This window comes from Alnus glutinosa, chromosome 4 (genome assembly GCF_958979055.1).
Source record: "Alnus glutinosa chromosome 4, dhAlnGlut1.1, whole genome shotgun sequence".
NCBI lineage: Eukaryota > Viridiplantae > Streptophyta > Magnoliopsida > Fagales > Betulaceae > Alnus > Alnus glutinosa.
In genome coordinates, this window is record NC_084889.1 from 14750924 (window position 1) to 14821726 (window position 70803).

Below are 70803 nucleotides of genomic sequence, written 5' to 3' on the forward strand. Positions count from 1 at the left end.
CCCTGTTTTGATGTTTAATCGGTTATGGGAAGATGTGATTTTAGTTGCGATTTTGGGGTCCCAATTAGGACTTTGATGTGGATTTTCTGTTTTAATGATATGGGAGTAAGTTTTGGGTTTTTAATGTTGATGATGTCTTGGCCCCTTGGGATCCTTTTATGTGCTAGCCGAATGGAGCGAGAGATTTTGAAGGGTGTAGTTTTCTGTGGTGTTTAATGTTGCGGTTAATTTATTGGTGTTTTGGGTTGGATTGTGGTTTCTTTTGAGTCATGGTGAGTAGGGAACTTGGGGTTTTGTTTGGTGGAAGCTTATGATTAATTGAAATTCTGGTTTGGAGTAATTATGGATGTTGATGTTAAATGGTAGAATTTGTTTAAAATTGGTTGATGTTGTTTGGAAATGGTTGGGTGTTAGCCAATTGTGAGTATTGGAGCTTCAACGATTATTTTTCCTTGAGTTTGAAGTTAGGTTCTTGAGTTATGGTGATTTCTTGTGGATGATGTCTTGGCTTTGCTTGTTGTTTTGTTAGGTAAGGTTCTGGAGTTATAGAATTCTAAGTTGCCGGCTTCCTTGGAGTGTTTCTTTGGAAACCATTTGGGTTGACTACTTGTATTTATGGTTCTTTGAATTCCTATAGGGTTGTTGATGGGCTGAATTGGAGTGTTGGATGGTTTTCTAAGTGGTGTTTGGAAATTATGTTAATGGATAAGGGTACCAATATTAAGGTAGAAAGCAAATAAAATATAGGGTTTATAGTTCAATCTAATTAGGATACATAGCCTATTAAATCGTTTAAAGTCCTACAACCTAGACAACGTAGAGGGTTGGTAATTAATAAAGAGTAAGTGTTAAGCAATAGGCTCTATGAGTTAATTATCGGAATGTTTACCTAATTAGAAATAAATTATGGAAAATATATATATTAAAAGTACTCTAGTGCATTATTGAATTTGACTTAAGCTTTATAAGCATTTGACATATATGTATGTATACACATATGGATCAAGTGTGCTTAGTTAGCTTAAGTGGATAAACAAGAGATAAGGCTTAATGGTTAACATTGATAAGGAGGTAACTGAGTGACTAATTCACCTATCCATGCACACAAAGTACTTGAGTGTATCATCAGATTTGGTTTAAGCTTGTTAAGTGTGGTATATGTATATGTATAAAGGTATATATATACACATGCATGTATATGGGTTAAATATATGTTGTTAACTTAGTAAATAAGTAAAAAGCCATTAAAGGATTAGCGATGATAATGTGACATAATAATAATAATAAGCTACTAAAATGGTAAATGTGTCTTAAGGGTAGTAAACAAATAAAATAAGAATATAGAACCGAGGATTAATTAACCTAATGGTAGCCAAGGTACCTAGTTAGCTTTAGAAGCGGGTAACGCAATGGGTGACCACACAAATAGTTTAAGTGTCATAGAATGAGTTCCATAGCATAGTCTAACGTTATAAGTATTTCTAGGATCGTGTCATAATTGGAGACTTCGATTGGTTCTCTAATATAGAGTTTGAGTAACTAAAATCCAAGGGGATGTTGGGGTTAAGAGTCCAATGCAGCCAAGGTGATATTTTACTCACTGAAAAACTGTTATTTTTATATATCATAGAATTGCAAAATATATATGTTGTTTTATAAATCCGAACCAACAGTATGTTGAATATATCTGTTTTGCCTGATTTGAGTACTTTAGACTATGTTCAAATATATCAATGATGTTATGAAATGATGTATGGATGAAATGTGTTGAAATGATTTAAAGTATTTGAATGTGAGCTGCGGTTGAGATTTAAATTATGCAAAGTAGAATGATAAAATTTCATGTTGATTGATTTAGCGTATTTAAAGAAAGCATGATTTGCAAAGAATAGGAGTATAGAGTTTGAATTGTAAAGCATAAAGCATGAGCATGAGCATGAGCATAAGAATGAAAGGGAAGGTAAACCTCAAGGAATGAAAGAAAGGAAAGTCTCACAAGGAATGAAAGGACAATCATGAGCATGCATATCATTGTTTAAATTGTGTAATGTTTTCATGATATAGAATATTGTAGTTTTTATGCTAGACGTATTTGTATGCCTAAGAGTTTTACTGGCAAAGAACTTATGTATACTTTTATCGTCTAGTTGCATAATTTAAGAACATTGAGCTTTGAGGTGCAAGAGTATTGTCATTGTTTGGTATGAGTAATACAGTGTTCTGGGAGTAGGTAGATGAATTGTCGTGGCACATCAGTAAGAAGTGCTTGGATATCAGAGTTTTACTCTAGTAACCACATGGACAACTATGCTCCTTGACATGAAGTTGTAATGCCCTAGGATTTGGTGTTAACCATATTTGGAAAATGATAGTAAGCTCATACTAAAGAGTAAGATGGCATGTTTTAAGCTTGGTGTACTTGGTTGTGACGCTATTGGTTGTGATAACAGTGTGACTTGGGAGTAGGTAGATGGATTGTCGTGGTACATCAGTAAGAAGTGCTTGGATATCAGAGTTTTACTCTAGTAACTGCATGGACAACTATGTGCTATAGACATGAAGTTGTAATGCCCGGAGGCATGGTGATATCACAGTTAGTAACTGAAAATTGAAATTGACTTCTAATAGCAAGTGTGTGCACAAAGTGTCAACATAAATAATAATGTGGAAATTAAATGACACAGAGATTTTTGTTGACGAAGTGGAAACTCAATTAAGAGAAAAACCACTCCGGGGCAGCCAAACCCAGGATATCCACTATTCAGAAGACAAAGCTAGATACAAGATAGTAACACTCACATATACCCCGATGCAGTGGTCGTACCTTGCTCTCTAACGTGTAACCCAACACGAACGCTTCCCAACCAGGTCTCCTACCTGAAGGGGTCTTCAATGGAATCCTTTACCTTAGGGCCGACCCCTAAGATAGACTTCAAATGTAGCGCAGTAACAGCACACTTGCAATGGCTTTAGAGGAAAAATAACGTCTCTGAGCACTTGTGGAATTCAATACCGAATTCTTGCAGTTCTCAATGCCCAGGGGCCTCTATTTATAGGCTGAGGTGCAGAATGGGCAACTGCTGTAATATGTATGGACGCCGTCCGGATGGTGAACCTGGGCCGTCCGGATGGACAACAGTGCGACAGGATTTTTCGAGAATTTCGCAGAAAATCTTTCCTGTTTAAGAGCCTCGTCCGGACGGTGAGACACTGTCGTCCGGACGGTCGCACGTCTGCTGCAAGTAATTTCCATATAAGGCTTCGCTCGTCCGGACCGTGGGGGATGAGCGTCCGGACGACTGAACTTCAACACGCAATTTCCATATCTGCTATGCGCGCGTCCGGACCATGAGGGGTAGGCGTCTGGACGGTTAAAGTCGAATCGGCAATTTCCATATTAGTTGCACGCGTGTCCGGACCAAGGCTGACTGTCGTCCGGACGGTGATATTTGAATTACGATTCTTGCCTTATATATGAGTGCGTCTGGAGGGGAATCTACGTCGTCCGAACGGTTGAAACAATCTTCCCTTATTCTGAACTTGGAAAGAATCTGAAGCTGATCGATCACTGAGAGGCGTCCGGACGGGCTGCTAAGACGTCTGGACAGATACAAGCTGGAACAGTAACTTCTCGATACAGTAGAGGTCCGGACGAAAAAATAAACATCGTCCGGATGGATGATGCTTGTTCTGACTGGCATCCGGACGGTATGGCACGTCGTCCGGACGGATGGAACAATGGTCAGATGGGCGTCCAAATGGGATGGCACGATCGTCCGGACGGCTGGCAAGGAACCGAAAAAGTCTATCTTGAAAGTAGTGCAGAGTCTTCTGACATCACTCTGAATAGTGGAATCCCTGATAAAACATCTTTACAAACAAGTGATTTTGTCCAAACACAGAATGAGCCCAATAATACTAACAGTAACGTTAGATCTTTGTGCATTTAAGCTACCAACATAAAAGTATTATTGTAGGTGGGTGTATACGTAGTTGCTTCCAAGCCATTGGAACTTCTACGTATGGGTCCAACTACATAGTATGCTTTCAATGTTTTCTGATAGTCGGTGTTCACTATATCAGCTATGGGGATTTTCAAACAAAAGTTTATAAATTGGTAGCTGTTATAGTGTACACGAGACTAAAAAGGAAAAAGTTGGTTCTTTGCGAAAACTCAGTTAGTTTAATATCACTGAGGTCTCGGTATTATGTACTGAGGCGGTGAACTCATCATTTTACCTATACGGATGTGGCAAACCCCCACAACCGTATAGATGATGTTCCTTTGGCTGCAGGTACTCCGGTTGTAATTGATGTCATTGTAGAAGTGTACTTGAGATATTATGACTGAAGCTTGTCGTGACGGCTATAATTGTCGGACCACGGGTGTCCATAGTTTTATAGGTTTGGATTTATGGATTTATGGATTTATGGCTCGTGTCGCCTGTGACACTTGTATTGTTGAGCCATTTCTGTTGTGTATTTATATTGAGGAAAGACTCAAATAAATAGATATTAAATGGCTCTTGTTGTTATTAATTTGTGATAGATGTTTAAGATGTTATTTTCGCTATTAGATTTATGTTTTCCACTACATAGTTAAATAGATGTAACTCTGATTATCAGGTACATATTATGGGGTGTGTACCATATGTTGGCTTTGCGACACATCGTCGTGCCACTGTGAGGATCCATTTGTATTCTAAGAGATTAATGATTAAGCAAATGATTTGTATAAAAAAAAAATGGGTTGTCACATCTGATGTCAGATTTCAAGACGCCCTGCTCAATCACAATCTTCCTATGACTGATACGTTCAATAGCAGCAACAGCTTCAGCCTTAGACCTCTTACGACTAGACATGGCCTGAAAATTCACAAAACAAATACCAAATGCAGAAAAAACCATAAAGAAACCACAAGTTAATCTCAAAAAGAGAAAAAGAGGTAAAGAAGCAACTAGGGCCAAAAAGGATGCCAAACAAATAAAGACATTTCATTTAGGCATTTTGTCGAGCACATGGTATGCACAAGTAAATTGAAAAGAACAAAACTTGTGATAATCTCATTATGCCCAAAAATTACAAGCATAAAGGGATTTCCAACTACTGAAGAACAATACAGAACAATGGAACTCAAGATAAAAAACAATGAGTATAAAAGACCTAAAAACAAACCTAGAAAATAACAAATGCAAAACCAAATGTAAACCTAAGCTATAAGCAAATCTAAGTAGGGTAATGTACATACCTTGATTTTGAGGAGAATGAAAAGAGCAAGACAATCCAAGCAAGATAGCACACACAAAAAAAAAAAAAAAAGGAGAAGAGAGAAAAAATTTAGGAGAAAACCAAAAGCCTAGTGCTGAAAGAAGCAAAACTGCAGCAATTTTTATGTTTTCCCGATGCGTGTTTGGACACAAGGAAGAGATGTCCAGACATGCGTTCCGGAGAAAACCTACTGACTAACATGTCAGGGCTGTCTGGACACTATACACAGAAAAAATTTTAAGTTAGAAAAAAAGAAAGAAATTTTTCAATGAGAGCCCCAAAACAAGCATGTATTTAAAACTGAGAAACCAGTCAAATAGCAATGTAAAAATATCCAAAAATATATATGAAAGTTTAAGTAAACATGAGCACAGATTCTCTACGATAATATGAGACCGAATAATTTACTCAACTCATGCCATGTGTGTAGTGTGTGAAAGCTTAACCAATATGGAAAAAATATCAAAAATTAGGTTATAATATGTTAGTATTTTAATTGGCTACAATCTAGATAAACAAAAACACTTTATGTAATGGTTGCAACTTAACAGGATGGTCTGTTTTAATTCAGAATCTTCATGTATTCAGACAATGTTCAAATCAAAGACAATAACTGATTATAAGCTTCTTTGAAAAATAGAAATTGACTTCTAAAATAAACAACCAGTGTGTGTGCACAATGTGTTAACAAAAAAACACAAGATTTTTGTTAACGAAGTGGAAACTCAAGATGAGAAAAACCACTCAAGGGCAGCCAAACCTAGGATATCCATTATTGAGAAGACAAGACTAGATACTAGATAGTAACACTCACATACCCCTGATGCAGTGGTCGTACCTTGCTCTCTAACGTGTAACCCAACACGAACGCCTCCCAACCAGGTCTCCTACCTGAAGGGGTCTTCAATGGAATCCTTTACCATAGGGCCAACCCCTAAGATAGGCTTCAGTTTAAGTGCAGGAACAGCACACACAATAATGGCTCTAGAGAGAACAAATTAGCTCAACAACCTCACAAATAACTCTCTAAGCTCTGGTGGAATTCAATACCGAATTCTTGCAGTTCTCAATGCCTAGGGGCCTATATTTATAGGGTGAGGGTTCAAATGGGCGACTACTTTGATAAATACGGGTGCCGTCCGGATGGACAACTGTGCGACCAAAATTTTGAGATTTTCGATGAAAATCTTTCCTGTTTGAGAGCCGCGTCCGAGCGGTGAGGCACTGTCGTCTGGACGGTCGTACGTCTGCTGCAAGTAATTTACTTACTAAGGCTTTGCGCGTCCGGACCATTGGGGATGGTCGTCCGGACGGTTGATCTTCTACACGCAATTTCCATATCTGTTGAACTCGCGTCCGGACCATGGCAGACTGACGTCCGGACGTTTGAGTTTGAATTGCGAACTTGCCTTAAGGAGTAGCGCGTCCGGATGGGAATCCACCTTGTCCGGACGGTTGCAGCAATCTTCCCATATTTGATTTTGGAAAGAAAATCTGAAGCTTGATCGATCACTGAAAGTCGTCTGGACAGGCTGCTGAATCATCCGGAAGGATGCAAGTTGGAACAGAAGCTTCTTGATTCAAAGGAGTGTCCGGACGAAAATCCACGTTGTCCAGACGGATGATGCTTTGGTCTGTCGGGCGTCCGGACGGTATGGCACGTCATCCGGACAGCTGGAACTATGGACAGATGAGCGTCCGGACGGCTGGCAGGGAACCAACTTCTCTAACTTGCAAACAATGCAGAATCTCTGGAACACTTCTGAATAGCGGAATCCCTGTTGAAAAGCATCTTTACATACAAGTGATTTTGTCCAATCAGAATGAGGCCAATTACAAACTAACAAACTCCCCTTTTGGCCATTCTGGGACAAAAATCACTTGACCGGTTTGGAAATAGATTCCTGGTCCAAAAATAAAAATTACTCCTCCTTTTTGTCACAAATGGACAAAAGGTAAAATAAAGTAATGAAAACCAACCATAACAAAAATTACTCCCCCTAACGGTCTTAGAAGGACCAGGGTAAACAGAGTAATATTAGTCCAGGAGTTTAACAAACATAGCAGAAAAGAAACCAAATGTCTCAAACACACAAAAAAAGACAACTAAACAAATGGAAAGTCAAGCATTCTCTGTCATAGGAGCAGTCCTAGGCACATCATCCTCATCGTCACTACTGGCACGATGATGGAACTTGAGACACTCCCGGAGGTCCAGCTGGTTCTGCTCTACATGCAGTTTGATGGAGTGCACCTCCTGCTGCATAGTAGTGATGGACTGCTGCATGGAGAACATAGAGAGCTGCATGGTACTCATCCCTCCCTGAATGGCAGCTAGGGCCTCCATTATCTGAGAATAATTGACTTTCGGCTCAGAAGGCAGGACGGTTTGAGAGGAGGAAGCCATATCCGGAAAGCCTACAGGCATGGCATGTCACGCCCCCGTTTTGGGATATAAGGGAAACGCGAACTTGAGCCTAAAATTTCATTTACATAAAGCACACTTTTTTTTTTTTAAATATAGATCTTCATCATCTATTTTATTTATATGAACATAAGAGTAGCTCTTTACATAGCTATAAATTTCAAAAGTGAAACATACTATACAATACAAAGGTTACATCAGTCCCCCAAAACCATCTATTGCTCTTAGCGAAGTCTATGCCATTACCAAAAAGTGACTCTGATTATTGCATCCTGAAAAAGGTTGTAGGGGTAAGGGGTGAGTTTGACAACTCAGTAAGTAACACAACATAGTACGAGGTAGTATAAAAGTTCAGTTTAGAAACTTAGAATTTTCGAAGTTCACATATAGAAATATTAGCATCAATAATAAATGTGCATATGTGATCATCATTTAATTGTGTAAGTTTTGTCCACTACTGGCCCACTTCCACATTTTTACCATGAGCGGTGCACGTTGGGCTCGTCCATAGGACCGATCCCGAAGGACCCATAGGCTCATCCTGTCGTCACAAGGGAGAGCTGCCTGGTTAGGAAGCTCCTTAGGTGAGGACCCCCCGGCCGATAGTCCCACACTTTTGGTGTGGTTGCCCTGCTACCCATCATCATCAGCATAAGATCCGGATCACAACATTATGGTACCGTGAGACAAAACTTTGTATGAGAAACATAAAACATACATTCAACATAGTTTCATCATCTTGTTCATAGAGTGCACATATACATATATACATTGAGAATCAAAATCTCACCATCATCTTCATTCATATAGTGCATATGTAACATATACTCATCAGCTTCATTCATCTATGTGATTCACAGGTAACATATTCATATACTCATCAGCTTCATTCTTATAGTGCACATGTAACATATAACATATAATCATCAGCTTCATTCATCTATGTGATTCACAGGTAACATATTCCTTATTCATAGTTGAGATAATAGAACAATAATATTTAAGTAAAAAAAAAAAAGTCTTTTGAAAATTCCCGACGTTTTTCTTTTTGAAAATGTTTTATTTAAAATTTCGCCGGGGTTTAAAGTTGTGTTTCCTTACCTGGACTGGCCATTAGTATCGGGGTCGAGCCTTTACCTAAATAAATTGAAAGAAGAAGCTTAGAAGAATATTCTGAAATTTGAAGTCTAAAACTTAATTAACGTATACTTTGTATATATATATATATATATATATATATATATATATATATATATATATATATATATATATATATATATATATATATATATATATATATTACAAAACACGTAACCAGGGACTCCAAATTGTACGGCCTGTCAACAACCATAATTCCACATTATTACTTAGTGACTAAACCACCAACAAGTGTGACTCACCCAGCCCAATCACAAAAAATCTTCCAAAAATAATAGCAACCCCCATGAATTACCAAATCCTTAGTCCTAAAAGTCCATGACCCCAGCAACCTGATATTAAACCAAACTCATGCCAATAAAATCCAGCAAGTACTAAAACAGGAAATACATGTGTACCTTAGCATAAGATCCAACTAGACATCCATAAAATCTTAATCGCATAAATTCTCAAATCACCAAATCCATAACCCACACTAAAGTCATTTACTAACGTCATCTTCCAGAATAAACCACCCAAAAGAATCGACTCAAACATTCACATTCGGCCATCTTTCACGCCACCAGCCTAAGGTGAATTAAAACACAACCCAAAAGTTTCCCATGAGGTCAACCACAAAATCAACTCATTTCAATTGACCATATCAATTCATAACACCAAATCAAACTCAAATCAAATAATTAATATAAATCATAGCAATAGATTTATTAACCAGAAATTAATTGAGAATCGACAGCATCTATACTTAAAATTGAAATTGAGACATTAAAGAAGGCTTTTGGTTATCTTCAATATCCACATAAAAATTAACATAATCGTTCCAACCCAAACAAACTATGAAATCAATATCCAAAATCACACTAAACACTACTTGGTTATTACATCAAGAACACCCATCTTTCACCATACTAAAATCAAAATAACTTAATCAAATTTTCCAGAGTTAATAACTCTTCCTAACTAAGAGATTAACAATCATACAGAAAATTAAACAATCTTCGAACGATCGAGTGTGGCTACTCGAACGTTCGTGAATGATCGAGTGTGGAACGTTTGTGAATGATCGTTTGACTATTACTAAGAACTCAAAACAAAATGTCAAAAGCTCCACAAGTCCAAATATCCAAATAAGGCACACATAACATTTATTTAATATTTTGGTACTACAGGTTGTGTATGATATTATAGTATGAGTTGCAGTGACTTGGTGATTAAGATGTCCGAGAGCAAGGAGAATCACCTGAGGCAAGTAAATGCTTACGGAACTATATTTTCTCAACATGTGATATGTTAATGAACTGAGCATGCTTTACTTTTCAAAAAATATGTCTTGAGGCTACCGATTTTTATAACATGTTTATAACTACTTCAAGCGGATATTTGCTTATATGCAATTTATAATAAATGGACAATTATTGCATTCTATGACATGGTACAGCGATACATGCGATATGACGGTCATGGGTTTACCATTATATGGGCTTGACCCAATGGTCAAAGAGATTTACTTTTATTGCTTGGCATTGGATCTAATGGTTATTTGTGACAGGCGCACCATGAAATGATGGGTTACCATTATGATTTTGCTAGTATCGTGGGCCACCTGATGTTGAACTCGGTTGGATAGCTAGTACATGACTATATGCGTTAATATCCAAGGCACCGGTATTGTACTACAGGTTCTTTGGGACAACATCAACCCGAGCAGGAATGGGTTAAAGGTCTGAGTAGCCAATATGGAGGAAAGCTACGAGTACTTATATTTTAATATATTGCATAAATTTCTCTGCATTAAAATAGGTGAATTGTCGTTGGGATTATGCTTACCCTATTTCAAAATAAACCAATTTCTTTAAACTGGCGTAATAACGGAGGTAACACTTAATATTTTCTAAAATACCATGATGTTTTTGAGTTAATACTAATTTTGAGAATGTGAACGTTATTAGAGGGTCTTTACATAAACAAGTTCCATAAAAATTTATTTACTAAGTCATGGACTTACACTGTTACTTTTTCCACCTATGAAACACCTCGGTGCTTTGCAGATTAGTAGGTTGTCAGGCTATAGAACGAGAAATTCGATGGAATGAAGATGCCATGTGAATGGCTCGCATTGTCAAATTCGCTTAGTTAGAAGTTAGTTGTTAAGGTTATTAGAAAGTTTGTTAGGAAGCTATGAATCTATATGAATGATGAATAATGTTGTTTAAAGTTATATGTTAGTTTGTCTTAGATAATTTATTTTTACTTTCGCTATAGTATACTTTGATATGTTAGTGGTGTGCAGTGAATTCAGCTAATTACCAATTAATTAGTTTGAAGGCATTGTGAGTAACACTCCAAGTAAATTTGATTATTTAATTTTATGGGCATTACAAAACGGTAGCTGAATCAACCGCGATAGAGAAAGGCAAATACCCCAAAATTTACCCCATAGAGTAAAGGTGATTTCAGAATCAAGATCAAGAGGATTTGCAATTTTGCTAAGGTTTATATTGAATTGGGTAGATGGACTTAACTTGGAAGCTAATGAGAATGGCTAGTTAAAGGTATACTTGGTCAAAGGAAGAGAAATTTCACCGTTTTGGATGCCAATAATTCAATAGGTGACAATAAATGAAACTATTTTAAGGTATGATAAAATGACAACAAATGAAGATTTTAAAAGTAGTTTCATGATTTTTGGACACCTGTGGAGGAAGTTAGGAATTGTGTGGGACTTTTAGGGTATCAAACAATTTTGGGTTGGTCTGATTGTTGGATATGTTGTGGGCCTTTGAATGAGAAAAAAAAATTCATGTCATTTGGAGTTAAACCGAAGACCCCGAAGACAATAATCGAAGAAGAACCACATGACGAGCATGATGAAGCCTCCTCCCTAAAAGAAGAGCCCAACCCCTCTCCCTTATTGCCTACAAGTGGCTGACTCATAGGCCCACATAATCAGCCTTGGGTGTGACACCTAGGAAATTCAATCTCTTAAGAATTCATTGATATTGTTGAGGAGACAATATCCATAGGTTTTTGAAAATATTGACTTCTAATTTAATCGTGTGTGTTTGTGTGCAACAAAATATCTTAAATGCGAAATTTAAATAAGACAAGATATTTGTTACGAAGTGGAGACTCTGAGAAGAGAAAAACCACTTCGGCGCAACCAAACCCAAGAACTCCACCATCCAAAAACAAAGCTAGTTACAAGACACTCGTACTCACATACCCTTATGCAGTAGTCATACATTTAACTTTGACACGAAGCCTATCGTGAACACTTCCCAACCAGATCTCCTACCTGAATGAGTTTTTGATGGATTCCTTTACCTTAGGGCCGACCCCTAAGATAGACTTCGTATGAACTGTTGAGCAAACACCGGCAACGGCTTGGAGCTAGCGGATCTTTGATTCTCCCTAAACACCCTCTCAAGGCTAAGAGAATTCAATACCGAATTCTATACAATTGATAAGCCTAGGGCCCTCTATTTATAGGCTTATAGAAAACCTAAATCTATTAAGATTCAGACTTTGGCTGTCGAGCGTCTGGAAGGAAGTTAGGCACGTCCAGACAGTCTTCTGTGATAGCCTTTCAGAAACAGTACAATTCTATCCTTATCAGGTCCATGTCCGGACGGCTTGGCCGAGCGTCTGAACAGTCTTCGCTATAACACTTTTCTGCGTTCGAACGGAACACTGGAATATTCTGAAATGCTGGACAGCGTCCGGACTTGTTGCCATGTCATCCGGATGACTTGCAGAGACTTCCCAAACAGTGTCGACTTCTGAAAATCAAACTCCGTGTTGAATGATGATTGACCTAGCGTCCGGACGGTGTTGCTCTGTCGTCCGGACGTCTTCAACTTAATCTGCTAGACACTATGGGGCGTCCGGACGATTGCACAGGAACTTGTTGATTTGGCTTGGAATATGAAAGCTTTTGATTAGTCACATGCTTTGATTTGAACACTGTCTGAATTTATGAAGATTCTGAATTGAGAATCGACCATCCTGTTAATTTGCAACCATTACATAAAGTGTTTTTTGTTATCCAGAATGTAGCCAACATAAAATACTAACAAACTCCCCCTTTGGCCATTCAGGGACAAAAACATTTGACCGGTTTAGAAATACATTCCCAGTCTAAAAACCAAAAAATACTCCCCCTTTTTGTCACACAATGACAAAGGGTAAACATAGTATTAATAAAAACATAAGTTTTTAAGAATTACACAAAATGTCATCACAGATTAAAATTGTTCAAAAAAAAAAAAATAATAAGTCAAATAAATTAGTCCTCATCATCAGGCTTGGGGTGATGATACTACAAGCACTTCCTGATGTCAATTTGACACTACTCAACACGCTCTCCAATAAGATTAACTTCATGCTGGAGAGCTCCCATGGATGACATAAGTTGAGTAAATGCAGCTTCTATATCAAATGAAGGAGGCACAACCTATGATGATGATGCAGCTGCTGGTGGGGGAACTGGTGGAGGCTGAGGAACACCGCCTTGAGCCTCATGATGCAACTGTGCATTAGACTTCATGAAGGTTTGAATGCCAAGAGGATCTGGAATCCGTGATCTGGGCTCAAAGTCTGAAATATTTGTCACGACCTGAAGATAGATTTGAGTGATCAAACACCCAAAAGACAGACTCGTGTTCTTCTCATCGAGAACCTCGAGCATAGTGTGCAAGATGTGCTTGCACAGGGAAAAAGGATTTTGCATCACAATGGCATAGAGAAGGGTGGCCTTCTTGAGAGTAAGCTCACTCCGACGAGCTTGAGGCAAAGGTTGGTTACAACAACCTTTGCTAAGAATCTATGCATAGTAGTAAAGGCACCGATATTGATCTGGGAGTGGGACTTCTCCTCTCTCTGTGGTCTCGTGCCAAAGAAATCATGTAGGAAGTCAATGCTGGGAGTCTCATCACAAGGAGGGAAAGGAACTCCTAAGACTTGTAGAACAGGGACCCTGATCACAGAATTGATAAGCTGGGGATCAATCAGAATTGTCTGTCCTCTGACCATAGTCTGCATGATCAGTCCTCTGTCATCATCCTGGATGATGATCATTTTGCCATAAAATTCCCGCACTAGTCTGGGAAAGGTCGGGCAGACATAGTTGTACAAGTACTCCCATTAGTTCTCTAGAAGCATCTGAGCAATGGGGAGTAGAACTGGATCCCTCATATCTGCGCGGAGAAAATTCCCCTCCAATAGGACCTGCCGTGATTGCATGCGGTGCAACCTGTAGCAACTGACTCTTCAGTTCTTTGCCTGACTCGGGGATGAGAGTCATTTGAAGACATATTTCCTGGGCTAAAATAAAATCACAAAGAAATCAATGAAAACATTAATTCCTCTTAGTCCAAAAAAAAATTTGGGCATTATGACGGCTGTAAAATGGACTATCCCAAAATTTACAACTACATAAAACTCAACCCAAACAATATCAAGATACCACAAATTAGAAAATATGCAAAATCTCATCCTAATCAATAAAGTATATGAGCAATGAATCATATTAAACTCAAAATATGATAAGCCCAAAACAAACTATTTTAAGCATAAAAACATAAAATAATATAGTAAAAGGGTAGAGAAACATACCTAGATTGGAGATAAATTGCAAAGAGGACAAGCGCACGTGAGAAGCACACATAAAAGGCAAGAAAAAAAAATGCACAAGACGACAAAAGAAACCAAAAAAAAAAATGAAATGAAGAGGCTGCGGCGTGGGGGGAATGCGATTTAACCCTACAGGGTTCACCGTCCGGACGTAGTGTCACATAAGAGATCGTACAAACACGCCCGTCCGAACAAGGAGAAGGGATGTCCAGACGAAGCAACCTTACCGTCCAGACAGCTAGAACCACCGTCCGGACGCTTCACACAAAAAAAATCGAAAAAGAGCAGAAAAATATTTCCCAAATAATTTCTAGAACACGCATGTATATAAAGCTAATATCCCAGTTCAATTAGCATTTCAAAAATATACCAAGATATAATTGATAGTTAAGATTCAATAAGCACAAAAATTTCCCTGCAGGAAGACATTTTTCAATAGTAAACTTAACTCAAGCAATGCATGTGTGTGTGAAGGCTTTCTCAATAAGGTATGAATTTCACTGATATGACTTAAATCACCCGAATTTTCTAAAGAAGAGAGAAAATCAATGTTAGATTAGTCAAAAGTCAAACCTTATTTTACTAGGGTCTAGCCACTTTCATTTGATACACTCCCCCTAAGCTGCAACACTTTTTTTCTTTTACATCGTCCTTTAGTGACTGTCTATTTCTGCAATGATTTTGTCACTGACTGTTTCTATAGGGACAAGTTCAAGAACAGATTTATAGCACATAAGCAATGGATCTTTTTATTTATCCATATTTATTCAATTTTGAATGATTTTTATCACTTGGTGCTGCAACATAGAAAGAATGCCAAAATTTATGGGTTCTAGGTTCAACTAGCAAGTTGGTTATTTTGACCATCTTAGCAAAAAAAATCTCTCTCAATAGAATTTTCAGAAGCTAAAGGTCAGAAAAGAAAAATGTACCTTAGGGGAGCCTTGGATAGTGCATAATTTCATCCCATGAGAAAAGCAACTATCTAGTATGGATGTAACTGGGAAACTTTGCAGATATCAAGAAAAACTCTCAGTTATATAAAGGCAAAAGAATAACTGCATCAAAAACTGAGACATCAGTTAAACATACATAAGATATTTGGAAGCTATATAATGGAACAACAAAACTCTGCATCCTTTATCCCCTTTTTTATTTTATTTTAAAAAGAAAACAAAAACATGGTTCATAATAAAGAGGATAGTATAGTACAAGCATGTAAGGTAAAAGCAAACCTAACCTCAAGGAGAGAGGTTTGATAGTACCATGATAGAAAAGCAGCCGCTCGATGTGCTATTTCTATCATTCCTATTTAATACCTATAGAATTTCCTCAAGACAAATAAGAGGGAATATAGGGATAGAAAAGATGGTTCCATAACAACATGCAAAGCTTTCATAAAATACTATAAAAATGCTATGCAAGTGTACCTGTCATGCTCAAGGATTTAGGAACCAAAATCCTAGGCATGTGTGACCTCACCTACTGGGTAGGTCCGCTCCCCCTTGGGGGCTGGGTGTCCTCTTTCTTGTCCTATCCTTCTTTAGCTGTAGTGCCAGAAATCTGACCAGATCTTGTATGAAGGAACTGACTGAAGATGTTCCTTCATAGGAGATTTCCCTTCTTGCAGTCTTCTGTTCCTCTATATACAGCTTCTTAGGGACCCAAGACCTTTTTGCTTAAGTAGGCTTTTGCAGCTGCTGATGCCTTGGAACATGATTTTTGGGAAAAGATCTATGATGCCTTTGTGATTAAGTGGAGGACACCTAGGTCTGATATGACTGCTAACTCCACATTGGTGACACATGGGAGTTTTAAGAGCCTGCCACTTTTTCTTCCTTTGAACTTGCCTATGTGGGCGTTTAGGTCTGATGTGCCCTGGCTCGCCACAGTGATGGCATGTGAGAGGCTTTCTTCTGATAGCAAGCTTGGCCAGAGGATGAGGGATGACTAGTACTTCCCCATCCATAACAATTTTTCCCTTATCCACTCTTGAGGGTGGAGACTCGGGAATAACCGGCTTCACAAAAATAGTCTGGGAGGTAGAAGGAATATCAGAAGTAAAAGGAGGAACATACCCAAGTCCGGTCTTGTCGGTTGGGCACTTCTAAATAGAGAGCATGTGAATTAGCTTCTCGTCTGAGACTCTCTCTAGCTGTAACTGTGTCTCTAGAAGCCTCTCTTCTAAATTATTGATCTTTATGAGCATAACGATCTTCTCAGTCCTAAGGTTGTTAAGCTTTAGTACTTGCTGCTTGTATTTCTCCATCAGTTTTAAGAACTTTACATATTGAAGTTGATAGGCTGACTGCATATCTTCTTCTTCACTATTCTCAGAGTAGTAAGATTGAGAATCCTCCTTTTCTTCATGTGGGGCCACGAAAGCTAGGAATTTTTTTTCCTCAGGAGTTTCTTCTTCCTTCTCAGACTCATTGCTTAGAGTTGCATTAAAGGCTTTCCCTTTTAATTTCTTCAAATTTGCACATTCAGTCCTGATGTGCCCAAAACCTACATTCGAAGCATTGGGGACCCCTCAGATCTTTCTTTTCTGCTTCTTCTGACTCAGCTGTGTGGGGAGCCTTTTTTAGTCTATCAAAGAACTTCTTCTTGAATTTATTATTTTTCATGAACCGCTCGAAGTTCTTGGCTAACATTGCCACTGCGTCTTCATCAACGTCAGATTCTTCGTCAGATGAGACTCTAGATTTCTTCTTAGGTGCCTTAGATCCTTTGAGTGCAATAGTCTTTGCCTTTCTGACGGGGAGGTAAGGAGTATTCATATGTCTGAAGAGATCCTACCATCTCTTAAATCTTCATCTCCTCCAGATCTTTGCTTTCATCTATAGTTGTCACATTAATCCTGAAACGCTCAGGCAAAGATCTTAGTATCTTTCAGATGAGTTTTACATCCGAGATTTGCTTCCCAAGACTCACCATCGAGTTTCTTAGGTCGTTAATCTTAGTGTAGAACTCTCCGAAGGTCTCTTCTTCTAGCATCTTAATCTCTTCAAATTTAGAAATCAACATTTGTAACTTGGCAGATTTCACCAGTTTTGTGCCTTCATATGTTGTTTCTAGAATTTTCCATGCATCTTTAGCAATTTCACAATTTGAAATTCTTGCGAATTCAGATGGTGAAAGTGCTTGACATAGTGCATGGAGGGCTTTATCATTGGAGAGTCGTGCGTTTGTTTGACTAACAGTAATTTCGTCTATTTCTTCTGGTTTAATCCAACTAGTTTCAACAATTTTCCAGACGTCAATTGATTTTAAAAAGAAGCGCATGCGGGCTTTCCAATAGCCATAGTTCGTCCCATCAAAGGGCGGGACTGAGTTTAAGATTTTGAGACATTTATAAAAATAAACAAAATAGAAGTTAAGAGATTACACTCAAGAAATAAATCTAAAATAGAGTGTATCAGGCTCTGATATCAATTGAAAATATTGACTTCTAATTTAACCAAGTGTGTGTGTTTGTGTGCAACAAAATATCTTAAATGCGGAATTTAAATAAGACAAGATATTTGTTATGAAGTGGAAACTCTGTGAAGAGAAAAACCACTTCAGGGCAGCCAAACCCAAGAACTCCACTATCAAAAAACAAAGCTAGTTACAAGACACTCATACTCACATACCCTTATGCAGTAGTCATATCTTTAACTCTGACACAAAGCCTATCGTGAACGCTTCCCAACTAGATCTCCTATCTGAAGGGGTTTTTGATGGATTCCTTTACCTTAGGGTCGACCCCTAAGATAGACTTCGAACGAATTATTGAGCACACACCAGCAACGGCTTGAGAGCTAGCAGATCTTCAATTCTCCCTAAACACCCTCTCAAAGCTAAGAGAATTCAATACCGAATTCTGTACAATTGACAAGCCTATGGCCCTCTATTTATAGGCTTACAGAAAACTTAAATCTGCTAAGATTCGGACTCTAGCTGTTGAGCGTCCAGATGAAAGTTAGGCACGTCTGGACGGTCTTCTGCGATAGCCTTTCAGAAACAGCACAATTCTATCCTTATCAGGTCCACGTCCGGACGGCTTAGCCGAGCATCCGGATGGTTTTCGCTATAACTCCTTTCTACGTTCGAAGAAAACACTGGAATATTCTGAAATGCTGGACAGTGTCCGGACGTGTTGCCACGTCGTCCGGACAACTTGTAGAAACTTCCCAAACAGTGTCGACTTCTGAAATCCAACTTCGTGTTGAATGATGATTGACCTAGCGTCCGGACGGTGTTGCTCTGTTGTCTTGATGTCTTCAACGTAATCTACTAGCCACTGCGGGGCAAACGCCTTCAAAGGCTCATTCGGACGGTTGCACAGGAACCTTTTGATTTGGCTTGGAATATGTAAGGAATCTTCATGGACATCTTCTAGAAGCTTTTAATTAGTGACATGCTTTGATTTGAACACTATCTGAATATATGAAGATTCTGAACTGAAAACCGACTATCCTGTTAATTTGCAACCATTACATAAAGTGTTTTTTGTTATCCAGAATGTAGCCAACATAAAATACTAATAGTTTTTATAAGCAAACCTAAAGTTGTTTTGAAAACTTAAAGATCAAAACCTTAAAACCCTTAAAAACCTAAGAGTAACATTTAAGCTTTAAACTTTGATTGAACTGAAAACAGGTCAAACGAACACAAATGTAGTTGATTCAAAGTTTGTTGTGCTCACAAAAGAAAGATCTATCATTTGGCAAAAGTTAGTAAAATGTCCACCAGTTGACTTTTTGACTCGAGCTTAAATGACCCAACAGTCGAATTAAACAAAAAACTGTCAGAGAAAAATGTCACCATGGTTCTAGAACATTTTTGTGTAGAAGTCATGAGTAATCAATGAAGGAATAAAAGATCTCAATAATATCACAAGAGTAATCATGAAAAGAAAGAAAAATCAGTAAAGCAAGTGTGAACGCAGAAAGTAGTTTAAAGATATTTTGGCTTAATAGACAGAAAATTTGATTTGACTAGAAATGAGTCAAAACGAACTTCAAATGAGTCAAACCAAAAAGAGAAAGTGTTTATCTTGAAGTCCTCTATCTACCCTCAAAATTTCATGTCAATCGGAGATGGTTTAACCATTAAAAAGTAGGTTGAAGTAAGCTGCCCTCCATTTGGACGAAAATCCTAAAATTCAAATAGATAATAAAGTAAGGACTAGTTCGCAAGAAATTATCCAATAAGTTAATTCTTTTATTACATTTTGCACCTTATACCCCTACTTGCCTTCTATAAATAAGCCTACAAAGGTCTTTGTTTTTCCACACAAATCATAGACAACTTTCATGAAAGCTTATATTTTGGTTTTCTCTCCCTTTTTCTCTCCTACCACACGACCACTTTGGTGTTCTTGAAGGTTTTTCTCTCCAAATCAACTTGGTAAGTGATCTTGATGCATGGAGTGACTCTTGGATATTCCTAAGAAAGTGTTTAATTCACTTCCACCATATCAAGTCTGAAAACTCAAAAGATATAGTTTGAATGTGAAACTTTCAAAGGAATATCTTATGAACCACTTGGCATCTCCTTCTTACTATTTGATTTCATTACTTATTTTTATGAGTTGTTTAAAGACCCAATAATCTTAAGAGATAAAATAATTAAATTAAAAAAAATAATATAAACTGCTTTTACATTTCATTGTCCTTATGACTTTCATGAGTTGATCGTATTTATATTTCCTTTTACATTTCATTGTCCTCATGACTTTCATGAGTTGATTGTATTTATATTTCCTTTTACATTTCATTGTCCTCATAACTTTCATGAGTTGATTGTATTTATATTTTCTTTTACATTTCATTGTCCTCATGACTTTCATGAGTTGATCATATTTACTCTTATTGTCTTTATGATATATTTTAATCTTTTAAGTTCATATTTGGTGGTATTGGTCATAGAGCCTCCTTATAAAATCATGAACCAAGGTTTTAAGATTGTTATAAGTGATCGTCTCAAACATAATGAAGTGATGGATAATAATAAATATAAAGAGATGAGGGTCTGTAAACAATGAATTTTTTTTTTTTTATAGATAATTGATATATATATTATTGTGTGGATGTATTTGTATGCAGAAAAGAAGTCTAAGGAACTACATTGAGAAGAGTGTAAGTATGGATGTACTTATTGAGGATGATTCTACGTTTCATTAGGATTGTGTGGTGTGTGTTCATTGCATGGGTGTTTGTTATTTCATGTTGTGTCCAATTGATAAAATGGCTGAGGAGATAGCCATCAACAAGCTGATGTAGTAGTAAGTTGAAGGAAGGCTAATCAGTGGACCCAGGGGATTCAAAGTGACCCAGGGGTGTCCGAAGTCCTAATATATAACTAATGCTGTGACCGGTAGAATTTCAGTAAAAAGAAGTAAGACTTTAAGTGTGAGGCAACGAACATGAACGGGTTCAGATAACCTAGAACGAGAGGTCTAAAGAAAGATGATCATAAAACACAAACTAAATGGTTACTACGATGCATATTCATACACCCTTTGCATTTATATTATTTATGAACTGTTATTAATCTGATGGTAACTTAGTTATGAAAATGGATGACTCACTTGTTTGTCTATGTAAATATGATGACGTCATATTTGCATAGTTACTGATGCAGATCTGAAGAATGAAGGCATGGACCCATATGCCAGTTTTGATGGTTTTTGAAACCATTATCAAACTATTATGTGCTAGCTTAGAAATTACTAGTTGTATTTATGTATGTTTTGTTTTATAGCATGTAAATATTTATAACGATGTCATGTTTGGCATGTTTTATGTTATATGCTTATGTGCCGTTTGTGGCACTAATTTTGATGCACCTAGTATGCATATGGCATGCAAAGATAAACTTAAGTAACTTTTAATAAATGTATCGAGGTATTTCAGTCAGCTCCAATGTGTTTTATTTTTTATTTTTTTTTGAAAACTCTAGAGAGGACCTTGCTCTCGAAACTTATGCAAGAAAAGATTACATCAGAAACCTCTGGAATTGTATAGAGTTTCATATGCTTACAAAGGGGATCATGGGAGAACCGAGAGAATAAAAGAGTGAGGGTGAAATTTTGAGAGAGAGAATAGAGTGATTGCCAGGTTTTTGCATTTGGAAAAGACTAACCAAGAGTGAGAAAGCTTTCTAAAGAGGTGCAACCTGCCAAGGGAGGAGAATTTTTCCAAAGGTATCACACGAGCAAGAGGAAATTTTTCTAACTCGACTTGGATTCTAAGAAATCCATCAAGTTTGAAGTTAAGTTGGTGTTGAATGTTTGAAATATGATGGATGATGCCCTTACATGTGAGTTTTGCATGGATTTGAGTTAGAAAATGGCTATGAAATTTTGATATGCATGGTTTAATCTTGTAAAAGAAAGATGATTTTTTTTGTGAAGCATGAAATGGTTTGCTTGCAATCCTCGGTTGTTTAGGAATTTGTAAATTCATCCAAGCTATGGTTTGATATATTGGAAGTTCACAAGTCCCATGATTTGGCCTTGGGTGATTAAGTGTTGAACTCATTTGCATCTTACTTTTAAGATAAAGTTTTTAAAGGTTTGAAAGCATGGTTCATACAGACATATTGTGACTTTTGTATTGCTTGTTGATTTTGATTTAATATTCAAGAAGAATATGAACTTGTGATACATGGTCATACCTTGATCATTAGAGTAGACGATAATTAATTGGCATAGCTTTGTAGACGAAAAGTTGTCTGCTTTTTGAAGGCCATGTGTGTAATGGGTCGATTAAAAGTGATGGGTTGATCTTAAAATTCTATTTTTAAGATTAAAGCTTGGTGACAGGCAGTGGCTGATGGTGGCAGTCGAACTATGGAGGCCTTAGGCCAACTAGATGGGCTATGGACTTGGGCTATAGCCTAGTTGAACAGGGTTGACCCATGTATTGGCTAACCAAGCTGTTAGTTTTTGTGTTGGCTACATTCTGTTCGACAAAATCACGTTTATGTAATGTTGCTGCTTTCACAGGGATGCTGCTTTATCCAGAGTCTACTCTTCAGCTATGTTCTTCGAGAAGATTCTGTGAAGTTTTCAAGGATTTATTTCGGTTCCCTGTCAGCCGTCCAGACGACGTGGTATTCCGTCCGGACGCTCATTAGTCAGCAACATCTATCCGGACGACAAGATCTTTCCGTCCGGACGCCCATCAGTGTCTAGAAGCTTCAAACAGTTCAAGGTTTCATCCGTCCGGACGTAATGAAAAATCGTCTTGACGCTCTTCAGAGTTCGAGAAAATCCCAGTGTTCCAGCGCATCCGTCCGGACGACGTGGCTATACCGTTCGAACGCCATTCAGTGTTTAACAAGAACTAGGGTTTCTGCCTCAAGACACAGTTATGGGAAGACGGTTGCTACTGTCCGGATGATGTGTGATCCCGTCCGGACGATGTCCTCTATAAGGCCAGAACGTGCATAACAAGTTCAACCGTCCGAACGTCAGCCTTCATGGTCCGGACGATCAAGCTTTATATATGGAAATTGCGTGCACCAGTTCAACCGTCCGGACGTTAACCTTCACGGTTCGAACGCTCCAAGCCTTATTATGGTAATTTCGTACAGCCGAAGTGCAACCGTCCGGACGCTAGGGCAACACCATCCGGACGCGGCCTTGTTATGGAAGCTTTCAGTGCTATCTTGGAGAGGCGGTTGAAGTTGACCGTCCGGACGCTCGGTCAAGCCGTCCGGACACCCTCGGGTATTTTGGTCATAACGTTTTACTCAAATATCGGATTGGGACGAAATCAGCTTCATTGGAAAGCTTAGAAAAAATGATGTAATTTGAGTGTCCGAACGGACCCTAGAAGCATCCAGACGGTATTAGTCCGGACGGAAAGATTTGCCCGTCCGGACGACCCTTCAGAAAATTTCAGAATTACTTTCCGAACAAGAAAAACTTGACCCGTCCAGACGGCCCTGGCTCCCGTCCGGACGCACGTGCCATAGAATCCATTTTTGACTCAAAATAGGGTTTCCTAAGCCTATAAATAAGAGGCTCTAGGCATGCTTTCAACATAGAATTCGGTGGTGAATTCTCTACAGCTTAGAGACGTGATATTTCCTCTAAAGCCTTGCCAAGTGTGTGATTTGATCAGCTGTGAAGTCTATCTTAGGGGTTGGCCCTAAGGTAAAGATTCCATTGAAGACCCCTTCAGGTAGGAGACCTAGTTGGGAAGCGTTTGTGTTGGCTTACACATTAGAGAGCAAGGTACGACCACTGCATCAGGGGTATGTGAGTGTTACTGCTTTGTATCTAGCTTTGTCTTCTGAATAGTGGATATCCTGGGTTTGGCTGCCCCGGAGTGGTTTTTCTCTTAATTGGGTTTCCACTTCGTCAACAAAATATTTGTCTCTTTTAAATTCCGTATTTAATATTTTGTTGCACACTGTTCACACACACTGTTAAATTTAGAAGTCAATTTATTTTTCATTTGGTATCAGAGCAAGTACACTCTGTTTAGGATTTATTTCCTGAGTGTGATCCTCATCTCTTGTGACTTCTATTTTTTTTATTACACCTTTTATCATGAATTCTTCTCAGTTTTCTAATGAAGATTTTGATATTAAGCTCTTTAAGGTTTTTAATAAATTGAAGAATGCTCAACATTCTAAAGAGCTTTAAAATGTGAAGCAAGAAAAAGAGTCATTGATTGTACAATTGTCTGAATCACATGCTTTGATTTACTCTTTGAGATCTAAAAATACCATGCTGTTTAACATTATTGATACACTAGAGAATAAATTAAAAGAATCTGATGATCTCTTGAAAAATTTCTCAAGTGATAATTTGAAAAGAATGCTTTGTATTCATTCAGATGTTCCTAACAAGTCTGGTTTAATTGTTAATGATTTGAGTGCTTCTACTTCACATGCTTCTGATTCTGAATTAGATTCCACTATTATTAAGCCTGTGATAATAGACACTGCTTGTTTGGATAATTCTTGCTTGAATAATCATGTGATGCCAAAATCCAAAGACACAGGTACACAAGCTCATAGTAAGTTTGTCCCTACTTGTCATAATTGTGGGAAGATTGGTCATATTAGGCCAAATTGTTTTTTGTTGAGATCCCACAGGCCTTGGATTAAGCAGGATGCTTTGAGGAAAAGTGAAGCTGAAGATTCTACCTCATCTAAATATGTCCCTCCTCATAGGAACATATAAAAGGTAAGGGCAATGTTATTTGTAAGAATGTTAATCATAATTTTGCATAGAATACAAAGAAGCATTCAAACAAAAGAAGCTTGCCTACCTGTCATCACTGTGGCGTCACCGGTCACATCCGATCCAAATGCCCACAACTCTAGAAGTTGAAGAAGAGGAAGCTGCCAACTAGAGCTACATCAGGCACTCTGCCTCCTATGGCGCTTCAGGCTCCACGACATCAACAGCAATTTGTTCTTGCCTATCAGAGTGGCAAATCAAAGAAGAACAAATCAAGGCGCTACAAGAGAAAGCCGCAGAAGCCCATTAGCTACCATAACTATGAAGGGTTTCTGAGCCTGATGCAAGGTATGCTAATGAGAATGGACAACAAGGGCAAAACTTGCAAGCTACCGCCACGGGTTAAGCACGTATGGGTCAAGAAGGATGAGACCATTCACCCCTTGAAGGGGAGTTGATTCACTTAGTAGGTGATGTTTCCCATGCGTAGGATTTTGGTTCCTAAATCCTAGTGCATGTCAGGTATGTTTGCATTGCATTGTTTATCTTGTCATATCTTATTCATGCCTTGCATTCTGTTTGAGGAACCGTTTATTTTGTCCCCATATTTTCTCTTGTTGTCTTGAGAAACATCTGCAGATATTTTTGGGGATGACAGTTAAAGCACCTCGGGGGGCTGCTTTTCTGTCTTAGTATTTCTAAACCTCTCTCCATGAGGATAGGTTTGGTTTTACCTTACATGCTGGGATTAGATGTCATTTCCTTTTCTGAGCATGTGTTTGTTGTTTTTCTGTTTATCGGTTTTCAACAAAAAAAATAAAAAATAAAAAATTGGGGAGAAGATGCGAAACTTTATTTCTTTCTTTTTATAGCTTTTCAGATATTGCATGTGTTTTTGCCTGATAACTCAGTTCATTGTGCATTTATTAAATATGCTTATATATGATTGAGAGTTTATGCATGATATCTGCTAAGTTTTTCCTGTTGCATCTTGATGATAGATAGTTACTTTCCTCATGCGATGAAAATGTGCACTTTCTAAGACTCCCCTAAGGTACATCTTTTCCTTCTCTGACTTTATGTTTCTAGAAATTCTGGATAAGAGAAGAGGTTTTCGATAAGATGGCCAAATTGACCAAATGCTAGTTGAACCTAGAACCTAAAAATTCTGGCATTCTCTCTAGGTTGCAGCATCAAAAGAATCAAGCAATTACCTTTATGAATTATGCGCGATATATGTATATTTTCTGCTTATGTGCTAAAATATGCCTTGCCCTTCATGTGCAAGTAAAATTTTACTTTGTCCTTCATGGTACAAGTAAAACAATTAGGTGCTGCATCTTAGGGGGAGTGTATCAGATGAGGGTGGCTAGACCCTAGTAAGATAAGGTTTGACTTTTGGCTGATCTTTCATTGATTTTCTCTATTGTTTGGAAAATCTAGTTGCTTTTTGTCATATCAGTGAATTTCATACCTTATTGAGAAAGTCTTCACACACACACACGCATTGCATGAGTTGAATAATCTATTTAAAATTTCTATCTGCAGGGAAATTTGTGCTTATTGAATACTTAAACTCTCATTTATATCTTTGCATATTTTTGCAATGCTATTTGATTGCTTTATCAGTTGATTATACATGCGTGTTCTGAAGCTAACTTTTGGGAAAAATATTTTTCTGCATATTTTCCTCAAGTTTCAGATTTTCAAGTGTGAAGCATTCGGACGGACCTATTCTTCGTCCAGACGAGAGCAGTCTTGCCATATGTTGACCTAGCAGTTACACATCCTGACAGGATCTCTATAGGTTTAAGACTTGCTTCTCTTTCTCTGCCATACACACATCTTTGCATTTTTATTGATTTATCATGTTGTGTGTTTTTCTCGTGGATTTCTCCTGAGATTTTGGCATTCTTTGCACATCTCTTCTCATCCCATGATCTTCATTGTGTCTTCCGTTATTCTTTTAAGTTTTTGTGCTTTTAGAATATTGGAATATTTGTTGATTGGGATATTTTCTTGAGATATTGTGCATGAAAATCCTTCTCTGTCTGTGTGTTGGGCTGATCATGATATATTTATGCCTTATGAGTAGCTACATTGCTTATATTTCTCTTTGGCATCCATTTGACAGCCATGTTAAATACCACATTATTTTTGGAACTAACAGGATCTAATGGTATTTCTGGAGATATTTCTGGTTGGTTTTGATTCAGGAATATGATATCCAGCGGCTCCCAGCACAATGTTTGACAGATGGATCCTTTGGAAAACTGACTGTTGTTGAAGTTGGATGTTCAAATTCCAAAGGTCTCAGGATTAAGATGAGCTTTTTCCCCCTAGCTCATGCAGAGCCTTCCATAGCATTCCCTTAGATCTGCATCAGTTTGAGGTTCAGTGGTGACTCTCCTCAGTTATCTTGCAGACCAGTTGCTTAGAGGATGTCAATCTGCGGATAACCAATTTCAGGCTTTGCAAAATCAATAGATTGAAGGATTTTTCAGTTCGTGGTTCCCGGCTTCCTGAGCTAGAAGCCGAAGTAGTACAAATCCAGCTTTTTATACGGTTTGCTCTCCGTTACTTGATTTCAGTGGATCAGCAGGATTTGGTACTTAGAGGATTTTTATTCCTCTTTTTGGGCCATTTGCAGATGTTTCTCTACTTTCCTATTGTTTTTGATTTTAGAACGTTTTTGTTTGTGGATATTATTACTCCGTTTACCCTTTTCCTTCTGAGACATTAAGGGGGAGTAATTGTTGTGTGGTTTTTCTCATTACTCTGTTTTACCCTTTGTCCCTTTGTGACAAAAAAGGGGAGTAATTGTTGATTTGGACCGGGATTGTATTTTTAACCGGTCAAGTGATTTTTATCCCAGAATGGCCAAATGGGGAGTTTGTTAGTTTTTGTGTTGGCTACATTCTGTTGGACAAAATCACTTCAATGTAATGTTGCTGCTTTCACAGGGATGCTGCTTTATCTAGAGTCTACTCTTCAGTTATGTTCTTCGAGAAGATTCTGTGAAGTTTTCAAGGATTTATTTCGGTTCCCTATCAGCCATCCGGAAGACGTGGTATTCCGTCCGGACGCTCATTAGTCAGCAACATTCGTTCAGACGATGAGATCTTTCCGTCCGGATGCCCATCAGTGTCTAGAAGCTTCGAACAGTTCAAGGTTTCATCCGTCCGGACGCTCTTCAGAGTTCGATAAAATCCCAGTGTTCCAGCGCATTCGTCGAGACGACGTGGTTATACCGTCCGGACTCCATTCAGTGTTTGACAAGAACTAGGGTTTCTACCTCAAGACACAGTTATAGGAAGATGGCTGCTACCATCCGGACGATGTGTGATCCCGTCCGGACGATGTCCTCTATAAGGCAAGAACATGCATACCAAGTTCAACCGTCCGGACGTCAGCCTTCATGGTCCGGACGATCAAGCTTCATATATGGAAATTGCGTGCACCAGTTCAACCGTCCGGACGTTAGCCTTCACGGTCCGGACGCTCCAAGCCTTATTATGGTAATTTCATGCAGCCGAAGTGCAACCGTTCGGACGCTAGGGCAACACCGTCCGGAAGCGGCCTTGTTATGGAAGCTTTCAGCGCTATCTTGGAGAGGCGGTTGCAGTTGACCGTCCGGACGCTAGGTCAAGCCGTCCGGACACCCTCGGGTATTTTGGTCATAACGTTTTACTCAAATTTCGGATTGGGACGAAATTGGCTTCATTGGAAAGCTTAGAAAAAATGCTGTAATTTGAGTGTTCGGACGGACCCTAGAAGCATCCGGATGGTATCCGTCCGGACGGAAAGATTTGCCTGTCCGGACGGCCCTTCAGAAAATTCAAGAATTACTTTCCGGACAAGAAAAACTTGACCCGTTCGGACGGCCCTGGCTCCCATCCGGACGCGCGTGCCACAGAATCCATTTTTTACTCAAAATAGGGTTTCCTAAGCCTATAAATAAGAGGCTCTAGGCATGCTTTCAACATAGAATTCGGTGGTGAATTCTTTCCAGCTTAGAGACGTGATATTTCCTCTAAAGCCTTGCCAAGTGTGTGATTTGATCAGCTGTGAAATCTATCTTAGGGGTTGGCCCTAAGGTAAAGGATTCCATTGAAGACCCCTTCAGGTAGGAGACCTGGTTGGGAAGCGTTCGTGTTGGGTTAGAGCACTAGCAGCAGCTTCCCAACCATTTTCCCTATATTTAGGGAACAAAATCACTTTTTGTTTCCCTAAAAAAAAACACCCCACAATAGATTCTCTTAATTTTCCCTATATCAATTAAATATTATTTTTTATTCTTATTTTAATATTTTTTCTCTTTCCAACTTTTATTTTTTTATCACTTTCTTTTCTTCTCCCACTCGTCTTCTCTCTCTAGACTCTCTTGCTCTCGTCTTCTCCGGCTAATCCTGGATGAAAACGAAATGAAAACCAACAAATCTGGTTCCACTTGCAGAAGAATGCCAACAAATTCCCAAAACCCACAAACAGAGCAGAAGCAAAACAAAAACCAGCCCAATCGTCACAATTATTAAATCCAATACCACCCACCGGTCGATCAACCGAAGACCCACCGGAAATCACCCTCTACTTTGCCGAAAATCGCCTCACCTGGGTTCACCGGTGGCGACCCACCCACGATCGGTTCCTCTGGGTTCGCGGGAGATGACGTGGAGAGAGATCGAGGCGAGAATGAGGTAACCCAGAGAGAGATCGATGGAGACAAAGAGAGAATGAGATTTCTGTGTGAAAAATAGAGAATTTGTGTGAAGAGGTGAGGCGATGGTGCTTGAACTAGTGAGGAGGGGAGATGCTTGAACGAAGAAGAAAAGGAGGAGGAGATAGGAATTGCGATCTGCGTGTATTGAGAGACGCGAGAGGAGAGAGAATGAATTTTTAGGATTATAATAATCCACTGGGTAGCTACAGTGCTACCCAATACATAGGGAATTACTGTAGCTTCCCAAGGCTCTCATGTATATTTAGGGTACCTGTTGTGGGAGCTATTTTGTGGTTTTTTCTGAAATTTTCCCTATATATAGGGAAGGGAACCATTATAGGGTAACTGCTACTAGTGCTCTTACACGTTAGAGAGCAAGGTACGACCACTGCATCAGGGGTATGTGAGTGTTACTGCTTTGTATCTAGCTTTGTCTTCTGAATAGTGGATATCCTGGGTTTGGCTGCCCCGGAGTGATTTTTCTCTTAATTGAGTGTCCATTTCGTATTTAATATTTTGTTGCACACTGTTCACACACACTGTTAAATTTAGAAGTCCATTTATTTTTCACAAGCTGGCTTGTAGGGCTGATCTAGTTCGAACTTAATTTTGGATTGGGTTGAGTTCGGCCTGTTGGCTTGGTCGGCTGAATCGAGTTGGACCTTGAAACCCGGTGATCCAATTTGAAACAAGTTTGTTAGTTTTTGTGTTGGCTACGTTCTGTTGGACAAAATCACTTCTATGTAATGTTGTTGTTTTCACAGGGATGCTGCTTTATCCAGATTCTACTCTTCAGCTATGTTCTTCAAGAAGATTCTATGAAGTTTTTAAGGAAGTTCATTTCGGTTCCCAGTCAGCAACATCCGTCCCGACGACGTGGTATTTTGTCCGGACATCCAGCTGTCCAAAGCACTATCTGTCCGGACGACGTGGATTCCCGTCCGGACCTTCCTCTATGTCAAGAAGCTTCGAACTTGAAAATAATTTATTGACTTCTAAAACAAACTAAGTGTGTGTTTGTGTGCAAACAAATATCTTAAATGCGAAATTTAAATGAGACAAGATATTTGTTACGAAGTAGAAACTTTATAAAAAGAAAAACCCACTCCGGGGCAGCCAAACCCAGGAAATCTACTATCTAAAAACAAAGCTAGTTACAAGACACTCGTACTCACATAACCCTATACAGGGGTCATACCTTTAACTCTGACGTGTAGCCCAATACGAACGCTTCCCAACCAGATCTTCTACCTAAAGGGGTTTTTGATGGATTCCTTTAACTTAGGGCCAACCCCTAAGATAGACTTCACACGAACACTTGAGCACACACTGGCACCGGCTTGAGAGTTAGCGGAACTTCGATTCTCCCTAAACACCCTCTCAAAGCACTATGGAATTCACCACCAAATTCTGTACAAAACCATAGACCTAGAGCCCCATATTTATAGGGCTTTAGAGACCTCAAAAACTGCTGAAAATTGGGACTCTGTCTGTTGAGCGTCCAGACAGAAGTTTGCCACGTCCGGACGGATTTATGTGATATCATTCAGAAACAGCGCAATTCTATCCTTATCAGGTTTGCGTCCGGACGGCTTGGCCGAGCGTCCGGACGATCTTCACTAAAACCTTTCCCCGTACAGATGGAATTCTAGAGGTATTTGAACTACTAAATATTGTCCGGACGTATTTCTGAGTTGTCCGGACTGTCTGTAAATACAAGACATCGTCCAGACGTGATGCAGAGTCATCCGGACGGATTGCAGATACTTCCCAAACAGTGTCGACTTCTGATTGACTGAGCGTCCAGATGGTGTTGCTCTGACGTCCGGACGTCTTCAATGTTTATCTGTAAGACACTGCGGGGCGTCCGGACGCCTTCAAAGGCCCGTCCAGACGGTTGCACAAGAACCTGCTGATTGTCTTGGTTTTTGCAAAGGACTCTTCATGGATAACTTCTAGAAGCTTGTGAACAATAGATGTCTGAATATATGAAGATTCTGATTTAAAAACCGTTGTCCAAATACATGAAGATTGAACAACTGACTGTCCTGTTAAAACGCAACCAAAATACTAACAAACTCCCCCTTTGGCCATTCCGGGACAAAAACACTTGACCGGTTTGAAAATACATTTCCGGTCTGAAACACCAAAAACAACAATAAAAAAATACTCTCCCTTTTTGTCACACAATGACAAAGGGTAAACAGAGTATTAAAACCATAAGAGTTTAAACAGTACACAAAGTGTCAACAAAAATATAAAATTGTTATGAAATTATGACAAAAAATAAATACTCAATCATCATCATCATTCATCGTGGGATGATGATATTTCAGGCATTCTTTGATGTCGATCTGGCTCTGCTCGACACGCTCCCCGATAAGATTGACTTCCCACTGAAGAGCAGACATGGAAGTCATGAGCTGTGCAAAAGCAGCCTCAATGTCAAACGAGGGAGGCACAACCTGAGATGATGATGATGTGGCTGCTGTGGGGAAATCTGGTGGAGGCTGAGGAACAGTGCCTTGAGCCTCGTGCCGTAACTGGGTATTAGACTTCATGAGAGTCTGTATGCCAAGGGGATCTGGAATCCATGAGCGAGGCAGATTTGAGTGATCAGACAGATTTGAAGACCAGACACCCAAATGACAGACTCATGTTCTTCTTATCGCGAACCTCGAGCATAGTATGCAAGATATGCTTGCATAGGCAAAATGGAGTCCGCATCACAATGACATATAGAAGGGTGGCCTTCTTGAGAGTAAGCTTACTCCACCGAGCTTGAGGCCAGATGTTTGTCACCACAATTTTTGCTAAAAATTGGTGCATAGGAGCGAAGGCACCGATGTTGATCTGGGAGTGGGACTTGTCCTCACGCTGTGGTCTCATCCCAAAGAAGTCATGAAGAAAATCAATGCTGGGAGCCTCATCAGGAAATGGAACTCCAGAGACTGGCAAAACAGGGACCCCGATCACTGAACTAATAAGCTGGGGGCCTATCAGAATAGTCTGGCCTCTGACCATAGTCTGCATAATCAGTCCATGACTATCATCCTGAGTGACAATCATATGGCCATAAAATTTCCGCACTAGTCTGGGAAAGGCCTGGCAGGCACAATTGTAAAGGTACTCCCAGTGGTTCTCCAGGAGCATCTGAGCAATAGGAAGCAGAACTGGCTCAGATATGCTCGGAGAAATTCCGCTCAAATAGGACCTGTCGTGATTGCATACGATGCAATCGGTCAGTAACTGATTCCTCAATTCTTTGTCTGGCTCAGGGAGGAGAACCGTCTGAAGACGTGTTTTCTGAATAAACACAAAAAAAAAATAAAAAAATCACAGACACAAATCCATGAAAATGTTAATAGCAGTTAGTCAAAAAAAAAAAGGGCATTATAACGGCTGTAAAATGGACTATCCAAAATTTTACAATATCAAGAAAACACAACCCAAACATATAGAGAACCAAATAGACATAATCGCAACCCAATTAATAGTATATTTTGAGAAAAAATACATATTAAACTCAAAATAATAAACACTTAAAAACAACCTATTTTAAGCAAGAAACCTTAAAATAAGGTAGTAAAAGAGTAAGAATATACCTGGGGTGGACATAAAATCCAAAGACGACGCGTGCACGTGAGAACTATGCATAAAAAACAGTGAGAAAATGCACAAGATGACAAAAACTAACCAAAAGAGGCAACAAAGTGGGCTGCGGTGCGGGGAGAAAGCGATTTAACCCTACGGGTTGCACCATCGAAACGGAACATAAGTGACGTCCGGACGAGGTACCACGTAAGAGATCGCAAAAACACGGTCGTCTGAACAACCAGAATCACCGTCCGGACATACAAGATAACCGTCTGGACGCTCCTACACACCGTCCGGACGCTTCACACACACACACACACACACAAAAAAAAAAAAAAAATCTAAAAAATTGAGGAAAACAGAGCAGAAAAATATTTCCCAAATAATTTCCAGAGCATGCATGTATATAACACTGATATCTTAGTTCAATTAGCATTCATAAAACATCCAAGATATAATTGAGAGTTATGTTTTAAACACCACAAAAATTTCCCTACGGAAGAACATTTCAATAGTAAACTTAACTCAAGCAATGCGTGTGTGTGTGAAGGCTTTCTCAATAAGGTATGAAGTATGCTGATATGACTTAAAACACCCGAATTTTCTAAATAAGAGAGAAAATCAATGTTAGATCAGTCAAAAGTCAAACCTTATTTTACTAGGGCCTAGCCACCCTCATTTGATACACTCCCCCTAAGCTGCAACAGTTTGTCTTTTACTTTGTCCGTTAGTGATCATCTATTTTCGCAGTGAAATGATCACTGACCATTTCTATAGGGACAAGTTCAAGAATAGATTTAGCATGAGCAGTGGATCTTTTTATTTATCCATGTTTATTCATTTTTGAATGCCTTTTATCACTTGGTGCTGCAACCTAAAAAGAATGCCAGAGTTTATGGGTTCTAGGTTCAACTAGCGAGTTGGTCAATTTGACCATCTTGGCAAAAAAAATCTCTCCCATTAAAAAAAAAAACTAGAAGCTACAAGTTAGAGGAGAGACACAATTACCTTAGGGGAGCCTTGAATAGTGCACATTTTTCATCGCAAGAGAAAAGCAACTATCTAGAATGGATGCCACTGGAAAATTTCGCAGATAAAAAAAAAATTCTCAGTTATATAAAGGCATTTTAAAAAAAAAATGCATCAGAAACTGAGACATCAGTTAAACATACATACGATATCTGGAAGTTATACAACAAGAAAAACTCTACATCCTTTTAACCCCCTTTTTTTTTAATAAAAAAACAAACATGCTTTCAAAATAAAGAGAGTTGGGTTGACCAAGCATGAAGGTGAAAACAAACCTAACCTCAGGGAGAGAGGTTTGAGAGTCACAAGATAGAAAAACAGCCCAAGAGGAATTATAGGAATAGAAAAAATTATTGCACAACAACATGCAAAGTATTTATTAGATGATCAGAATAAAGTAAACTATGCAAGTGTACCTATCATGCTCTAGGATTTAGGAACCAAAATCCTAGGCATGTGTGACCTTACCTACTAGGTAGGCTTGTTCCCTTTCGGGGAGTGGGTGTCCTCATCCTTGTCATGTCCTTCATTTTTCAGCTGTAGTGCCAGAAATCCGACCAGATCTTGCATGAAGGAACTGTCTGAAGGTGTTCCTTCACCGGAGATTTCCCTTTCTGCAGTCTTCTTGGGGACCCAAGTCTTTTTCGCTTGAGTAGGCTTCTACAGCTGTTGATGCTTTGGGACTTGATTTCTAGGCGGTGATTTAGGATGCTTGGAAGGCTTTAGTGGAGGACACCTTGGTCGTACATGACTGCTAACTCCGCATTGGTGACACATGGGAGTTTTAGGAGCCTGCCATTTTTTCTTCCTTTGAACTTGTCGATATGGGCAGTTAGGTCTGATGTGCCCTGGCTCATCACAGTGATGGCATGTGAGAGGCTTTCTTCTTATTGGAAGCTTGGCAGGAGGCTGAGGAATGAAACGAACTCCCATTTCCATTACAGCTTTTCCCTTATCCACTTTTGGGGGTGGAATATCAGGAATAACTGGTTTCACAAAAATGGTCTTCGAGGTAGAAGGAGTATCAAAAGTAGGAACATACCTGAGTCTGGTCTTGTCAGTTGGGCACTTCTGAATGGAGAGCATGCGAGTGAGCTTCTCGTCTGAGACTCTCTCTAGTTGTAACAGTGTCTCCAGTAGCCTCTCTTCTAAATCATTGATCTTTATGAGCATAGAGGTCTTCTCAGTCCTGTGGCTGTTCAGCTCTAGTACCTGCTGCTTTTATTTCTCTTTCAGCTTTAAGAACTCCACATATTGAAGTTGATATGCTGACTGCATATCTTCTTCTTCACTATTCTCATAATAGTAGGGCTGAGAATCCTCCTTATCTTCATATGGGGCAACGAATGCCAGGAATTTTTCTTTCTCAGGAGCTTCTTCTTCTTTCTCAAACTCATAGATGAGAGTTGCATTAAAGGCTTTCCCTCTTTGTTTCTTCAAATTTGCACATTCAGTCCTGATGTGCCCAAAACCTGAACATTCGAAGCACTGGGGACCCCTAGGATCTTTCTTTTCTGCTTCTTCTGTATCAGTTGTGTGAGGATCCTTTCTTAATCTGTCAGAGAACTTCTTCTTGAATTTATTATTCTTCATAAAGCGCTCGAAGTTCTTGGCTGCATCTTCATCAACATCGGAGTCTTCGTCAGAAGAGAATGCGGATTTCTTCTTTGATGCCTTAGATGCCTTGAGGGCAATTGTCTTTGCCTTTCTGACCGGAGGTAAGGAATATTTGTATGTCTGAAGAGATCCTACCAGCTCTTCAATCTTCATCTCCTCCAGATCTTTGCTTTCTTCAATAGTTGTTACCTTAATCCTGAAACGCTCAGGCAAAGATCTTAATATCTTTCGGATAAGTTTTACATCCGAGATTTGCTTCCCAAGACTCACCATCGAGTTACTTAGGTCGCTAACCTTAGTGTAGAACTCTCTGAATGTCTCTTCTTCTAACATTTTAATTTCTTCAAATTTAGAAATTAACATTTGAAGTTTGGCAGATTTTACCAGTTTTGTGCCTTCATATGTTGTTTCTAGAATTTGCCATGCATCTTTAGCAATTTCAGAATTTGAAATTCTTGCGAATTCATATGGTGAAAGTGCTTGACATAGTGCATGGAGGGTTTTATCATTCGAAAGCCTTGCGCTTGTTTGTGTAACAGTAATTTCGTTGGCTTCTTCTGGTTTAATCCAACTAGTTTCAACAATTTTCCACCAGACGTCAATTGATTTTAAAAAGAAGCGCATGCGGGCTTTCCAAAAGCCATATTTTGTCCCATCAAAGGGCGGAACTGAATTAAGATTTTGAGACATAATAATCAAAAAAACAAAAGTCAAAAGGATACACTCAAGAAATAAATCTAAAATAGAGTGTATCAAGCTCTGATACCAATTGAAAATAATTTATTAACTTCTAAAACAAACTAAGTGTGTGTTTGTGTGCAAACAAATATCTTAAATTCGGAATTTAAATGAGACAAGATATTTTTTACGAAGTGAAAACTCTATGAAGAGAAAAAACCACTTCAGGGCAGCCAAACCCAGGAAATCCACTATTCAAAAACAAAGCTAGTTACAAGACACTCGTACTCACATAACCCTATGTAGTAGTCATACCTTTAACTCTGACGTGTAGCCCAACACGAACGCTTCCCAACCAGATCTTCCACCTGAAAGGGTTTTTGATGGATTCATTTACCTTAGGGCTAACCTCTAAGATAGACTTCACACGAACACTTGAGCACACACTTGTACCGGCTTGAGAGCTAGCAGATCTTCGATTCTCCCTAAACACCCTCTCAAAGCACTATGGAATTCACCACCGAATTCTGTACAAAACCACAAACCTAGAGCCCCCTATTTATAGGCTTTAAGAGACCTCAATAACTGCTGAAAATCGGACTCTGTCTGTCGAGCGTCCGGACGGAAGTTTGCCCCTTCCGGACGGATTTCTGCGATATCCTTCAGAAACAGAGCAATTCTATCCTTATCAGGGTTGCGTCCGAGTGGCTTGACCAAGCGTCCAGACGGTCTTCACTACAGACGAAATTTTGGAGGTATCTGAACTACTGGATATCGTCTGGACGTATTTCTGAGTCGTTCGGACGGTCTGCAAATACAGGACATCATCCGGACGTGATGCCGAGTCGTCCGGAGGGATTACAGATACTTCCCAAATAGTGTCGACTTCTAATTGACCGAGCGTCCGAACGATGATGCTCTGACGTCCGGATGTCTTCAATGTTTATCTGTAAGACACTGCGGGGCGTCCAGACGCCTTCAAAGGCCCGTCGGGACGGTTGCACAAGAACCGGCTGATTTGTCTTTGTTTTTGCAAAGGACTCTTCATGGATAACTTCTAGAAGCTTATGAACAATAGATGTCTAAATATATGAAGATTCTGATTTAAAAACCGTTTTTTGAATACATGATGATTGAACAACCGATTGTCCTGTTAAAAAGCAACCATTACATAAAGTATTTTTGTTTTATCCAGAATGTAGCCAAAATACTAACAGAACTGCTCTAGCTTGCATCCGTCCGGACGTTTCAGTAGCACGTCCGGACGACTCTCAGTGTTCGATCAAGCTTCAAGATTTCATTCCAAAACACAGATATGGGAAGACTGCTGCAACCGTCCGGACGACGTGGATTCCCGTTCGGACGCGCTCATCCATAAAGCAACTATCGCAATTCAAATCTAGACGTCCGGACGCCAGTCATCATGGTCCGGACGCGTGTGTATCAAATATGGAAATTGCGTGCATCAGATCAACCGTCTGGAGGACCATCCTCCTGGTCCGGACGAGCGAAGCCTCTATATGGAAATTACTTGCAGCGAACGTGTGACCATCTGGACGACAGGGCAACACCGTCCTGATGCGGCTCTCAAATTGGAAAGATTTTTAGTGAAATTTTCAAAATTTCGGTCTCACAATTGTCCGTCCGGACGGCCTATGACCACCGTCCAGACGGTGCTTAGTTTTATCAAGCCAGACGCTCATTTGAACTGTTAGCCTATAAATAGAGGCCCCTAGGCTTGAGAACTACAAGAATTCAATATTGAATTCCATTAGTGCTTAGAAGGTGAGATTATTGACCTGAGTTGGTCTCTCTGAAGCCGTTACTGTGTGTGTTATTGTTGCGCTTAATCTGAAGTCTATCTTAGGGGTTGGCCCTAAGGTAAAGGATTCCATTGAAGACCCCTTCAGGTAGGAGACCTAGTTGGGAGGCGTTCATGTTGGGTTACATGTTAGAGAGCAAGGTATGACCACTGCATCAGGGGTATGTGAGTGTTACTACTTTGTATCTAGTCTTGTCTTCTGAATAGTGGATATCCTGAGTTTGGCTGTCCCGGAGTGGTTTTTCTCATATTGAGTTTTCCACTTCGTTAATAAAAATCTTGTGTTATTTAATTTTTGCATTATTTTGTTAACATATTGTGCACACACACACTTGCTTTATATTAGAAGTCAATTTCAATTTTTCAATTGGTATCAGAGCAGGTACACTCTGTTAAAGATTTATTTCCTGAGTACGATCCACATCTCTTTGTGACTTCTATTTTTTTATTACACCTTTTATCATGGATTTCTCTTAGTTATCTGAAGAAAATTGTGATATTGAGCTCTCTAAAGTTTTTGCTAAATTAGATAAACTTGTTTCTCCAAAAGAGCTAAAAAATGTGAAGCAAGAAAAAGAATATTTGATTGTTCAGTTATCTGAATCACATGCCTTGATTGACTCTTTGAAATCTGAGATACCATGTTGCTTAATATTATTGATGAACTTGAGAATAAATTGGCAAAATTCTTTAGTGATAATTTGAAAAGCATGCTTTATATTCATTCAGATATTTCTAACAAGCCTGCTTTAGTTGTTGATGATATGAGTACTTCTACTTCACATGCTTCGGATTTTGAATTAGATTCTGTTGATATTAAGCCTGTGATAGTAGATGCAGCTTGTTCTGAAAATTCTTGCTTGAATAATTGTGTGAAGCCAAAATCCAAAGAATCAGGAACACGAGATAAATTTGTTCCTACTTGTTACAATTGTGGGAAAATTGGTCATATTAGGCCAAACTATTATTTGTTGAAATACCACAGGCCTTGGATTAAGCAGGATGCTCTGAGGAAAAGTGAAATTGAAGATTCTTCCTCAGATAAATATGTTCCGCCCCATAGGAGGGATATATCTCAAAGAGGTAAGGACTTTGTTATTTGTGAAAATGCTAATCTTAAAATTACAGAGCCTTTCAAGAAGCATTTCAGCAAACGAAGTCAGCCTACCTGCTATCATTGTGGTGTCTCTGGACACATCAAGCTACACTGTCCTCAGATCCGACATCAGCAGCCTCGGATCAGGAAAACAGTGCAAAAGACAGGTAAGTCTAGCTCTAAACCTTCCAAGCCTCATCATGCTTTTCGGCAACAACGGCATTATCATCAAGGCATTTTCCCTCATGCCATCACTGTGGTAAGTATGGCCACATCAAAGCCGAATGCCTAGGATTTTGGTTCCTAAATCCTAGTGCATGTCAGGTATGTTTGCATTGCATAGTTGATTATGCCAAATCTTATTCATGCCTTGCACTTTGTTTGAGGAACCATTTTATCCCCTATATTTCTCTCTTGTTATCTTGAGAAACTTCTGCAGATATTTTTGTGGGGATGACAGTTAAAGCATGTCGGGCGGTTGCTTTTCTGTCTTGGTATTTCTAAACCTCTCTCCCTGAGGACAGGTTTGATTTTACCTTACATGCTGGGACTAGATGTCATTTCCTTTTCCATAAGCATGTCTTCGTTGTTTTTTTGTTTATTGGTTTTCAACAAAAAAATATAATAATAATAATAATAAAATAATTGGGGGAGAAGATGCGAAACTTTATTTTTTCTTTTGATAGCTTTTCAGATATTGCATGTGTTTTTTCCTAATATCTCAGTTCATTGTGCATTGATTAAATATGCTTTTATATGACTGAGAGTTTATGCATGATATCTGCTAAGTTTTCCTGTGGCATCTTAATGATAGATAGTTAATTTCCTCATGCGATGAAAATGTGCACTATCCAAAGCTCCCCTAAGGTACATCATTTTCCTCTCTGACTTCTTGCTTCTAGAAACTCTAATGAGAGAGATGTCTTTGATTAAGATGGTCAAATTGACCACATGCTAGTTGAACCTAGAGCCTAAAAATTCTGGCACTCTCTAGGTTGTAGAATCACTAGAATCAAGCAGTAATTCTTCAGTTTTCTGTGCTATATGCTTACATTCACTGCTTCTGTACTGAAATAAGCCTTGTCCTTCATAGTGCAAGTAAAATTCTACCTTGTCCTTCATGGTACAAGTAAAACAATTAGGTGCTGCATCTTAGGGGGAGTGTATCAGATGAGGGTGGCTAGGCCCTAGTAATTAATAAGGTTTGACTTTTAACTGATCTTTCATTGATTTTCTCTCTTGTCTAGAAAATCTAGTTGCTTTTTGTCATATCAATTAAATTCATACCTTTTGGGAAAAGTCTTCACACACACACGCACGCATTGCATGAGTTGAGTAATCTATTTAAAATTTCTATCTGCAGGGAAATTTGTGCTTATTGAATATTTAACTCTCATTTATATCTTTGTATATTTTTGCAATGCTATTTGACTGTTTTATCAGTTGATTATACATGCGTGTTCTAAAGCTAACTTTAGGGAAAAAATATTTTTCTACAAATTTTTCTCCAGTTTCAGATTTTCAGTGTGAAGCGTCCGGACGGACCCATTCTTATGTCCGAACGAGCGCAGTCTTGCTGTGTGCTATCCTAGCAGTAGCCGTTCGGATGGTTAAGTGACATGCCAGACGGGACCTCTACAGGTTTAAGACTTACGTCTCTTTTTCTGCCATACACACATCTTTGCATTTTTATTGATTTATCATTGCATGTTGTGTGTTTTTCTCGTGGATTTCTCCCGAGATTTTGGCATTCTTTGTATATCTCTTCTCATCCCATGATCTTCATTGTGTCTTCCGTTATTCTTTTAAGTTTTTGTGCTTTTAGAAAATTGGAATATTTGTTGGGATATTTTTGAGATAGTGTGCATGAAAATCCTATTTTGTCTATGTGTCGGGTTGATATTGATATATCTGGGTCATTTGGGTTGCGATCATTGTTTTTGTAATTCTTGGGCATCCAATTGACAGCTGTCCTAATACCACTTTCTTTTTGGAACTAACAGGATCTAATATTTCTTTGTGGTGTTATTTTTGAAAATAATTTTATTTAAATCTTTTCAGGAATATGTTGTCCAGCAGCTCCCAGCACAATATCTGACAGATGGATCCTTTGGAAAACTGACCATTGTTGAAGTCGGATGTTCAAATTCCAAAGGTCTCAGGATTAAGATGAACTTTTTCCCCTAGCTCATGCAGAGCCTTCCGTAGCATTCCCTCAGATCTGTATCAGTTAGAGGTTCAGTGGTAAATCTTCTCATTTATCTAGCAAACCAGTTGCTTAGAGGATGTCAATCTGCGGATAACCAGTTTTAGGCTTTGCAAAATCAAGAGATTGAAGATTTTTTAGTCCATGGTTCCCGGCTTCCTGAGCTAGAAGCCAAAGTAGTACAAATCCAGCTTTTTATACAGATTTCTCTCTGTTACTTGATTTCAGTGGATCAACAGGATTTGGTACTTGGAGGATTTTTTGTTCCTCTCTTTTGGGCCACTTGCAGACTCTTCTCTATTTTCCTATTGTTTTGAATTTTAGAACGTTTTTGTCTGTGGATATTATTACTCTATTTACCCTTGTCCTTCTGAGACACTTAGGGGGAGTAATTTTTAGTTTTTATTATTACTCTGTTTTACCCTTTGTCCTTTTGTGACAAAAAATGGGGAGTAATTTTTTATTTGGACCGGGATTGTATTTTTAACCGGTCAAGTGATTTTTGTCCCAGAATGGCCAAAAGGGGAGTTTGTTAGTTTTTGTGTTGGCTACATTCTGTTGGACAAAATCACTTCTATGTAATGTTGCTGCTTTCACAGGGATGCTGCTTTATCAAGAGTCTACTCTTCAGCTATGTTCTTCAAGAAGATTCTGTGAAGTTTTTAAGGAAGTTCATTTCGGTTCCCTGTCAGCCGTCCAGACGACGTGGTATTCCATCCGGACGCTCATCAGTCAGCAACATCCGTTCGGACGATGTGCTATTCCGTCTGGACGCCCAGCTATCCAAAGCATCATCCGTCCGGACAATGTGGATTCCCGTCCGGACCTTCCTCTGTGCTGAGAAGCTTCGAACTACTCCAGCTTGCATCCGTCCGGACGTTTCAGCAGCACGTCCGGACAACTCTCAGTGTTCGATCAAGCTTCAAGATTTCTTTCCAAAACACAGATATGGGAAGATTGCTGCAACCGTCCGGACAACGTGGATTCCCGTTCGGACGCGCTCATCCATAAGGCAAGTATCGCAATTCAAATCTAGACGTCCGGATGCCAGTCATCATGGTTCGGATGCGCATGTATCAAATATGGAAATTGCGTGCATCAGATCAACCATCCGGACGACCATCCTCCTGGTCCGGACGAGCGAAGCCTCTATATGGAAATTACTTGCAGCGAACATGCGACCTTCTGGACGACAAGGCAACACCGTCTAGACACGGCTCTCAAACAGGAAAGATTTTCAGCAAAATTTTTAGAATTTCGGTCGCACAGTTGTCCGTCCGGACAGCCTATGACCACCGTCTGGACGGCGCTCATTTTTATCAAGCCAGACGCTCATTGAACTGTCAGCCTATAAATAGAGGCCCCTAGGCTAGTGAACTACAAGAATTCGGTATTGAATTCCATTAGTGCTTAGAGGGTGAGATTATTGACCTGAGTTGATCTCTCTGAAACCGTTGTTGTGTGTGCTGTTGCTGCGCTTAATTTGAAGTCTATCTTAGGGGTTGGCCCTAAGGTAAAGGATTCCATTGAAGACTCCTTCAGGTAGGAGACCTGGTTGTGAGGTGTTCGTGTTGGGTTACACGTTAGAGAGCAAGGTACGACCACTGCATCAGGGGTATGTGAGTGTTACTACTTTGTATCTAGTCTTGTCTTCTGAATAGTGGATATCCTGGGTTTGGCTGCCCCGGAGTGGTTTTTCTCATATTGAGTTTTCCACTTCGTTAACAAAAATCTTGTGTTATTTTATTTCCGCATTATTTTGTTAACACATTGTGCACACACACACTTACTTTATATTAGAAGTCAATTTCAATTTTTCAAAGTTGTTAGTTTGTAATTGGCTACATTCTGTTGGACAAAATCACTTCTATGTAATGAAGCATTTAAACAGGGATTCAGCTATTCAGAGTTCTTCTAGAAGATTTTGCACAGTCTATAAGCCAGAGAAATCAGATCCCTTGTAGCCGTCCGGATGTCCAACTGTTCGGACGACGAGAACTTTCCGTCCGGACCTTCTTCTGTGTCAAAAATCTTTGAACTATTCCAGCTTGCATCCGTCCGTACGTTTCAATGGCACGTCCGGACGACACTCAGTGTTCGACCAGCTATGGGATTTCTTTCTAAAACACAGATATAGGAAGATTGCTGCAACCGTCCGGACAATGTGGATTCCTGTCCGAACACGCTCATCCATAAGGCAAGTTTCGCATTCAAAATTCAGATGTCCGGACGACCATTCCCTTGGTCCGGATGCGTGAAGCCTTAATATGGAAATTGCGTGCAACTGAAGTGCCACCGTCCGGACGACAAGGAAACATCGTCTGGATGCGGCTTAAATCGGGAAAGAATTTCAGCGAAATTTTGGAAAGCCGATCGTACAATTGTCCGTTTGGATGCCTTTATGTCTACCGTCCGGACGGCGCCTAGGTTTATCAAGCCAGAGGCTCATTTGAACCTACAGCCTATAAATAGAGGTCCCTAGGCTTGAGAACTACAAGAATTCGGTATTGAATTCCTTGGTGCTTAGAGAGTTATATTGTAGAGTTATTGTGCTGAGTTAGTCTCTCTTAAGCCGTTGCTGTGTGTGCTGTTGCTGCCTTGATCTGAAGTCTATCTTAGGGGTTGACCCTAACGTAAAGGATTCCATTGAAGACCCCTTCAGGTAGGAGACCTGATTGGGAGGAGTTCGTGTTGGGTTACACGTTAGAGTTCAAGGTACAACCACTGCATCAGAGGTATGTAAGTGCTACTACTTTGTAACTAGTCTTGTTTTCTGAATAGTGGATATCCTGGGTTTGGCTGCCCCGGAGTGGTTTTTCTCTTATTGAGTTTCCACTTCGTTAACAAAATTCTTGTGTCTTTTAAATTCCGCATTGATATTATTTTGTTAAAACTCTGTGCACACACACACTTGTTTTATATTAGAAGTCATTCTAAATTTTCACAAGTTTTGGACCAAGTTGAGTTGAGGGGTGATGATGGGCTTGGTTGGCCTATCCAGTTAAGCCTAGGTCAATAAATGGGCCGATTTGGATGGAAGCCCCATGGATTGGGTCGACCCAACGGACCGGGTCATGAAATTGGACCGAATTGGGTTGAAAAGGGTCTGAACCGAAATATAAATAAATAAAAAAAGGCCTGAAGAGGGTTGAATCGGACGATTTTTTTTGCAACCTTGCTGAATCAGTTGATGGTGCACAGGAACCAAACTAAATCGTTTAAGTAGGCTCTGGAATCGAACTGAACCGGTTGAGGAAGCATTGGAATGGAATTGAGCCCGATTGAAGATCCTCTGAAAATACTGAGTTCAAAATTGGTTGAACCCGATAAACTAGGTTGAAATGGTTGATGGTTTGGGTTGACATTAACCCATTGGAGTGGGTCACAGATTGGGTCAATCCAATCTGTGGAGCACACATGCACAATGGGCAAACAATGCGCGTATGGCGCGTGAATTGACTATAGAAGCTTGAGGCAGCATGTGGAGGCGCGTGGAAATTCCTGAGAGGCAAGTCTCGACGGATATAGACCCGGCGACGGTAGATATATTGGTTGGCATGAATTCTAAGGCGATTGGACCAATTTGGAGGCACGGGGCTGCACGGATAGTAGTCTTGGGTGGGGCGTGGAGTTGTCGATGGTGTCGCACCTTTCTTAGATGGACAGATGTGTACCTTGCAAAGTTGATTCTGGTATCAATTTTCTAAAATGAGATGTGGTGATGGTGGGAAGACGGAAGTTATTGATAGCGGCGATAGAGGCGTTGGATAGCATTTGTTACAACTAGAACTATGAGATAGTTAGAGAGATCTGAAGTGTCAAAAGACGTTTGTTGAAAGTCATAGAAAAGTGGCTCTCATATCATGTTAAATATATTGAAGAATAAAATATAAAAGAGTGCATAGAATTGTATCACATAACTCTCTATTAATAGAAAGAGAATGAGTAGTAAGTAAAAAATCATAAACTAAATTAAGTAGAGAACAAATTCTATTACGAAAGACAATAAATCATAAATAATAATATTAAATATTCTAACATGGACAATGGTGAAGTACCAAAATGTAGAATGCCCTTTTCTACTGAGAAACGCCCTTAATATGAGTGTAATATTTTTCTTTTAGCTATATGCGTTTGCATACACGATCCCAAAGTTTTGTTATTTTATTTATTTTTTTCAATCTTGTCCTCCCAAATCTCAAATGTTGGCTCTGCCCTACACAAAGGGAACATTTGATCTATCTATATTTTAAAACCATGAAGTAATTTTAGAATCTATTTTATGTTAATGAACTCAATTAAATCAAAAGTGTAATTCAATTAATCATAATGATATAATTAATTGAATCCGAACCAATTTATGTATACAGTAATAATAAATGTTAGACTAATAATTTTTTAACCACTTGCTTATGTGTCGGCATGTGTTGAAGTCACTACAATCACTAAAATAAATTTAATATCTTTCGATCAAATAAATATTAAAATAATTATAAATCTAGCATTTTGTTACCAATAAACTCATTTGACGTGTTTGGATTCGTGCCTGATCCAAGATTCATGAAACTTGGGGGTCAAGTTGGGTGATATTATTGTGTATACCGAAATAATTCTTAGCCATGCACTCGTCTAGCATGACCATCCCAAACGTGCCATTTGCCAAGGAAAACTTACAACAACCCAAAAAAAAAAAAAAAAAAAAAAGAAAAAGAAATTCCCTATGTAAAAGTAAATATTCTCGTACAATTAATATTTAATTTTTTGTTTTACAAATACTAATTATAAACACTGATTTTTACTATATTAAATGTCAGTCATATAATAATTAACTAAAATTAAGATAAATGAAGCTACCAAGATTTAATAATTAGTTAATATATATATATATATATATATTAATTTACTAAAGTAAAATAAAATAAATAAATAAACAGACAAAACGTTCACGTGTGTCATTTATTACAAACGGGCTATAAAAGAAACAAAACGGGAATGCAATTACCACAAATCCACAATGTTTTCTCTAAAAGACATGCCCTCCACGGCGTCCACGCTGTTCTCCGCCTATGCTTCCGTCGCCGCCTCCATGATGCTGGTCCGGTCCATGGTCAACGAGATCGTCCCCCACGAGCTCCGCGCATATCTCGGCTCCGCCTTGAACTACCTATTCACCCCCCTCTCCTCCACTCTCACCCTCGTCATCGACGAGTGCTCCGGTATGACCCGCAACCAGCTCTACGAAGCCTCCGACGTCTACCTGCGCACCAAGATCAGCCCCGCCACGGAGCGCCTCCGAGTCAGCAAGACCCCGCGCCAAAAGCACATCAGCGTGGCCATCGAGAAGGGGGAGGAGATCAACGACAGGTTCGAGAACTTCCACGTCAAGTGGCGGTTCATCTGTACCGAACCCAAGAACCAACGCTCCGGCGAGAAGCGCTTCTTCGAGCTGATATTCAACAAGAAGTTCAAGGACCAAGTGCTCAATTCTTACCTGCCCTACGTTCTTCTCAGAGCCAGCGCTATCAAAGAACAAGAGAAGGTTGTCAAGCTGTATAACCGCGATTGTCCGGCCGACGACATGGACGGAGGGGGTTCGGGCATGTGGGGTTCCGTCAATCTGGAGCATCCGGCCACATTCGACACTTTGGCCATGGACCCAGAGCTCAAAAAGGCCATCGTTGACGACTTGGACAGGTTTGTGAGGAGGAAGGAGTTGTACAAGAAGGTGGGTAAGGCTTGGAAGAGAGGCTACTTGTTGTACGGTCCCCCTGGTACGGGTAAATCGAGCTTGATTGCGGCCATGGCCAATTACCTCAAGTTCGACATCTATGATTTGGAGCTGACCAGTATTTACGGCAACTCCGATCTGAGGAGGATTTTGTTGTCCACCACCAATCGGTCTATTCTGGTGATTGAGGATATAGATTGCAGCGTGGAGATGCAAGATCGCCAAAATCCTCACGAGCTTCAAGCTTGTTCCTCCAAGGTTAGTAAAGTTTTACATTTGTCGTTTATTTATAAACTAATCGCTTTTGTTCGAGAGAAATGAGAAGCATAATCATGGAAAGATTAATTATTATTTAAATGAAATCCAAATCTTTTAATTAATATTTTCGGTTGATAGATTTACCAAGAAAATCCATCGCTTTCAAAACAAACAGCTTTGCCTTTTGGTTCAGCGATTCATGTATTTGCTGGCCCTTCAATTTCTGAAAACACATCTTATTGCCAGCTTCGTTAATAATTTTTTTTTTTTTTTTTTTTTTTTTGAGAAATTAGTATTGATTTCATTCCTATCACGGAGAGAAACTACAGCAGAAGCTCTAAAAAACCAGAGATGAACACTATGATAAAACAATAGACTTAATACAATCTAACCATATCCTATTACCTCCCTGAATAAATATTGTTGGTATGTTTGGCATGTGAGGGAGCACAATAGAATAGTGGGAATGAATTTTTTAGTTCGTAAAAAGTGATGGATGTAATATAAAGAAAAATGAATTTGCATAGAAAAGTAAAAAGGTTTTATATTGTAGTGAATTTTTTTATTTAAATAGTAAAAAAAAATGAAAAAAGTTAAAATATTTTGATGTCGATTGTTTTTTAAAAATGTAAAAATTTGGAAAAAAAAGTTAGAATGCACGATTTTGCATTGTTTGTGTAACTTGCCAAACATTCCCGTTGTGTTTATGTTAATTATTTATGCTAATCTGATAATATATTCTGTTATGTTGCTGTTAGGATAAAGAAAAACACTAATTATATGTACGATATAATTCTAAAACTTGAGACGAAGGGAGGGGATGGCATGTGATGACCATGAGAGAAATATTAGAGGTACCAAATTTTTTATTAAAAAATGTGTATTAAGATTATGTGGAGTTTATTCGTTAATACCTGTAGTATTTTTTTTGTTTTACTAATTGTTTTGATCATCTTTAATAAATAAGTTTCATATCATCTTGATACTCATATCTTGGTAAAAAATTTGATACCCTTAATATTTATCTGACTATAACCCTCCTCTATTTTAAAGATTTTATTATTATAATATATATATAAATAGCTAAATTTATATACTTAGCCTAAAATAAATAAGCTTATCCCTTACCAAAAAAAGATAAAAAGCTTGGCCTTGGCCTTATTATAACAAAAATTATTTTATACTTAAGCTTTAAATAGCTCAAATCTATCATGAACAACCTAAATCTATTATTAAAAAAATTAGGCATGATCAATAGTCTTCAAGAACAACGTAAGAGTTTTTAATGCAACAAAGACAGTAACGTTGAAGCTGAAGCGACACGGTTATGGCAAAATGTTAAGTTCCATTTTAATAGGTGTTTGAATTGAAAATTAAAATGTATTAAGAAACAATTATATTTATATTTGATTTTGTTAAAAATGAATGGATACTAATTTTATTTATTATATATTAATTTAATCTTCAATAGTAATATATTTTTTATTCATACTTTGACCCATTATCTTAAAATATTTCTCATTCACGCTTTGGCCCATTCCAATAAAAAAATTCGCATGTCCCTGTTTAAGTGTGTTTAAGAGCTCCACACAGCTTCCCTTTGATTTTCCTTAAATTTAGAAAACAAAACTACTTTTTTCCTATCCAAATACACTGCACAATAGCCTCCTTTATCTTTTTCTATATATTAAATATTCTTTCTTTACAAATATAAGTTCTTACCTATCCTCAATTTTTTTTTCACAAAATTTCAACTTAATCCCCAATAAAAGGCAAAGAGATGAGAGATGAACGATGAAAGAGAAATATTATGTATTAAAATAATGGATAGGGAAACTCATTTAGTTTTCTACACATTGAGTAGAATTGTAACATTCTCAATACTTAAGAAATTGACAAGGTATTTGTCGTGGGTGGTTTTTTGTAATTTATATGTGGGCAAGGGAATGAGCAATATGGAAGCTGTTTGGAATGCTCTAAAAGGACTAGTTAAATTACAATCAGAACTTTTTATAATCACTTATAAATTTCAATCTTGTATAATAATGAACATGATTTAGCACTTATAACCTCTTTTATAATTTAGGGAAAAATACACATAACCCTTTCAAATTACTACCTCATTGTCAATGTCTTTTCCAAACTACCAAATTATGTCAATTTTTTCCCTAAACTATTGAAAAATGTCAATGTCATCCCTAATGACAAAAATACCCTTCATAAAATTATTAATTTTTTAAAAAAAAAAAACTAAAATAACAAAAAGTTATACAAAACAAAAACAAAAACTTTAAAAATAAAATAAAAAATAAAAACCGGTTTTTTTTTGTTTGTTTGTTTTTTAAAAAATTTCAGTTATTTTTTTTTTTTTAATTTGTTTTTTAAAAAGTTATTTTTTTTATTTTTTATTTTTAATTTATAAGGATATTTTTATCTTATTGAAAAAAAAAATTAGGGTCATTGTTGCCTTTTTGTTAGTCTTAAGGGAACATTGACATATTTTAGTAGTTTGAGGTGGGACATTGATACAAATTAATAGTTTAAGAGAGACATTAACAATTGAGTGGTAATTTGAGAGATATACGTGTATTTTTCCCTATTATTTATCTTTCTAAGTGGATCTTATGAAGTTATGATTTTGCAGTTGACGCTTTCAGGTCTACTGAACTTCATTGACGGTTTGTGGTCAAGCTGTGGCGACGAACGGATTATTGTGTTCACCACGAACCACAAGGATCGGCTTGACCCTGCCTTGCTGCGTCCTGGTCGAATGGATGTGCACATTAACATGTCATACTGCACTAGTCATGGGTTCAAAATCTTGGCCTCTAATTACCTCGGCATTCATCAGCGCAGCACCCACCACCTCTTTGGAGAAATCGAAGGCCTAATAGACAGCACAGAGGTCACCCCAGCCGAGGTTGCCGAGGAGCTAATGAAGAGTGATGATGCCAATGTTGCTTTTGGAGAGCTTGTTAATTTGCTCAAGCGTAAGAAGGTTGCAAGCAATGAAATTAAAAATGAAGAAGGGACTAAGAAGACTGGAGAAGATCATGAAGCAAAGAGGTTGAAACTGATGAGAATTGCTAGAAATTTTAGGAGAAAAGCTGTGAGAGGAAGAGGAAGAGGTCGAGGTCGCAGCCGATGAGCCGACAAGTGTAAAACATTTTGAGAAATGCTACACTTTTTCAGTAGTTAGTTATCAAATGAAACAATAAATTTCATGTAATGGTGACATATCATTTAGAAAGCAATGTGTGATAGTTGTAGGATAAAAATGTGGTATATACAAAACAGATTTGTGTCGAAAGAATGTCTCTAGTTTGCTACAGTCACTTGATACTTGATAGCATGGTCCTAGAGTTCATGCTGGGGAATGTCTCTAGTTTGCTACAGTCACTTGATAGCATGGTCCTAGAGTTTATGCTAATCAATGCCCCCTGTACCCGCTAGGTACCATCCCTTTGCTTATTGATGTGTCTGTGAAAAGTTTGGGCAGGATCTGAAACTTCCGTAGTTCCATGTTTTCAGGTAAATATTTTTTAACCAGGTTTTATTCTTCTGAGACATCGAGTAAAAACTGGAGCAACGGGAAAAAGGGGCCAGCAGTATTAACTTTAGGAAAATACTCGAGTTTTTACTGTAGTTATTTTATAAATTGATTGTGAAAATTATTCATAATTAATAAAATAATTTAAAATGTATGATTGATAATTCAGTCATTAATTAAAAAAAAAAAATGGGTTCTTTTCATCAATGTTTTTGAAAGCATTCTCACTTACCAAAGCCCCCTCCATCTTCTCCTCTCCTGTTTCTCCTAAATTTTTTTTTCTTTTTTTTTCTTTTTTTCATTTTGGTGTGAAAATAATAGTCCTTTTAAAAGCATGTGCCTTTTGCCCAGCATCCTACCAGTGGCATCGTTTGGACATATGACTCTTGTGACTAAGCATGTGTGCCTAAAACTAGTAGAATTTTCGGTGGCTATCGCTTTGCTAATAATGTCACTGGTGCTAGGATCGAGTATCGGTTAAATTGGTGTTGGTAAGAGTATTTTTCGAATTTCAAACTGAAATAATTGGTTAATTCACCCTTTTTTTTTTCTTTTTTTTTTCCAAAAAGCATCACTTTCAAGATTTTCAATTAAAACGATTAATTTAGTAAATCGGTTGGTTAAATTGATTAACTAATTATCGGTGAGCTTTTTAAATTGGCCAAGCCTATTTTGAGGGGCCAAAATTGGTTGTTTTTTTGGCTAAAAATGTATTAATTTGGCATGTTTAATGGGCCTCATTTGAATTATTTTGTAATTTGTGCTAAAAATCATTTCAAAAATTTTGGTTAACAACGGTTAATTCAGTAAGTCGGTATATAGTCGATCGGTTAACCGAAGATATTTTATTTATTTTTTATTTTTATACTTATTACCAGACCAACTTGACTTCCGTATAAATATTTATTCCGAATTTCGATTATTTTGGGCAGTCAAAGGCAGTTCGGTGGGTAGTCGGTGGTCGGCAATCAGATATTTTGCCCACTCCTACCTAGTGCACTCGTCTTTACGTCGTAAAAGGATCTCAAACACTTGTATGGGTAAAAGGTCTACGTCAATGGGTCCTTACAATTTTATTATTAATTAATTTATGATGACACAAAACAAAGAATACAACTCATACTACCCAAAGATTGAAACCAAAGGCCAACAGCCAACAATTACACACAGCCTTTACAAAGTCATTAATCTCAATCTTCTGAAAAGAAGACACCAACAAACAGCAAACAACAAACTATACAAGACAACTCCACACCCAAAGCTCTATCAACAGCCAAGTGAGTAGAGAAGCGACAATAGTGCTAAGCAGCCCCAAATCAATCCATAGAACAATCCAATTTCTGTACTCAACAAACTCAGAAGCCACAAACCAGAATATTAAGAGAGAAGCCTCAACTATTACATGAAGCCTATTTTTATCATGGAAAATTACTCTTGCACAACAGTTATGCAACTGTTATGCAAGGTCTTAGAGATATGGGGTAGGTCCCATGTGGTGGGTTCTACCACATGGGTCTCACGTGGGACCTATCCTATGTCTCTAAAGTGACATAACTATTGTGCACCAATCACTCATCTTTTATCATTTGTCTTGAAATTCCCCTTACTCACAATGCATGTTCTAACTTCCCCACAAATTGTGACATCCGAGTCTCATACTAGAAAGATAAATATTTCACGTAAAGTGAATAATTTATAAAGACATTTATAAATGTTTAGTTTCACATTGCTTACTTATTAGGTGAAACTTGACTATATACACAATTTGTTTTAAAAAGTGTTTTAATAGTGAGCACTACCTATCAAAATCCATTTAATATTATTGAAAAAGTGTTTTCCGTATTGAAAATTGAAAACACTTCTAAAAAAGTTTGCGACGTTTGTTAAAATTTTTGTTGTCTTTTGTTCTCTTCTCTTCTTAAAACAAAAACATTAACAAACAATTTAAACATTAACTAACAATACTAAACACACACACACAAAAAGTATAAGAAGTTTTTTTTTTTTTTTTTTTTTTTTTTTTTTTTTTCTGTTTTGTTTTGTCTTGTGATTTGGTGTTGCAAAGGAGAAGAATGACATTGCAAACCAAATACAAAGATATCAGAGTTACCACCAATTATGAGAAAAATTCTAAGAGCATTTGGAGTATAAGAAGAATCCCAAAGAACTGCCCAATGTATTTACCCGATCTATGCTATGCATGCACCACTTTTAATTCAATCTTCTTTTAATAAGTCTTTTCCCTTCAACTCATTTAATTTTAATTTGAGAAAACTTCACTTTATCACCCTCGATCTTTCATTACTTTTACAATCATACTCTTAAACTTTAAAAAGTGTTAATTTAGTGTATCTATCTTTCAATTTTTTTCAATCTCACCACTTTTAATTCAATCTTCTTTTAATGTGTCTTTCCCCATCAACTCATTTACTTTTAATTTTTCTTTCCTTACTTAAAGTGTTTTCTAATGACTTATCAACCAGATACTAATAATGCAGTTATCTTCAAGCAATTTGTTCTAACTTTGCCTTTCTTACCCTGTATTTCCATGTTCAATTGCTAAGCCTAGATCCTCACAAGAAAAGAAAATAAAACCTACCAAGCCATAAATAGTTTTTGGAGGATTAAAATATATATATATATATATTGACAATAATCTCGAACTCATATAGGACCTCCTTATGCTATAAGAAGATTGTAGGTTCAAGAACCTTTTGGTGCTTGTGTAACTACTAATCAAAAGTTAAATATTAGTAAGTACATATTGAAAGCGGAAAGGAGACGAAGAAGAAAACATATGATCCAGCAAACATAGTTCATGATTTTTGCTCAAAAATGGAGCAACTGCACCTAATAAAATTTAAAGAAAAGGAACTTGGCTTCTAAATCAACCTTGCTTCACGTAAATCCTCCAAACTTGGGAAGAAATGAAGGGTTCTTTTCAATTTCAATCCAGCTAGATCCAGGCATTTTCTTCACATCCCTAGTTTCCATTAGTTCTCTCATCATCCCAACACTGTCCCAATTGCTAAAACCAGCAAACAAGTTAGACAACACTACGTATGTTGAAGGGTCCTTTCTGTCTAGATTTAACACATGCTCTGCTGCACGCTTCCCGATTTCCATATTGCCGTAAACATGACAAGCACCTAGCAGAGTTTTCCAAACCAGCACACCTGGCTGAAATGGCATTCTTAAGATTAATTCCTCGGCTTCTTTAATACACCCAGCTCGGCCAAGAAGATTTACCATACATGCATAGTGATCCTCTTGAGGGGGGATCCCATAATCACTGGTCATGGAGGAGAATAACTCCCACCCTTCATCAACCAACCCTCCTTGGCCACATGCATATAGTACAGAAATGAAGGTTATGTAGTTTGGCTGAACACCCTTCAGCCTCATTTCATCATAAATCTTAAGAGCTTTCCTGGCTTGGCCGTTTATTGCATATGCCATGATCATTGTCGTCCATGAGACAATAGAATGATCATTCATCGAGCAGAAAACTGCCCATGCGCTATCCACACATCCACATTTTGCATACATATCTAGTAAAGCATTATCTACGCAAACATCAATATCAGTTCCGAGCTTAATTCTCAAGGCATGAACTTTCTTCCCTTCCTCCAAGGAAGCCAAATTGGAACAGGCATTTAGGGCAGTTGCAAGGGTAAACTTGTTTGGCTTTACACCTATCTTCTTCATCTCAGCAATGACCTCAAGTGCTTTGCTTGGTTCCCCACACTGCAGGCATCCAGCAGCCATCTGGGTCCATGAACACACATCTCTCATAGGCATATCATCAAAAGCTTTGAACCCTTCTACCAATTTCTGATTTTTAATATACATATCCGCCAAAGAGTTCCCCACACAAATCTCAACACCATAACCACATTTGACAAGCTGAGAATGAACCTGCAATCCCAACTTAAGGTCAGAAAGGGCAGCCAACCCAGTAAGAACACTTGCAAAACTGAAGTTATCGGGCTCCACTCCCTCACCAATCATTCGACGCCAAAAGTCCGGTATGTTTGAAAAAGAGAACTGCAAAAACCCAGCCATCATGGCATTCCAAGACACAATGTCCTTATTAGGACAATTCTCAAAAACTTCCAAAGCCTCCACTAATTCACCATGCCTTATCAAAGCTGTCAGAAACGCATTCATTAAGAAGATATTTGACTCAAATCCTAAGCGAACAATGAATGGATAAATTTGATATGCTCGTGTCAAATTCTCCAACAACGAGCATGCATGGAGTGCGCTAACAAGGGTGAACTCGTTGGGCTTGGTTGTTCCATCGCGGTGCATATGGCAAAACAAAGAAAGAGCTTCACATGGACGGCCATGTTGAACGAGACCCGCAATGGCAGCTGACCACGACACCACGTTCTTTTCGGGCATTTCCTCGAACAATTGGAGCCCATTAACAAGATCGCCGCACTTGGCATACATATTAAGTAAATGATTGCGGAGAAAAAGAGAAAAGGGAGGAGACCCTTTTATGAACTTCGCATGAATTGCTCTACCTCGGTCTAAGTCAGAGGTTTCAGCATATCTGCGCAATAGAGTAGAATAAATTTCTTCCTCGGTGGCCAAGTTTCCAAAGCTGTTTGATACAAAAACTCTTCGGAAAGTACGAACAAAATAAGGTGACCTCGTGGCTACAAAGAGAGGAGTTGGACGGCGCATCTATGTCTAGACTTCATGCCCCCGCGCGCTGGCATGGCGATTATAATGGGATCCGGCTTTAGTGCAGTTATATAAATGACCGGATATCTGCTGTTAAAATTTAAACGGTCAAGATTTGATGTAGCAAATTTTTATAGAAACAAAATCGTCAACAGACAACAATTAAAAGCAAAACAGACGTCGTTGTTCTTCACGTTCTTTTCCACTGATACTTTATGAAAGTTCTCGTCTTTGAAAAGATGTTGCAGCAAGAATTACGCAGCTCCTGAGCTCCTCAGCAAATTCGGCTTTCCACCTGAGCAATTAATCACCGCCGTTAAATCCCATCTCACAGGCAAGGCAAGGGAGCTCCGATTCTCCAAATGCAAAGTTTTTTATTTCCTTGAAGTGTTTTAAAACAACATTAGGGGAATAGTAAAAGAAATTGTTAGAATTGGATTTTATGGCTAGTTTAGAAGAAAAGAAATGATGAAGAAACTGTGAGAACTTTTATGGGGAAGCCTTAATTGCCTTGGTTTTGGATTTTGGTAAAATTAAAAAACGAGAGGGGAAAGAAAAGGGTGGTGTCGATTTGGGAAGAAGGGAAGCAATGCATTGCTGAAGACAGAAAGGCATTTGCTTAATCGCTGACGACGTCTGTTTTGGTTTTTGGTAGTTGACGACGTCGTTTCTATAAAAATGCTACATCAAATCTTGACCGTTTAAATTTTAACAGCAGATATCCAGTCATATTTATAACTGTATTGAAGCCAGATCCATTATAATGTAATACCCGGCGTCATGGGAATATTACGGAGTAATTAATGCCCCATAAATTACTCAAATTCAATAGTAAATTTTAAAATCACCTAAAATTTGTGAAGAAAAAAAATACTAAAAATCTTGCATATAACATTACTCAATATTACATGGTAGGAGAAATGTCATATACACTCACTTCCTTACGTGGCAATGGAATTGCTGGGATTGTCACATCAATATTATGAAATAGTTCTAAAATTAAATGTGGTATATGGTGACATTATTTGCGGGGTCGATTGAATGGCTATGCAAATTAGGCAATCGCCTAAGGCCCTCAATTAAAAAAGATTTTAAATGATGATAATATAATTAAATTTCATTTTCTAAAAAAAATTAAAGCTCTAATTATGACAAAAAAGTTAGTCAATGCTCTTTAATTAAGGCCATAATTATGGTAAAAAATAATATTATTACAAAAAAGTTAGTCAGTGCTCTTTAATTAAGGCCTCAATTACGATAAAAAATAAATACAAATGATTGAATTCCAAGATATTAAGGAAGAAAAGAAAGAAGAAACAGTTACTAAACCCATAATTTTACATAAAATTAAGGACAGAAATTTCTTACAAACCGATTTGTAGGAAATTTCATACAACCAACATATAAGAGTGACATGTGTCATTTAAACATGTGAGAAACACATGTTTTTTAATTAATGCTATTAAAAAAGCATGTGAGAAACACATACTATTAAAATAACATGTAATTCTCACATGTCAATGGACATTTATCAATGGACATTTGTCAATCTTAAATGTGGGTTGTATGAAATTTCCTACAAATCGGTTTGTAGGAAATTTCTGTCCTAAAATTAAAAGTCCATTAAAATAATTTTTAGAATGAAATAAATTTTGTTTTACGCATATTAAATTCTACATAAAAAGAATTATGTGTAGTTCAACACAAAATATGACATCCGTAAAAATTAAATGTCTCATAACAAAGGGAGATTGTTTTTCTCTCTAAGACGGCGGTAAACCCTAGAGGTGAAAGTAAGGGTTCTTCTGGTTGGTGACACGGCTGAGGAGGAAATCGGAGGTCACATTACCAGTTTTGTCTTATAAAGGGGTGACTATGGCAGAGGACCTCCAAAATCTGTGGCAAAATTTGTCTCTATCTGAGGAAGGGATTGTCCATCAAGGTCAATCTTGTCTAGTGAGCAAGCCTGTTGCAGACCGGATTGGTAGCAAAGACGTTATCAAATCTACGTTGATAAGAGGATGAAAGCCTTATAGAGCAGCAACCTTCAATGTAACGACCCACTCCAACGACATATTAATATTGTCCACTTTTGGCTCTTCCGAATCAGACCTCCCAGGAAGTTATCCATCCTGGTACTACTCTCGCAAAAACACGCTTAACTGCAAAGTTCTGATAGGTTCATGGTGATCATGGCTTTAAAACGCGTTGTATCCAACGACATAATATTGTCCGCTTTTGGCTCCTCCGAATCAGACCTCCCAGGAAGTTATCCATCCTGGTACTACTCTCGCAAAAACACGCTTAACTGCAAAGTTCTGATAGGTTCATGGTGATCATGGCTTTAAAACGCGTTGTATCAATAAATGTACGAATATACATATAAAAACATACAAATTCCCATAACCAGGCGATGTGGGACATCACAATCATTGTATTAATTTTGGTCCTCTTTTGAGGATAGAATGGTAATTTATTATTAATTAAGACCCTAGAAAAAAGTATATTTGATTTAGCGATGAGAATGGATTGTTAAGCAAAAATATATATCAATTATATATATATAATAAAAGGAATTAAATTTTAAATACCCGATTTTTTTGTCTTACATGCATGTAAAAACCCTCCTACTAGTATAGTAGTATATATAAAAAGAGCATTGTTGGGGAATCCCACTCTCTCATAGCCGCATCTCTTTCCCTTTTACAAGGATTTTGGGTTTTCTCCGATTCTACCTCTCACGGTAGACCGCAGACAAGGTAATCTTCCTGTTTCTTTCCTTTTTTCCTCTCTCTTTTTGGTTTTGCCGCGCGTAGCCCTTTGTATTTATTTGGTTCTCGTCTTTTCGTTTTTCTTTGCTTCTTCTCTGTACGTACCAACGTCACATGCATTGCTTTTCTCTTGTTTGTTTTCTGTCCTTCCTCTGATTCCCGTATCACCATAGCATGACTTGCCTTTCTTTTCTTTTCTTTTCTTTTTCTTCTTTCTTTGCTGACCATGGCAGGTATGATGTCTTGTTTTTTTTCCTCCTCCTTTTCTTTGCTTGCTACCCGTAGCAGTCAACACGCTGCCTTTTTTTTATTTTTTATTTTTTGTTTGCATCCGTAGCAGGTCTTCAGCCTTATTGTTTTATTTTCCATTTTTTTCTTTTTCTTTTTCTTTCACCTGCTACAGCCGAGAACCATACCTATTGTCCTTTGTTGTTTTTTTATTTTTCTTTCCCTGTACTACCATGGGCTGTTTCTTTTTTTTTTCTAAAACGTAGAATTATAGGATTGGTTTGTTTTCTTTAATTATGTCTTTTGTTTCGTTTCCCCTCTATGTAGCCGTAAACATGTGGGAATATTGTTTCTTTGTTTTTTTTTTTTTTTTTCACCTATATACTACAGCCGTGTGCCATTGTGTCTTGCTATATTTCCTTTTATTTATTTATTTTTTCTGTTCTCTGATTAAAACCGTAGCAGCCAGCAGGTGTTGATACCCCATGGTCTGCTTCTCTTATTTATTTATTTTTGGGTTACCCTTCTCTGATTAGACGTAGCAGTGCCCGTTTAATTGCTTTCCTGTTAACCATGTTTTCGTTGTCTTTCTTTACCCTTACTGAAGCTCTAATTTCAACCAGTTGCATTATCACTAGCCTATATATTGTCAGAGAAATATTTTTAAGAAAAACCCATTGGTATTTCATAAACGTAACGTTTTGGTTAAAACATAATTTGTTGTTTTCTCCGTTACTTCTCTATCATCCGTTTTATCCATGTCCAAATATGTCTATAAAAGTACTGTAATAATTTTATACTGTTTTGATTTCCAAATTCAATATGGGTGTTTCTTAATTTCACACAAGGGTTTTAAATAATATTAATAGTAATAGTAATAACTTAAATCCTAGACTTTTAAATACAGAAGCAGGCCAAATAAATCAAAATATCTCAATAAGTTATTGTTCGTAAAGAAATTTAAATGGTCATATGGTTTTGTAAGAAATATAAGTGGCCATAAAATACATAATACATGTATTTGTGTGTGTGTGTGTGTATATATATATATATATATATATATATATATATATATATATATATATATATATATATATATATATATATCGTAGTATTATTTTTGCATTAATTTCCAAATGTTTTGTAGTATAAAGACTTCACAGTTTCATACGAAATAATTTGGCTATCTAGAAAGAATTTTTAAAGGACTGAAATTTATAAGTTAATAACATGACAGATTAATTTCAAATATCTCGTGGGTCCATTCTCAATTGACTAGCAAGCCTAACCTGTAGTTGTATTAGTATGTTTTCCTAGTTGTGGGTGCAAGGATAGTAATTTGTTTAAACCTGTACTCCAGTGACTAGCTAGCTATCAAGGATCTGTCCTAGTCATATTCAAAGAGGTAAGTAGATCCTCTACCCTTTCTAAGGTTGTTTCATGTCATGTTATTTCATCCATTATTTTTAGTGTATTTGTAAATAATTGTTTTATTTATGTATTGCAAATTTACCTTGTTTGCATAAAAGGTTGCTAAAGAGTTTTTGAAATGAAAAGTTGTTTGTGAAAAGTTATGTCCTTGAAATTAGAGATTTGTTTTGAGAAAAGTTTTAGTTATGAAATGCTTTTGAAATATAGTAAATTAGTATTTTTGTAAAGTTCCCCAAACTGAGAAGTCACTACTTTTAGAAAGTGATGAATAAAATAAGTGTATAAATATAAAACCCTCTTACATGTTGCCCTAAGATGTACCAAGAGAATTACAAAGAATGAGAAAAGTCTTATGAGATGAGGGTGCATGTGTAGAGGAGATTATTTTGGCCCAAGAGAATTCAGAGAAAAACATGGCTCGGTACTGACGCTGCCATGGTCGCAAGGACCACACAACCTTGGTACACGGGGCATAATAGTGTACACGGACCTTATTATGAAAACATTAGTTTTAAATAAATATATTTGTGTTCCGAAGAAGAGGAAAAGTTTTACTGCAGCTTTATTGGAAATCATTTCATTTCGAAATTAAGTTGTGTCTTCATTTAAATAGCGATACCTTGCACACAGTGAGAGAGAGATGGCTTGAAAAATAGTTGAGGTGAGGAGAAGGTGACAGCAAAAAAATACATATTTATAAAGCTAGGGTTTATTATTAGGTGGCTGCTAGGGTTTTATTATTTGGTGGCTACTAGGTTTTTTTTTTTTTTTTTTACACGCTGTGAGGTACGGTTTTAATATAGTGAAAATAAAATAATAATAATTGATAGAAATCCATAAATGCCAATTTATTTATTTTAAAACGAATATTGTTTCTTTATAGATTTGGGAAAAATATTAAATTGTGAGACCTTGTTAAAACTCCATAAATACAGCTTCTAGAATTTTTCTTTGCCATTTAATTATTCATTGGCCAATATTTTGAGAAAAATTAATGTGAATTAAGATTTTGTTTTCTTTTAAAAAAAAATATATAATTCTCCATGATTACTAAAATTACATAAACCTCCCTAAAGGAATACTGAGATCATAGAATCAGTACAAAGGTTATAAGGTTCTGTAGACTTGCAGGAGCCAAAGCATCAGGTTAGACTTAGTGGGATAATGGGAAGTCACATTCCGGCCTAGTAGAGTCAGTGCTTTGTTTCTTATGTACAGTATGAGGGAAATATTCCCTAGACTGATTCTAACGCATATAACATCATTTGTAGAGATGGCACCTTAAACTTGCATGCAAGGGAACCACCATGAGAATGAGAATGGCGAAATTGGGGGAAACACGACACCGAATGAGAATCCAAAGGCTTTGACTGCATTGGCTGCCCAATTGGTGGATCTCCTGTAGATGGGCGCTAAACTAATCGAGGTGTGAGACAAAATGGAGAAGAGCAATGGGGCTGGACCTTCGAGCAATTCAACAAGCAACACCTCTTATCTTTGAGGGAATACTGGATGCGGTGGCTGCAAAAAATTGAGTCCTATAAATGGAGAAGCTGATGGAAGTCATGTGCTGTACGAATGAGCAAATGGTTCGCTATGCTACTTTCAAGATGATCGCTGAGGCAGAACGTTGGTGGGTATCTAAGAAGGACCACCTGCAACAACAACTAGGCATAGGGGTACCCATCACATGGAAGAATTTCAAGGATGCATTTATGGAGCGTTTATTTCCCCAGTCAGTTTGACAAGCTAAGGCATAAGAGTTTACTGACTTGGTGCAAGGAGCATTGACAGTGGAGCAGTACGCTGTCAGGTTTATAGAACTCTCACTGTTCGCCCAATACCTAGTGCCCACAGAAAACTTGAAGGCAAGGAGTTTGAAAGGGGTTTGCAACCAAAATTCATGAATCAAGTGGTTGGCTTCGAAATTGGGAATCTGACAGGCCTCGTCAGCAAGGCAGCAGTGTTTGAGCGGACATTGAAGATTAATGCAGAGTACTTCAACCAAAAGAATAGAAGTGCCCCACAAGGAAGTCAATATGGGGGACATTCTCACGACCACAACAAGAGAAGGTTCAACCCAACCACTGGGAGAAACACAGCTCCTCAGCAGCCTAATCAACAAGGAGGAGGTGGTCAACGTCCTACGTGTCAAACTTGTGGAAAGATGCATTCTAGGAGATGTCGAGTAAGACAGTCGGTTTGTTACCGATGCAATGAACTAGGGCATTTCGCTAAGGATTACAAAGCCCCAGCCAACAACCTAACTAGACAGAATCGCCCGCAAGGATAATGGAACACTGTGCCAGCACTTGTGTACGCCTTGACGCCAAGAGATATTGCAGCGTCGAACGAAGTGGTGACAGGTACACTTTTGATTGCATCTTGCAAGGCTACCGTGCTTTTTGACTCAAGGGCAATACATTCGTTTGTGTCGTGCTCTTTTACTAGGACTTGTGGTTTGATGTTTGAATGGTTAGATGTAGACCTAGCAGTAGCTATTCCTGTAGGAAAAACAGTAGCATGTACCTCTGTAGTTAGGAATTGCCCTATCTTTGTGTAGGTTCATGTCATGCTAGCTGATCTTGTTATTTTTGAGATGAGCGGGTTTGGCGTGATCCTGGGTATGGATCGGATCTCCATGTACCATGCTTGTGTTGATTGTTTCCGCAAGGAAGTGGTGTTCAGACCACCGAGAGCAGCACAATTCCAATTCCAGGGGAATTGAGGTACCAATCTACCTAAGTTGGTATCAGCAATGCAAGCGACCCAGCTACTGAAGCAAGGGTTTTCAGGATTTTTGGCTTCTGTGACGAAAGAAGCATTGGAGGCAAAAATTGAGGAGATACCCATCGTGCGTGACTTTGCAAATGTATTTCCTGAAGAACAACCTGAATTACCTCCTGACAGAGAAATCAAATTTACCATAGACCTATTACTAGGCATAGGACCTATATCCAAAGCACCCTACCGGATGGCACCACTTAAACTCAGAGAACTAAAAGAGCAGTTGCAAGAACTCCTAGACAGAGGATTTATTCGTCCAAGTGTATCCCCTTGGGAAGCGCCAGTTTTATTTATGAAGAAAAAGGATGGATGAATGAGGTTGTGTATCGACTATAGGGAACTGAACAAGGCAATCGTCAAGAATAAGTACCCGTTACCAAGAATCGAAGGCCTTTTTGACCAACTATATGGTTCTCAAGTATTTTATAAGATTGATCTATGGTGTGGGTACCATCAGCTCAAAATTGAGGAAGAAGATATCCAAAAAATGATATTTAGAACGCGTTACGGACACTACGAGTTCTTGGTAATGCCATTCGAATTAACCAATGCCCTGGCCGCATTCATGGACATGAGGAATCGAACCTTTCGAGAATTCATTGATCAATGTGTGGTGGTATTTATTGATGATATACTAATTTATTTGAAGAGTCGGGAAGAGCATGAAAAGCATTTGTCCACAACACTGAGCATGTTGAGTAGGGTTGGCAATTCGGGTTTACGGGTCGGTTCGTGTCAACCAGACCGACCCGATTACGCAATCGGGTTCTACACGAACCAGACCCGATTATTAATCGGGTCGAAAACTCAAACCCAAACACGGCCTGTGAATTAATCGAGTTACCCGGACACGACCTGGGTAACCCGTTGTGAAGAAGAAGAAGAAGGAAGAATCCGAAGAAAGAAGAGAAGGTAGCCACATCTATGAATCCAGAACCGCACAAATGCACAATTCTTAGAAGGCAATTACAAATAACCAAATTATATAAATAAAAATAGTGTACCAGCAAGCTTTACGCTACTAGTAGCACTGGACCACTAGTGGGACTGTTCGACGGCGTGTCCAGACTCCAAATAAATTTCTTGGCCGGTGAATCGATCTGTCCATATCTTCGGCCCTGGAACTCATTTCCAAATTCTACAATGCCGGTTGCCCCCTTTGCCGCACGCCGCCACTCTGTTCCACTGCTGGTAGCACTGGTGGCTGGCTGTGTGTGTGACTCTGTGAGAGCCGTGAGGCATTGTCGCTGTCGAGGGCTCGTGGGCGTGGCTGCGTGAACAACGGGTGAAGTGTGAACAATCGGACTAAATGAATGAAAGAATTAGAAAGACAAAGTGAAAATGAAAAATGAAATACTAAAAGTGCGGCACTGCGGCTAGGGTTTGTTTCAGCATTTCTTGAATGATTTTTTTTTTTTTTTTTTGGTGTTATAATCGTGTTAGCGGGTCAACCCGCAACCCGATTATGACAAACCCAAACCCGATTTTTTTGTGTCGTGCTCGTGTCGGATTCACGGGTCGTGTCAAAAATTGCCAAGCCTAATCTTGAGGAAACATAAACTTTTTGCAAACTTCAAGAAGTGGGAATTCTGGTTGGAAGAAGTGACATTTTTTAGGCATGTCATATCGAAGGAAGGAATTTCGGTGGATCCCAGTAAGGTAAAAGTCACAGTGAATTGGGCAAGGCCTATGAGTGTCCATGAGGTAAGAAGTTTCTTGGGTCTCGCAGGTTATTATAGAAGATTCATTGAAGAGTTTTCCAAGCTAGCCGCACCCTTAACTAAACTTACCACGAAGAATAAGGTATTCTTCTGGTCGGAGGATTGTGAAAGGAGCTTTCAAGAATTGAAGCACCGATTGGTCACAACACCTGTTCTTACTCTTCTATCCGAGACTCGTGGATTTGTAATTTACAGTGATGCTTCCTACAAAGGATTAGTTTGTGTTTTGATGCAACACGGGAAACTGATTGCTTACGCCTCAAGGCAACTGAAAGTGCACGAACGTAACTATTCGACTCACAATCTTGAGCTCGCTGTAGTGGTCTTTGCTTTGAAAATATGGTGACACGATATTTATGTGGAACATTGCAAAGTTTATACAGATCATATGAGCCTAAAGTACTTCTTCACTCAAAAGGAACTCAATATGCGCCAGAGACAATGGTTAGAACTTCTTAATGATTATGACTGCTCAATCAATTATCACCCAGGGAAGGCAAATGTGGTAGCCAACGCTCTCAGCAGAAAGGCGACAGTAGGAGGAGTGGCAGCAATGTTCACCATCTGGAAAGAATTACCCCTAGATACCCGGATCATAGATCAATCTTAGAAAATACTTGAGAACCATATAGTTGGTTAAAAAGGTCATCGATTCTTGGTAGCGGGTACTTTTTCTTGACGGTTGCCTTGTTCAATTCCCTATAGTCGATACACAACCTCATTGATCCGTCCTTTTTCTTCACAAATAAAACTGGCGATCCCTAAGGAGATACACTTGGACGGATAAATCCTCTATCTAGGAGTTCTTACAACTGCTCTTTTAGTTCTATGAGTTTAAATGGCGCCATCCGGTAGGGTACTTTGGATATAGGTTCTATGCCTGGTAACAGGCTTATGATAAATTTGATTTCTCTGTCAGGAGGTAATCCAGGTAGTTCTTCAGGAAATACATCTATAAAGTCACGCACAATGGGTATCTCCTTAATTTTCGCCTCCATTGCTTCTTTCGTCACACAAGCCAAAAATCTTGAACACCCTTGCTTCAATAGCCAAGTTGCCTGCATTGCTGATACCAACTTGGGTAGATTGGTACCCCAATTCCCCTGGAATTTGAATTTTGCTGCTCTCGGTGGTCTGAACACCACTTCCTTGCGGAAACAATCAACACAAGCATGGTACATGGACAACCAATCCATACTCAGGATCATGTCAAACCCTCTCATCTCAAAAATAACAAGATCAGCTGGCATGACATGACCCTGCATAGAGATAGGGCAATTCCTAACTACAGAGGTACATACTACTGTTTTCCTTACAAGAGTAGCTATGGCTAGGTCTACATTTAACCATTCAGACATCAAACCATAAGTCCTAATAAAAGAGCACGATACAAACGAATGCGTTGCCCCTAAGTCAAAAAGCACAGTAGCCTTGCAAGATGCACTAAAAAATTTACCTGTCACCACTTCGTTTGACGCTGCAATATCTCTTGGCGTCAAGACGTACACACATGCTGGCCCAGTGTTCCATTGTCCCTGCCGGTGATTCTATCCAGTTGGGTAGTTGGCTGGGGCTCTGCAATCCTTAGCAAAATGCCCTAATTCACCGCATCAGTAACAAACTAACTGTCCTACTCGACATCTCCCAGAATACATCTTTCCACAAGTTTGACACGTAGAACGTTGACGACCTCCTCCTGTTGATTAGGCTGCTAAGGAGTTGTGTTTCTCCTAGCGGTTGGGTTGAATCTTCTCTTGTTGTGGTCGTGAGAATGTCCCCCATACCAACTTCCTTGTGGGGCACTTCTCTTCTTTTGGTTGAAGTACTCTGCATTGATCTTCAATGTCCAATCAATCGCTTCTGCCTTGCTGACGAGGTCCGTCAGATTTCAAATTTTGAAGCCAACCACTTGATTCATGATTTTTGGTTACAAACCCCTTTCAAACTTCCTTGCCTTCAAGTCTTCTGTGGGCACTAGGTATGGGGTGAACCGTGAGAGTTCTATAAACCTGGCAGCGTACTGCTCCACTGTCAATGCTCCTTGCACCAGGTCGGTAAACTCTTATGCCTTAGCTTGTCGAATTGACTGGGGACAGAAATGCTCTAGAAATGCATCTTTGAAATTCTTCCAAGTGATGGGTACCCCTATGCCTAGTTGTTGTTGCAGGTAGTCCTTCTTAGATACCCACCAGCGTTCTGCCTTAGCGGTCATCTTGAAAGTATCATAGCGAACCATTTGCTCATCTGTACAGCACATGACTTCCATCAGCTTCTCCATTTGTAGGACCCAATTTTCTGCAGCCACCAAATCCCACAATCCCTCAAAGATAGGGGGTGTTGCTTGTTGAATTGCTCGAAAGTGTAGCCCCGTTGCTCTTCTCCATTTTGTCTCATACCTCAATTAGTGTTAGCACTCATCTTCAGGAGATCCACTAGTTGGGCAGCCAATGCAGTCAAAGCCTCTGGATTCTTTCCGTGCCGTGTTTCCCCCAGTTCTGCCATTCTCATTCTCATGGTGGTTTCCTTGGTTGCAAGTTTGAGGTGCCATCTCTACAAATGATGTTATATGTGTTAGAATCAATCTAGGGAATATTTCCCTCGTACCGTACATAAGAAACAAAGCACTGACTCTACTAGGCCAGAATGTGACTTCCCATTACCCCACTAAGTCTAACCTGATGCTTTGCCTCCTGTGAGTCTACAAAACCTTATAACCTCTGCACTAACTCTACAATCCCGGTATTCCTTTAGGGAGGTTTATGTAATTTTAGTAATCATGGAGAATTATATATATATATATATATATATATATATATTTAAAAAAAAATCTTTATTCACATCAATTTTTCTCAAAATATTGGCCAATGAATAGTTAAATAACAAAGAAAAATTCTAGAAGCTACATTTATGGAGGTTTAATAAGGTCTCACAATTTAATATTTTTCCCAAATCTATAAAGAGACAATATTTGTTTTAAAATAAATAAATTGGCATTTACGGAATTCTATCAATTATTATTATTTTATTTTCACTATATTAAAACTACACCTCACTGCATGTTAAAAAAAAAAAAAAAAAACCCTAGTAGCCACCTAATAATAAACCCTAGCTTTATAAACATATATTTTTTTGCCCTCACTTTCTCCTCACCTCATCTATTTTCAAGCCATCTCTCTCTCACTGTGTGCAAGGTATGGACTAATGGTCTTTAACCCTTCTTTGCCTTTTTTTTTTTTTTTTTTTTTTAAATTCTCTGTAGCAGACCGTGGACATAGCATGACAAATTTTTCTTCTTTTACATTTTTGTGTTGCTACAGGCATGAGTGGTTGTAATATTGTACTGTTTTGCATGTTATTTCTTTTTCTCTCTCTTCCCTTTTCTTTCTCTAGACACCAACGTCACATGCACTCTTTTGTTTTGTTTATTTCTCTCTTCTCCCTTCTAGTCAATGTACCACATACAACTCTCTTTAATTCTCTCCTTTTCATTGTGCTTTTCTCTGACAACATTGACTAGTTATTTATTTATTTATTTATCCTATTTCAAGGCTTACACGAAGTGCATTGTTATCCTTGTTTGTTTATTTTCTCTTACTTCTATTCCCTGTACGACATCATATGTTACCCTTTCCCTATTCCTTTTCTTTTCTCTGTTAATTGCTGCAACATGACTAGTTTTTATTGTCTCTTTTTCTTCTCTGCTATTCTTTCTTTTCAACAACAGGTCTCGTCCCCTTGTTTAATATTTTCGAGACACCTTGTTTAATTTTTTTTTTTCTCTTCTTTTCCTGTCTGGCCGTGATGATCGTAGCAGGCCACAAAGTGGATAAATTTTGTTGTTCTTTTCTATTCTATTCTTCTTCTTTCATTTCCCTTTTTTTATATGTGATTGATAGGTCCTATTGTATATTTTTATCGAGATATTTTAACAACCAATGATATTTTAGTATTTTAATTATAATATCTCTTCTTGATTTTGACTTGAACAAGTAATAAATTTTGAGAACATTTTTTCACAATGTGCTAATATCCTATTTTATGAATATGACCCAAGAGTATTCATGAAACCCAAAACATGCACACTCAAATACAGTTTAATAATTTTCTAATAGCAAAAAAACACTTATATCTATGATATAAGTAGAGATCGAAAATCCGAGATACGTTAGTTCTGATTTTAATTAGGATTTGGATGATAGCCTAGGGCTGACATAGTTAAGTTTATCAATTCAGGTGCATGGTATTTCAGATCAGTCTTTTAGCAGCATTATCGAGGTAAGGGGATCCTTAACTCCTTCTAAATAGAACCTCATTATAAACTCTCTTCATTTCTTTATGAAAATTTCTTATGCTATGTTAGCCTTATGTTTACATTAATAATTGTGTTTACATGAAATAATTTTTTTAAAAGAATTTAAATCCCTAGCATTATTTTATATCACTCAATTTGGTACGGGTACAACCCTCAACTTTTATGAAAGTTTTAAATGAAAGGCAACCTATTTTAGGAAACCCTAATTTTGGAAAGTTTCCAATTACTCTGGTGAATGTAAGTTTTCAAGTATGGAAAGTTTTGAATAAGGAAAGTTATAATGTTATGAAAACCCTCACACACGTAGTCCGAACAAATTTCATTGGAAGTAAAGGATAGAGAAATTATTTATTATGTCAGGGACACATGATTGTGGAGGAAATTATTTTGGCCTCAGAGATATTCACAGATATATAAGCTCGGTACTATTGCTTGGATGGAAGTGCAACCGCTGAAGGACTTTGAGAATGCGATAATTCATTCCTATGTCATGCTAAGTGCACTTTAATTAATTAGCTAACGAGGCAGGCTTGCGGCCACAGTTCCCTACCATGGTCATAAGGACTGCACAACCCTCGTACACAAGGTGTAATAGTGTACAATGGGCCCTAAAAGGAGGAATTTTATTTATAAACAAATATTTATGTGATTTAAGTAAGATGATGGATTTATGTTTTATATCATCTCGAGATTTAAAGAGTAGGCGTGTTTTAAGTACTGTTTTAAAGAAAAATGATTTTTAACGGAACCGTTTTATGGTTGGGGGTTACCTTACGGAGCATTTCTTGCTCACCCTTACTTTGTTTTTGTTTTCAAGATATGAGCAGAGAAACTTAGGCGGCCGGAATGGGGATTAGGCTAGCGATAGGAGCATTTCATGACAATTACCCTAATAAGTGCACTAGCACAAGAATCAAGTTTTATATTGGGTTTTTATTGATGCTATTAAACATAAATATTATTTAGTGGTAATCGTTTGGTTTGCGGATTAGACCCATGGAAAGGAATAGTTATTCCTACGGAATATCTATTCCTTTGTTTGGTTGTATATTATTTAAGGGAATAGTTATTCCCACCGAATAGCTATTCCCTTGCGAAGAAGAATAGGTATTCCACTCATTATTCCTTTCATGTGGGAATAAATAAAATTCATCTTTTTCCCAAAAGCCCCAACCCTCTCAACACCCAAGTCTCTTATCCCTCTCTCTCTGTTTCTCAACTCAGAATCTCTCTCCATCTCTACAATTATTCTGCAATTATATTTTCACCCCCATCTCTGTTTAACCCAACTTAATTTGTTGTGGGTTACATTTTTTTTTTCTTTTTTCTTTTTTCTTTTTCTTTCCTATGATGTAGCCTATGGAATGCACTTAGATGTAGCAGAACGAGTACCTCTTGATATCGAGGGGGACTCCAATTGCTTTGCGGAGGCTTGGAAAAAACTTTGTAAGCAAAGAACAAATGTTTGTTGCTGGAAAACAAATAAAAAAGAATAAAATAAAAAGGGCTTTGCAGATGATCTATTTTTTTTTCTTTTCTTATAAATCATTTTACTTTGTAAGCAAAGAACAAATGTTTGTTGCTAGAAAACAAATAAAAAAGAATAAAATAAAAAAGGCTTTGCAGATGATCTATTTTTTTTTCTTTCTTATAAATCATTTAACTTTGTAAGCAAAGAACGAATCTTTGTTGCTGGAAAATAAATAAAAAAGAATAAAATAAAAAGGGCTTTACAGATGATCTATTTTATTATTATTATTTTTTTTTTTATGATGGTGATATGATGATTATGTGTTTTTTTTTTCTTTTTTCTTTTTATTTATTTCTTTCTTTCTTATAAATCATTTTACTTTGTAAGCAAAGAATGAATGTTTGTTGCTGAAAA

At 38.2% G+C, this 70803-nt stretch overlaps 3 protein-coding genes across 4 annotated transcripts; 1 reads left to right on the top strand and 2 right to left on the bottom strand.

Annotated features, from left to right (window-relative positions):
* Positions 1-30499: 30499 nt before the first annotated feature.
* On the bottom strand, positions 30500-46557 carry LOC133865996 (uncharacterized). Of its 2 annotated transcripts, XM_062302538.1 has the most exons (3): positions 46440-46450; positions 33998-34066; positions 30500-32698 (listed from the first exon to the last, which is right to left on the bottom strand). In XM_062302538.1, exons 2-3 carry the CDS (start codon positions 34022-34024, stop codon positions 32009-32011), a joined length of 717 nt encoding a protein of 238 aa, XP_062158522.1. In that variant the 5' UTR covers positions 34025-34066; positions 46440-46450; the 3' UTR covers positions 30500-32008. The 2 variants fall into 2 exon arrangements, 1 of the variants encoding a protein (XP_062158522.1); XR_009899850.1 differs by lacking the exon at positions 33998-34066 and having other exon boundaries at positions 46440-46557.
* On the top strand, positions 46430-50736 carry LOC133865995 (AAA-ATPase At2g18193-like). Its single transcript, XM_062302537.1, has 2 exons — positions 46430-47423; positions 50068-50736. The coding sequence occupies exons 1-2, from the start codon at positions 46452-46454 to the stop codon at positions 50569-50571; spliced, it is 1476 nt and encodes a 491-aa protein (XP_062158521.1). The 5' UTR covers positions 46430-46451; the 3' UTR covers positions 50572-50736.
* Positions 50737-53828: 3092 nt separating this feature from the next.
* Positions 53829-55668, bottom strand: LOC133866153 (putative pentatricopeptide repeat-containing protein At3g15130). The gene has a single exon (XM_062302703.1). It carries the CDS (start codon positions 55666-55668, stop codon positions 53872-53874), a length of 1797 nt encoding a protein of 598 aa, XP_062158687.1. The 3' UTR covers positions 53829-53871.
* Positions 55669-70803: the final 15135 nt, after the last annotated feature.

What these genes read in the sequence shown, in the direction of transcription:
- LOC133865996 (XM_062302538.1), bottom strand. Translation starts at nt 34,024, where the DNA reads ATGTGCACTATTCAAGGCTCCCCTAAG. An exon ending in CTATTCAAGGCTCCCCTAAG is followed by an intron (nt 32,699 to 33,997) that starts GTAATTGTGTCT and finishes GTGTTTATTCAG; the next exon opens with AAAACACGTCTTCAGACGGT.
- LOC133865995 (XM_062302537.1), top strand. Translation starts at nt 46,452, where the DNA reads ATGTTTTCTCTAAAAGACATGCCCTCCACGGCGTCCACGCTGTTCTCC. An exon ending in TTCAAGCTTGTTCCTCCAAG is followed by an intron (nt 47,424 to 50,067) that starts GTTAGTAAAGTT and finishes ATGATTTTGCAG; the next exon opens with TTGACGCTTTCAGGTCTACT.
- LOC133866153 (XM_062302703.1), bottom strand. Translation starts at nt 55,668, where the DNA reads ATGCGCCGTCCAACTCCTCTCTTTGTAGCCACGAGGTCACCTTATTTT.